This window comes from Schistocerca piceifrons, chromosome 4 (assembly GCF_021461385.2).
Source record: "Schistocerca piceifrons isolate TAMUIC-IGC-003096 chromosome 4, iqSchPice1.1, whole genome shotgun sequence".
Lineage (NCBI taxonomy): Eukaryota > Metazoa > Arthropoda > Insecta > Orthoptera > Acrididae > Schistocerca > Schistocerca piceifrons.
Window position 1 is genome coordinate 102,735,219 of NC_060141.1, and position 72,089 is coordinate 102,807,307.

The following is a 72,089-nucleotide window of genomic DNA, read 5'->3' on the forward strand; positions in this document are numbered from 1 at the left end:
CACCTACTCCCAGGTACTCAGTCATTAGACACTGTGAGAGAGCGGAATGGGGCGCTCCGTGGAACTCACGGACTTCGAATGTGATTAGGTGATTGAGTGTCAATTGTGTCTGTGCGCGAGATTTCCACACTCCTAAACATCCCTAGGTCCACTGTTTCAGATGTGAAGTGGAAACGTGAAGGGACACGCACAGCACAACAGCGTACGGGCCGACTTCCGTCGGCCGGGGTGGCCGAGCGGTTTTAAGCGCTACAGTCTGGAAACGCGCGACAACTACGGTCGCAGGTTCGAATCCTGCCTCGGGTATGGATGTGTGTGATGTTCTTAGGTTAGTTAAAATTAAGTAGTTCTAAGATCTAGGGAACTGATGATCTCACAAGTTAAGTCCCATAGTGCTCAGAGACTTTTTTTTTTTTTTTTTTTGAGTAGACCTCCTCCGTTGATTTACAGAGACCGTCGACGGTTGAAGAGGGTCATAATGTGTAATACGCAGGCATCTATGCAGACTATCACACAGGAATTCCAAATTGCATCAGGATCGACGGCAAGTACTATGACAGTTAGGCGGGAGATGAGAAAACTTGGATTTCATGGTCGAGCGGTTGCCTCATAAGCCGCACATCACGCTGGTAACTGCCAAATGATGCCTCGCTTGGTGTAATGAGCTTAAACATTGTACGATTGAACAGTGGAAAAACGTTGTGTGGAGTGACGAGTCACGGTACACAATGTGGCGATCCGATTGCAGGTTGTGGGTTCGGCGAATGCCCAGTGAACGTCATCTGCCAGCGTGTGTAGTGTCAACAGTACAATTCGGAGGCGGTGATAATATGGTGTAGTCGTGTTTTTCATGAGGGGCTTGCAACCCTTGTTGTTTTGCGTAGCAGTATCACAGCAACTTCTTGCTTCCCACTGGTGAAGAGCAATTCGGGGATGGCGATTGCATCTTTCAAAACGATTGAGCATCTGATCATAATGCACGGCCTTTGGCGGAGTGGTTTCACGACTATAACATCCCTGTAATGGACTGGCCTTCACATAGTCCTGACCTGAATCCTACAGAACACCTTTGGGATGTTTTGGAAAGCGAGATTTCGTGCCAAGCCTTACCGAACGACATCGATATAACTCCCCAATGTAGTACTCCGTGAAGGTGGGCTGCCATTTCCCAAGTAGGCTCCAGCACGTGATTGAACCTATGCCTGCTTGAGTGGAAGCTGTCATCAATGCTAAGGGTCGGCCAACATCATACTGAATTCCAGCATTACCGATGGAGAGCGCCGCGAATTTGTAAATCTTTTCAGCCATGTGTCGGAATACTTTTGATCACATAGTGTAAGTGTTAACTCATTAAATTAATTTAATGAATCGTGACAAAGGCTTTCAGCTTGATAAAAACTGGAATTCTGTTATTAAAATGATGCGGTCACAACAGAATCGACATGCTCAGTCGATACTCTGCGATTAGCTTGTTCTTACTTCACCACTGAGAGCAGCACATACGACTTCGCTACAAATACCATGACTGCATCAGGTCTCTTCAGTACTTCGTCTACTCACCTGAGGATGGCCGGACGTCTCTGGGCCGAAACGTTGTGGCAGAATGTTGATGGGATCCGGTTGCAATCCCTCGTGTCTTCATGGTAATCCATCTTATTTAGCTGTTTCCATACAACCGACTTGCATGTTCGTACTACACACGTCAAAAAGTGTTTTGCTTCACCCCGGTTTCCATAATTCCTGAAGCTAGACGTTGACTGTGGATATTGTTCAGAGATGTCACTAAACTGGCCCAAATATGTAAACAATCATGCATCAGAAGCGCCTGTAAGGCGGAGGGCGTCCGACAGCCGATCAGTTCCAGTCATTCCACCGGGAAGGAAGTACAACCGCTCGTGTTGTCTGTAGTTCAACCTTGCCTAGACGGTCAATACCGCGATTCGATAGCGTACGAATTGTTACTTTGTGCCAGGAAGAGCTCTCAATGGAAGCGTCCAGGCGTTTTTTTTTTATGTGTGTATTAGCTGCTGTGTATTAGTTAGTGCTGGAAGTATCAGTAGCTTACGTTCATAAGTTTATTAGTAATTAAATCAATTAAGATTGCACTGAAATACTTGGATATTATTTGGTGGGTAGCACTAGGTTAGATTCGAAATTAAACTTTCGCATTCACACCGAATACATTCACATAAAAAAAAATAATTTTCAGATCAGGTTTCTCTGAGAGAATCAGACTAAAAAGTTGAACTGGTTGCACGAATAACGTTAGGAAACACAATTTAAAAACCATGTAACATTTATTCAGAAACGAAATCACTAGTAGCTTGAGTCGCGAACAGCAATGATTGCCAGTGGAATGCATGATTTCGTTGGTATAACATACTAGTTATTTCATAAATTGTATCTTAACGAGCGATGAAAGCCTCGCAGAAATATAACATGCAAACGTAATTATTAATATGTGAAAAGCTTTCAAAAGCCAAGATCGCACAAGAATATTTTTAAACAATAGATGTCAACGGCCTTTGCTGTCATATTCCTGTCTTAAACTTCTTTTTTTAGTAAGACATGTTTATTTTACGTTTAAACTCAAGTACAAGATGTCAACTGAATAGAATTCAGCACAGTATAAACGTTTGTCATCGCTAAAATGTTTAAGAACACAAAGCACTAGCAGGTGACACCAAAGACAGTCGAAACCGGTTGTCTTGAATGAAAACTATTTTGTGCTGTGTTGGCTTTGAATGGTTTCTGACAATTACAACAAATCACCCTTCAGCACTCTCATAATGAGAAAATTCAATGAAACGAAATAAACAAATTGGAAAAAAGAGACATACTATAATATATATACACGTAGAACATACCTTTAGAAGTATGAAATGTAAAGCAGAAGTCGAGAAATGAGAATAACCAATTAAAGTGGCGCCGTGGCTGCTTCATGAAACACTCTGCTACTCATCCTTTACTCTAGAATCGAAAGGTCAGATGTACTGAACTAGCAGTGGTGCAAGTAGCTATAGAAAGGCTGAAGGTAGGTCAACAGAGCCAGTGGAACGACTCACTTTTAGATTTTTCAAAGTGACTGACATTCTGTACATTGTATGTATAATAGGAGACAATGAGATTGCGCACGTGTCGCGTACGACTTGTGGTGGTCATCAAATTCCATGTCTCTCTTACTGACGCACACGGAGAAATTTTATTCATTTATCTACACTCGTTGTGTCATTCAGATTCTCTTGAAAATATTTCTCGTCGAAGGTGAGGTCATTCTTCTGTAATAAAAAAAAAGGGAGACGAAAAGACAAAGGGAAAAACACTGGTTCACGATGAAGAGAATATATATTTTTTCCCGGCTGCGCTTCTTTCATATGAGACCTTTTAAATGAAATGAAACGGGAGCCTGGCGCCGTTCTAATTACGTCCAGAGTGAGATGGCCAGACCGCCGACCACTCCAGTGTACCGCCCGGCGGTTGAAGTGCGCGGAGGACGAGGTGCGAGGAAAGTGAAGGAGGCGGAAGGGAAAGTGACAAACAGAAGTGAAGAAGACGGAGAGGAGAGCGGCGTAACAGGGCGCGCTGTCATAGCACACGGCCGGGCCGCTCCGCGGAGCTCCCGCCACAACCCACGGCTACTGTTGCCGAGTTTCCGTTTTCGTTTGGTTCGGCACAGTAGATGCCGCTGCTGCCTCACGATGATATACCTCCTGCCCTGTCCCTCCCTCCTCCCCCCCCCCCCCTCTAGCCTATCTCTCTTCCTTTGCCGCCCAAGACTCTCCGTTGGCCATCAGGTCGCTTGCCGGCGGTTGCTGTGTCTCATCGGCCTCCTCTTTGCTTCTCCGTCCTCCTCTGTTTTCATTTATTTTATGTGCGCCGTTCCCTTTTTATAACTTGTTTGTGAGAAGAACAGATGTTCCTTGAGACGCTGCCCATTGTCTTCCCCTCCTGCGCACATAACAGTTGTTGCCGCCTGCGCGCGGCTCTTGTTCTCCCACTTCCCTTCCGAGTCCTGTTCCCAGCCAAAAGGACGTTTCCTTTCTCTCGCCGCAGGACAAAGTTTCAAGTGGTAATGCAGCAGCCCAGCACGCGGTTTCGTGTGTCGACCTGTGTGCCGTAAATTTGAGGAACAGTCTTTGTAGGGACAGCACTCGGTACCGGATTCCACTTCCAGTTCATAAAGAAACTAAAAATTCGGAAACCATCGTAGTGAGCACTTAATTTCTTTCTATAGCATAATTCTTACAGGACTGACTGTTTGTTGCTAGCCTTACATTAGGAAGCCATTCTTTGTGGATGTGAATCAACAACGGTTTCTACGTAATTGATTATTTTGAGACTATTGAATTTTTTAATGAACTTTAGGATGATGAAATTAATAAACCGTAATGGGATTAGTTCATCATAATCGTTTCTGTTTCCACAAAATTTATCCGGTTGTGAGCACAACAGGAGCACAAGAGAGAAATTTCGAACATGTTTAAAGCAAGCTGTTCAACTCTGTTAGTGACCTCAGTAATTACTACAAAACAACCAGTTAAAACTCCATCCACCGAAAACACAAGTACACTCCTTCCAGATCAAAAAAAACAGAGCAGCAAGAAAATATTGCAAGTAACAATAACTTATAGAACCCAATATCTGAATACCAAAAGCAAGGTATCACCAAGAAATAACATCCTCCTGAAACCAGCTGGTTCAACTTGGGGGTCATAAACTTGTACTCCGAGAACACCAGTATTGCTCTGCAGCAGAATGCGCCTGTCTTGTCTTGCACAGTTCCAGTCATGCCAGACTGGTTGAAGTTGTCCTACATGAGACCTCCCGAATCATCATCGGGTGCCTGAGATACACCCCCAACAGGTGTACAGTATAGCAGATATCCCACCAACGGTCAAACGCCCGACGAGAAAGAACTCTAGAATTAAATCTAGAGAAACATTCTCTGCTTGGGTACTCGCCAGCAGCTTGCCACTTCAAATCAAGTCGTAGTTTCCTCCATACTACAGAAACCCTCACTGAACAACCTTCGGCATTCAGACTAAATTTCTGGCTCCACCGAGACCGCAGCCTATGAAAAAGGCTCGTCGACGGGGAAAACGGAGAAGAGGTTCGGATTTTGAGTCAGCAGGTGCAAGACGAACCTGAAGAAGTGGGAAACTTTTGGACCCCACCCTGTTGGAACGCGGAAAAGAGCGAACCATCCTCATTTCCTCATCTGCTAAGTGTATCCACATACATGCTCCATAAAAGGCGGCAGCTACCTATGAAGCCTATGAGGTGGCTAAATACTGGTCACACAGCATTTAAAATACATGTTACACTCTAAAACAAAAACGGGACCACGGAGCAATTATCCGAATGCGACGGAAATCTAAAGATGTTATACACGGTCACCGGACTCGACGCGTTGCTATATGATTCATGTGGGGCTACGTCGAGGATAGCGGTTGCGATCCACCGACCCAGCAGAACGAAGACTTGCATTATCGCATTGGATCAGATGTTCTGTCAGCTCTGATATGCTGCCTCGGTAATTGGCAGAATGCGACTATTGGTTAGGTGGCCACAGAACAATAATAAATATAGTAAAAATACTTTGAGTATCTGTCTTTCTGATACTACATTATCTGGTACTTTATTAATTACTTATCTGAAATAAATTTTCGAAATGTTTCATGCACTTTGTAATTTCCCCGTATAATGGGCGAAAATAGTCTCTATGTAGGCTTCCTGACAGTCATTCGTCTCACGCACCATTCGTAAATAAAACAGGGCAACAGTGATACCGAAAGTACTCTCCAGCACACTCTAGTTGTGGAGTGAAGGTGCATGCGAATATTCACGTGTAAATATTTGAGAGATATTTGAGCCGGCCCTAGTGGATGAGCGGTTCTAGGCGCTTCAGTCTGGAACCGCGCAACCGCTACGGTCGTAGGTTCGAATCCTGCCTCAGGCCGATATTGGATCTTTCTGGTCTTTCCTGATTGGGCTATTGCAACGGCTGTTACATTAATATTATTAACTTAAACATGTCGCTGAGGAAAGTGAAAGAAAAACGATTTTGTAAATGTTACGCTAACCCTAATTACTTTGACAATTTGATTCAAATTTAACCCTTACTAGCACAGCAGTATCGGAGTCAGAAAGCCTGACGAATACAACGATACAACTGTTTATTTAATGCTGTTAAAATAAAATAAAATTGTTAGTAAGACTTTCACAAGACTAGGAAATGTGGAATGTGCGAAATAATTGGTGCAGTCGCCAGTTTTTCTACAGTGGTAAGCGGCAGTGCTACGAATAACACTAGAAACCTTGATGAGTGAGTGTGGAGGCAGGGATATATTTGAAGGTCGCCTATGTACGATTTTCTTGAATAACTTACAGCTTCTAGTGAAAACGTATCCCAGTACAAAATTTACCCATTTTAAATTTCCTACAGAAAGGTCCTACTCATTTCTTCTGTAGTACTAGTAGTTTGCGCAGAGAGAGAGAGAGTGAATATGAAAATCTCGCATATTGTTTTTAAGGTCAGTTATAACGTTGTCGGTTGCAGGGGCAGCTGAATAGCACTATACAGGGTGTTACAAAAAGGTACGGCCAAACTTTCAGGAAAGATTCCTCACGAACAAAGAAAGAAAATATGTTATGTGGACATGTGTCCGGAAACGCTTACTTTCCATGTTAGAGTTCATTTTATTACTTCTCTTCAAATCACATTAATCATGGAATGGAAACACACAGCAACAGAACGTACCAGCGTGACCGCAAACACTTTGTTACAGGAAATGTTCAAAATGTCCTCCGTTAGCGAGGGTACATGCATCTACCCTCTGTCGCATGGAATCCCTGATGCGCTGATGCAGCCCTGGAGAATGGCGTATTGTATCACAGCCGTCCACAATACGAGCACGAAAAGTCTCTACATTTGGTACCCGGGTTGCGTAGACAAGAGCTTTCAAATGCCCCCATAAATGAAAGTCAAGAGGGTTGAGGTCAGGAGAGCGTGTAGGCCATGGAATTGGTCCGCCTCTACCAATCCATCGGTCACCGAATCTGTTGTTGAGAAGCGTACGAACACTTCGACTGAAATGTGCAGGAGCTCCATCGCGCATGAACCACATGTTGTGTCGTACTTGTAAAGGCACATGTTCTAGCAGCACAGGTTGAATATTCCGTATGAAATCATGATAGCGTGCCCCATTGAGCGTAGGTGGACGAAACTAAAATGCGCTCTAACATGGAAATTAAGCGTTTCCGGACACATGTCCACATAACATCTTTTCTTTATTTGTGTGTGAGGAATGTTTCCTGAAAGTTTGGCCGTACCTTTTTGTAACACCCTGTATATGCGGCATGTGTGTGTTATTGGTTTCAAAACCCTTGCAGTTATTGCCTAACGATACGTTCCACTGGTTGCTATTAGAAGTGGTGCCTTCTGCTTGTCTTCGTTTTTCGTCGTACAGATACTGGCTTTCATTTGCAAGTAACTGAGTTCGGAAAGAAGGTATTTTCACAGCCACGTGGCAATTTACGAGTTACTTTGCAGGGAACCGGACGTGGGACAGACGTGTTTACCAGGAAATCACTTAAGCGTGGCTTGCGATCGACGAAGCAATTCCTCCCCTCCCCCCCCCCCCCCCCCCTCCTCTTCGTCCTCCTCCTGCTCGTGCAGTTCTTTTCAGCAGTGGGCGCTGCTGTAACGCGAGAGGACGTGGGCTTTATTAGGGGATCATTGGGCTATCGGGAGGACTGCTGGGCCCGCTCGGGGATTACGTTAAAAGACAAAAAGAAACAAACCTTCGCAATCAATAGAGATTTACTGCCGACGGAGCCTCGTAATCCACCTGCGAGGGACAAAGTTTACTTACGGCGTTTGCCTTTTAAAAGGGTGCCTCCAGTGCTGAGCTGGTCCCTTCGGAGAACTTACTCCCGTAGTCAAATACCTGGAAGTGGCAGAAACTCACTATTCTAATTACGATTTAAAATTGTGCTGCCGTATTTGTTTTCCTGTGTTTGAACTGTACACGTTCTACGTGAGCCAGATTAGTTTGCATGGGAAGATCGTTCAGGTAAAATAATAATTATAAGAGTACGACTTCTTTACACAGGCAGGGTCCCGAGAAACAGAAGCGAATTGGAAGCAATATGCAGCCAGTGTTCCGGTAGATTACGTGGTGAAAAAAGCGAGGTTATTTCACCACCGCCAGACGATGGAAAGAACTCATACGACAAGCCGCTAATACCGAGATAGCTTTTCTCCGGTGGAAAAGTTCTAGTATCTGATCACTGTGATTTTTCTTAACGTTCTCCGCCAATCCATTTTCATAAGCGCTCCATTGTGGAACGGTATTCTTCATTTTGGTCTGCCTCAAAAGAGGATATTCGATATTTGGCACTTCAACACTTGGTACAAGTTCAGATGAACAATTCAAGTACTAAATACATATGTGTAACCATCGTACAACTGGTATTCGAGCAAAGTTGAGGATATCAGCCCAGTTGTCGATCGTGTGACTGTCACCACGACCATGTTTCGGGACATTATCCCATTTTCAAGTGCTTAATTCTTTTTTATGCCGTTAGGTCCACTCACAACTGAAAAACAAGCTACACAATTGCATTGTCAATTTCAACCATAAAACCGAGAACGGTGGATGGCTTGTGACGATTTATATGTTATGGTTTAAGTTGACAACACACGTGTGCAGTTTGTTTTTAAGTTGCGACGAGGTCTAATGGCATAAAAAATTTAAGTGCTTGAAAATGGGATAATGTTGCCCCGAAACATATTGTGACAATAATCAAAGATCTCATATCACTAGTATTGTTATGACGAGAGATGGTAAGTAAGATAATAATTTGTAAATATTTCGGAATGTGTATGTCTGTATAAATGTAAGTAGAGCCTGTATATAATTAGATAAAGAATGTGGCTCCACAATTTTGTCTATATCTAGATCGTTCCCAAGACGAATAATCGATGATTAATACAGTCAGTTTGTATATAAAAATATAATGCGATCTCAGTACAAGATTCCCACGTTCATCAAGAGAAAATTCTCACAAGGAACCCCTAGAGTGGTAGGTCGCAAAAGGCCAATGATGTTAACGGCATTCGGCGCCCCAAATATTGTCTGCAAAGCCTATTGTTACTAACACTGACGCTCTTTACATATCGTGTAGTGGAACAACTTGCTAGTCCGTTGAACCTGCTATTTGGTCGGTCTCGTGTATGACATGAAGTACTCGGTGTATTTCGTATTAGAGACACAGTGTTTGAACAACATTGATCTTATATTTTAGTAAGTTATAAAGTTATAATGTGATCCCACTCTTTACCCTCTCTTTACTCGCACTCCTCTTTCTGATTCGTTACTTTTAATGGAGGTTAGGTTTGTTGTTGATTTAACGAACCTGTTTCGACACGTACTTCCACGTACATTTTATCCAAAGGTATGCTGTTCACGAGGAAGGCGGATAGTGCGCTGGGACATTTCGTCTATAGGAAACCAACGCACACAGATTTTTCACCTACACGCTGATAGTTGTCACCATCCGGTTCAGTGAGAGGGGGTACATCGACCATGTTTCACATGGTCCACGTTATCTCAGAGCCTGAAAGATTGTCAGCCGTGTTATTCCATTTCGAAGTCACCTTTCTTCAGAATGCTTATAGTGAAACACAAACACGATGCAATTAGCGCTATCGACAAAGAGCGAATCGGATGAGTGATGGTAAATGTCTACTGTCATTTTTTTCTTATCCAGGAAGCATTTCCAACAGGATTGGTCGTTTCATGCGCAAATATGGTTTGAAATGTGCGTTCCTACTGTCATCTACGACTAGGGCGCTTGCAGGAACCGTAAAATAAGATCTTGGTGTTCTGTCGGGACTATCGCTATTAGTCGCATGTCATATGTTGGTCAGATTATCAGGACCGTGGAGAACACAAATGCATACAACAGCCGAGCAAATATACTACTAAACAGCATTGTTGTGGCAGCGGTCAACATGTGGAATATAACAACACAAGGATTCTGCCGTACACTTCAAATTATTGAGATAGTGTTGATAAGGAAACAGTAAAAATAATATTAGCAAGTGACCCTGTAAATGGGGATTTTTACTTAAACCCTATGATGAATCCTGCTCACACCTCAATCGCACAACACAGCGCCAGAGCTGATGCTATCTCAGCCGTTGGTTATCGATATTCAATACTAGTAGCACTGATAACCTCTGATATTGTTCGTGTTTGTGTGGCGGTGCCAGTGCTTACAGAGAGAGAGAGAGAGAGAGAGAGAGAGAGAGAGAGAGAGAGATCCTTCCTGATATGCTCTGCATACATAGGTTTCAAATTTCCGTGCACAGCGCTTTCCAGTTGCATTTGAGCCTCGAAAGTGATAGGATGCGCACCTGTGGAAATATCAACCGTTATCGAAGACGTCACCCAGTTGCATCACTGTACGTTAGTTGAACACTTTACACGCCGGAAGAAACTTCGGTTCCTCGCGTCTTGCTTCATCATGAAAAGGATCCTTCAAAACAGAGGAATTACTTGAAGCTAATCACTGTGGCATTTATCTGTACATATTAACAATAGAATGGGCTCGCCTTTTCAGCTCCTTGACGTTAGGTAGGAGTTGTGGGTCATATTTAAATTGTTATTTTGTGCTTTGCTCCCATTTTATATCTGTATCTGTGCCCACAAACCTCTTGCGTGTGTGATTCATGCACATATGTATGCCGGCAGTTTGTAAAGTTTCGTCGGTGGAGGCACTTCCATTACTTTGAGACTGAAATAAAACAGAGTAGGGATGTTTGTCAGTGTCGATATGGCAGAACAAAGAGATTTCTTGTTCGAGGCCAGACGGTCTACTACAGGATCTTAGAAATGTCTTTCTCCTCCTCCAATCTCGTGTCTCTCAGATCTGTTTCAGAAAACCTCGCGTTCGCAGCGCATCTTGCGTGACTGCAGTGCTGATTTTCACGATGCATGTTGCCATATTCCGTTTACTGGTGGCCTCTGGAGAAGGGATATGACAATCTGTTCATTTATTTCGAGTAATGAATTCCGTTGCAGCCTATATGTATCCCACAATCTATCGTGGGTGACTCAGGGTGTGTGTATCCGTCATTCAAGATGTTCGGCAAGCGATCACAGCTACCATGTGTGTCGTGGAGTCATTGCCATTCTAACCTGGTAAGATAGATCAAAAAGAACGAAAGGTGAAAGAAGAGGCTAAGATTATTACTACTTAAAGATTAATACTGCTTAAAAGATTAATACCACTTAATTGGTCAGACATAGCGGAACTTCTGTCTGCTTCAACTGGTTTGAAAGTGGATCTTTTTTTGGCTAGGCGCCACTGCCGTCCAGCTGACGGCTCCTGCGTAAATGAACTGTCACGCTCTTCTGAGCTAGATCGTTCACTTGAAGGTACAAGAATTTCAGTCTACTAATTTCACTTTTAGGAATGCTTGATATGTTCTGTATCAGCATTAACGATAGGGAAAAGTTGTGTTATCCGGTATGTTGGTCCTTTCTTTTAATTTTGTCTGTCAGCTTAAGTTAATCGTCATTGCTTTACTCAGATTTGAAAAATCGCACCACGAGGTCAGAATCAAGCATATTCATCATTTCATTTACTGCTGTTATGGCCGTTTCCCACTTGTTACGACTTCTGCACCACTTGTTAGCAGCAGACACAGTGGCAGCGCCAAAGACTGAGACGGCGTGGAGTTTTACAATTATTTATTGAACTTTCTTTACAATTTTTCCCTCGGCGTCGCTGCCCTGCCCTGCGGATCCCTCCGCCTGGTTGCTGCTGTGTAGATTTTCCGCAAATGCGCGCCACGCGCGCCGCTGATCGCACTCGGAGCCTCAGGCCACCAGTGCTCCGTTGAAGTCAGGATGCCTTGTGGTTGTGATGAACTCGGAGTCGCGCGGCAGCCTCTTCGCTGTGAGGTTGCGAGGTGCCGGGGCTAGCAATTTATTTAACACTAAATTCTTCTCGAATCTTCATATGGAATTGATGCTCTAAGCCCCCCTTTTCTAACTCCTACTTTTGCTGTTGCACATGGATTACGAAGAAAAGTGAACTCACTGTAATCGACCCTGCAAGTGGAGTAGAAAAGAGTTTTGCACCTGCAAAAATTTAATTTGATACACATTAATTAAATAAAGGAAAGTTTCAGTAACGTAGTGAGAAATGAAAGGGTTGCTCTACCGATTAACAGAATGAAAGTTCTGTCCAAAATAAGAATTTGATTTATTATGACTAAACTCAAAATCATAAACAAAACACATGAAACATGTACAATGCATACTCAAATAAATGCTGTGAAGTTGTCCTTAAACAAGATTGCGTCATTTATGACGAAGTGGTATGTGGAGCTAATTCCTTGCAACTCAAATCTTAAGAGAAACACCCAGCCAACTCAACATTAATTGCTGCTACGGTAGTGACCCCACATGAACCATTGACCTTGCCGTTGGTGGGGAGGCTTGCGTGTCTCAGCGATACAGATGGCCGTACCGTAGGTGCAACCACAACGGAGGGGTATCTGTTGAGAGGCCAGACAAACATGTGGTTCCTGAAGAGGGGCAGCAGCCTTTTCAGTAGTTGCAGGGGCAACAGTCTGGATGATTGACTGATCTGACCTTGTAACATTAACCGAAACGGCCTTGCTGTGCTGGAACTGCGAACGGCTGAAAGCAAGGGGAAACTACAGCCGTAATTTTTCCCGAGGACATGCAGCTTTACTGAGTGGTTAAATGATGATGGGTAAAATATTCCGGAGGTAAAATAGTCCCCCATTTGGATCTCCGGGCGGGGACTACTCAAGAGGACGTCGTTATCAGGAGAAAGAAAACTGGCGTTCTACGGATCGGAGCGTGGAATGTCAGATCCCTTAATCGGGCAGGTAGGTTAGAAAATTTAAAAAGGGAAATGGACAGGTTAAAGTTAGATATAGTGGGAATTAGTGAAGTTCGGTGGCAAGAGGAACAAGACTTTTGGTCAGGTGATTACAGGGCTATAAATACAAAATCAAATAGGGGTAATGCAGGAGTAGGTTTAATAACGAATAAAAAAATAGGAGTGCGGGTTAACTACTACAAACAGCATAGTGAACGCATTATTGTGGCCAAGATAGACACAAAGTCCATGCCTACTACAGTAGTACAAGTTTATATGCCAATTAGCTCTGCAGATGATGAAGAAATAGATTAAATGTATGACGAGATAAAAGAAATAATTTAGGTAGTGAAGGGAGACGAAACTTTAATAGTCATGGGTTACTGGAATTCATCAGTAGGAAAAGGGGGGGGGGGGGAAACTTAGTAGGTGAATATGGATTGGTGGGAAGAAATGAAAGAGGAAGCCGCCTTGTAGAATTTTGCACAGAGCATAACTTAATCATAGCTAACACCTGGTTCAAGAATAATAAACGAAGGTTGTATACCTGGAAGAATCCTGGAGATACTAAAAGGTATCAGATATATTATATAATGGTAAGACAGAGATTTAGGAACCAGGTTTTAAATTGTAAGACATTTCCAGGGGCAGATGTGGATTCTGACCACAATCTATTGGTTATGAACTGCAGATTGAAACTGAAGAAACTGCAAAAAGGTGGGAATTTAAGGAGATGGGACCTGGATAAACTGGCAGAACCAGAGGTTGTAGAGAGTTTCAGGGAGAGCATAAGGGAACAATTGACAGGAATGGGGGAAGGAAATACAGCAGAAGAAGAATGGGTAGCTCTGAGGGATGAAGTAGAGAAGGCAGCAGACGATCAAGTAGGTAAAAAGACGAGGGCTAATAGAAATCCTTGGGTAACAGAAGAAATATTGAATTTAATTGATGGAAGGAGAAAATATAAAAATGAAGTAAATGAAGCAGGCAAAAAGGAATACAAACGTCTCAAAAATGAGATCGACAGGAAGTGCAAAATGGCTAAGCAGGGATGGCTAGAGGACAAATGTAAGGATGTAGAGGCTTGTCTCACTAGGAGTAAGATAGATACTGCCTACAGGAAAATTAAAGAGACCTTTGGAGAGAAGAGAACCACTTGTATGAATATCAAGAGCTCAGATGGCAACCCAGTTCTAAGCAAAGAAGGGAAGGCAAAAAGGTGGAAGGAGTATATAGAGGGTTTATACAAGGGCGATGTACTTGAAGACAATATTATGGAAATGGAAGAGGATGTGGATGAAGACGAAATGGGAGATAAGGTACTGCGTGAAGAGTTTGACAGAGCACTGAAAGACCTGAGTCGAAACAAGGCCCCGGGAGTAGACAACAATCCATTAGAGCTACCGATGGCCTTGGGAGAGCCAGTCATGACAAAACTCTACCATCTGGTGAGCAAGATGTATGAGACAGGCGAAATACCCTCAGACTTCAAGAAGAATATAATAATTCCAATGCCAAAGAAAGCAGGTGTTGACAGATGTGAAAATTACCGAACAATCAGTTTAATAAGTCACAGCTGCAAAATACTTACGCGAATTCTTTACAGACGAATGGAAAAACTGGTAGAAGCGGACCTCGGGGAAGATCAGTTTGGATTCCGTAGAAATGTTGGAACACGTGAGGCAATACTAACCTTACGACTTATCTTAGAAGAAAGATTAAGAAACCTACGTTTCTAGCATTTGTAGACTTAGAGAAAGCTTTTGACAATGTTACCTGGAATACTCTCTTTCAAATTCTGAAGGTGGCAGGGGTAAAATACAGGGAGCGAAAGGCTATTTACAATTGGTACAGAAAGCAGATGGCAGTTATAAGGGTCGTGGGCCTTAAAGGGAAGCAGTGATTGGGAAAGGAGTGAGATAGGGTTGTAGCCTCTCCTCGATGTTATTCAATCTGTATATTGAGCAAGCAGTAAAGGAAACAAAAGAAAAATTCGAAGTAGGTATTAAAATTCATGGAGAAGAAGTAAAAACTTTGAGGTTCGCCGATGACATTGTAAGTCTGTCAGAGACAGCAAAGGTCTTGGAAGAGCAGTTGAACTGAATGGATAGTGTCTTGAAAGGAGGATATAAGATGAACATCAACAAAAGCAAAACGAGGATAATGGAATGTAGTCGAATTAAGTCGGGTGAGGCTGAGGGAAGTAGATTAGGAAATGAAACACTTAAAGTAGTAAAGGAGTTTTGCTATTTGGGGGGCCAAATAACTGATGAATGGTCGAAGTAGAGAGGATATAAAATGTAGACTGGCAATGGCAAGGAAATCGTTTCTGAAGAAGAGAAATTTGTTAACATCGAGTATAGAATTAAGTGTCAGGAAGTCATTTCTGAAAGTATTTGTATGGAGTGTAGCCATGTATGGAAGTGAAACATGGACGATAACTAGTTTGGACAAGAAGAGAATAGAAGCTTTCGAAATGTGGTGCTACAGAAGAATGCTGAAGATAAGGTGGGTAGATCACGTAACTAATGAGGAGGTATTGAATAGGATTGGGGAGAAGTTTGTGGCACAACTTGACTAGAAGAAGGGATCGGTTGGTAGGACATGTTTTGAGGCATCAAGGGATCACAAATTTAGCATTGGAGGGCAGCGTGGAGGGTAAAAATCGTAGAGGGAGGCCAAGAGATGAATACACTAAGCAGATTCAGAAGGATGTAGGTTGCAGTAAGTACTGGGAGATGAAGAAGCTTGCACAGGATAGAGTAGCATGGAGTGCTGCATCAAACCAGTCTCAGGACTGAAGACCACCACAACAACAACAACAGTACTGATAACTCAGACAATGAATACCCAAGACAGAACAAAGTTAGAAAAGACGAACAGGCGCGCTCTGGTGAGCTCTGATTATCACAAAGCAAATTCCCTAGTCTGCCAGTGCTGCAGACACACATTACTGAGCTGTCTTCTTAACTGCAAGGACACAATCTGGCGTACCGGAAGCGATGGCTAGTTGCTTCGACGACCCGTCGTGGTGATGATAATGTCGCGAGTATAGCCCGAAACAAATTGTCCTGGTCTGGTTGTTCCAGACTAAAGACTTCCTTTCAATACAATTGCGCCTCTGAGGGCGACGAAGAAGGCTCGCCACACAATTACTGACGGTACAGTGATTGATTTTAACAAGCGAAGTCACACAGTAACTCCGATACTGTCAACTTTAGCCAAAACTGCCCAAGACAGACAACATAGGCCGCTTGTACGCAGAACGCTCAATTGCCAACTGTACTCGGAAAGTTACTTTGTAGTCGAAACTTCAGCAACTTCGTTAAACAGTTACAATCAAATAAAAGTATATTAGACAGCCAACGGAAGGCAGGCTGTCCAGAGCAGCGACAGCTCAGTCGTGTGACCTACTGTGACCGAAAGGCGAGAGCCGACTACCACAAGAGCACCCGTACAAAACCGAACACAGAACGTTCCCGCCCCCACGACAGTGGCCGTGGTTAAACGTTCCAATCAGCAACTCGAAAACCGGCGGAAAATTCCACTCTATTGCCGAAGCACTACCATTCCACCAATGGAGATTCTTGGCGCCAATTTCTGCGCCGATTTTGCCACGTCACGGAGCTATGCCCTGAGCAAGCCAATCACAGTTACGATTTTGCAGAAAACGCGGGAATTTGCCCGCCAAGACTGCCTGGGTACACAAGTCATTCCCACGCCTCCCTTGTAGCCCGCCAGAAAGTGTTCTCGCTAAGTTCCTGCGAAGTAACGGAACCTCTAGTCCAGTCGCTCCTTCAGGCCCTTGCGGGCGTGTCTCCGCCGCTATTATGCCAATGTCGGCGTCTGGAAAGCATTCACTCGACTCCCTCAGACCCGTCGGCTTAACCCTCTCAAGATCAGTCACCGGACCACCTGGTTGACGAGAGACGCTGCGTGGGAAGTCCGCGTGTGAAGGAATAGCAACTTTTCACCGCATGCAATTAGAGAGGAAAATCGAGTTACTCAGAGTAAGATAGAAATATGAGAGGGGGCTTCTGCCACCTCTCAAGATCAGCTGCCGACGCCTGCTCCACCGGCGGCTGGGAAGCCGTCACTCGCGATGTCCGCGAGGTCCCGTCACGGACGCACCACGCGCCACGGCCGGGTTGCCGTGAAGTCCGGGCGTCAGTCCCCGGCGGCGCCTGTGACCAAGACCGCGCTCCGCCCGGTCCTGCTGGAATTTCTCGCTGTAGTCAGTCAGCCACGGTGCCGACCGAACTCTGGCCGACGCCCTGAGCTGAAGTTGACATCTGGCGGCGAACGGATGACTCCTGTGAGCTGGAACAGACTTCCGGAATCAACCCCTACAAAGGTTGAACATTCGGACACGGACCACGTCTGTCCTCAGATCCGAACTGCGTCCTAATGGCTTCTGTCCATTGCTGCCTGCTCTCCACTATTTATATCCGGCAGGAGGACATTTTTTACCCTCGGTGGCAGCTTCTTCTTATTACTTCCGCAGTATATTGCAGCGTAACTTAGCGTGCTGGCCTCACTTCTCCTTACTCGGCACTCTCCATGCTCTGTGTGCGTCCTTGCGTCAGCTTGTTGGTAGACTACAACTTTCAGAAAGGCTATCTGTTCTGTGCTTACTTCGCAATGCCTCGATCACCGGCTGCCTCTGTTTTGCCATTCCCCACTGCGTGAAGCAACGCTTACTACATGCGGCTGCAGCACTGCGTTTGCTTTATAATCCACGAATCAGTGCTGAAGTTTGAGTTTAGTTGATACCAATATATTGATATGTCCTCCTTTATGTTTAACATCAAAACGTTTCTCCTTTTTGTGTCCACATGTTCATTAACACCGAGGTTTGGCTCAGTCCTACTACACACTTTGTAGTATGTGAGATTCCATCGCAAACGAACTCCAGTATCCACGGAATTGTTCGTTAACCAGATTTCCGATTTTTAATAAAATGCTTGACACCAAATACGGTGTAGGTAATGGCGCCTGCTCATCTCTCATTCGGTCGCAGCCTGTCTTAGAAATATTTGTGCCTAGAATAAATCGTTGCTTACCTCTTCACTGTACAAATGTGAATACTTTGCGTGAGTGTTTTTGATTTTAGTTTGTAGCTTTGGCGTTCCTGATTCAAGTTTGAATCCAACATCAATGAAGAAAATGGAAATGAGCGTTTGGCGTCGTTGGCCGGGAGGTTCCTTGCGGGGCAGGTCCGGCTGCCTTGGTGCAGGTCTTATAACATTCGACGCCACATTGGGCGACCTGCGCGCCGCATGGGGATGAAATGATGATGGAGGCAGCACAGCACCCAGTCCCTGAGCGGACAAAATGCCCGACCCAGTTGGGAATCGAACCTGGGCCCGTAGCATGGCAATCCGTCACGCCGACCACACAGCTTTCGGAGCGGACAGCGTCAATGACACATCCGTATAGTCCCCGAAAAATATTATATAAGGGACTGCTATGTGTCAATCATTTACGATCATGTGCTCCTATTTGCACCATGAATTTTGTCCGATTAGTGTATTTAAGAGAGTGTCGTTAATGACAGTTACGTGCTTTTATCCATCGTAACTGTTTACGGTGAAACAATATCACTGTCACTGTAATTAACCTGCACTCACTCATTTCGCTTCCAATCCTCTCATTGCACTGGATTCTGATTGACTAATGCTCAAGAGGTATTGTAACAGATCTAAAGAAAGAAAAGTGCAGAATGAGTATGTGGAACGCGATATAGCTCAATCCGATTTCCATTCCATTCCATGGCATGCTTGTTGAGTTTGCTTTACCATTGTACTAGATGGTAGATTATCTGTATTGTTGGGCCATGTCAGTTGTGTTATCAGTCAATCAATTATACAAGAACGGTAGGCGGAGAACCTGGCTTAACTGTAGGGTTACGTACTCATCTGCATTTACCTGGTCATTTTGCGTCTTTTTTCAAACTGGTTTACTGATAATAACCGGTATGTTAATATATAGGTCATATCCTTCATGATCCTCTTACCCACCTCTTATTTTCCGACCCTGGTCAGAATGATCTACAAAGAAAAGTTGATGTTAATAATTACAAAAACCTGCACCCAACTTCTAATGTTATATATTCTCCGATGTCAAGCATAGGTGGGCGTATGTTTTTTTTTTTTTTCTGTGGAGTTAACCCCTTGTAGGTTGATGACATTAGCAGCTCAACTTCTCCTTGAAGTGCTTACAGTTGTGGCTTTTTTGTGCGATTAAATTTTGTCGAGACCAGAAAGCTGCACTTACCTACGTTATTGATGGCTGAACTTGAGCTGCAAAGGAATGTCAGATCTTATTTCTGTTTCGTGGATTGCTGATACATTTCCTTGAAGTCCTTCCGAATACCATCTTTCTTTCCGCCAGTAAAGATTTTGTTGGGACCGATTGGTGAAAATGACTTGTTTCTTTGCTCTAAAATATCTGTCACCATGTCGTACATCCTTGATACATACACCGAACTTGTTCATTAAGTTCAAGATGTCTTTGCAGTTAGTACTTATTTATCGACATCGTTGTTCGTATATTATTTTTAGGCGAACCATTTACATTTAATGTATGTGAGCAGTTTCGTCAGTGGCTATCCCTTTAAGTGAATAGTGCGCAGAACTCTGCTTCAAAAGGAATCTTACATGACAGTATAATTTGCCTTCTGTGCCGATTGTGGAGTCTGTGACAACTGGTGAGTTTTCACCAGCTCCTCATGGCCAGTCTCTGACTTAATATTCTGATACCTATTCCCAACGTGCCCTCGGATGGGGCAGCGAGCAAAAAAAACTGAAAAATATTATACCGGGTGATCAAAAAGTCTGTATAAATTTGGAAACTGAATTAATCACGGAATAATGTAGATAGAGAGGCAAAAATTGACACACATGCTTGGAATGACAAGGGGTTTTATTATAACCAAAAAAAAAGATCAAAAAATGTCCTACAAATGGCGCTTCATCTGATCAGAATAGCAGTAATTAGCATAACAAAGTAAGACAAAGCAAAGAGGATGTTCTTTACAGGAAATGCTCAACATGTCCACCATCACTCCTCAACAATAGCTGTAGTCGAGGAATAATGTTGTGAACAGCACTGTAAAGCATGTCCGGAGTTATGGTGAGGCATTTGCGTCAGATGTTGTCTTTCAACATCGGTCGATCACGATACACTTGCGACTTCAGGTAACCCCAAAGCCAAAAATCGCACGGACTGAGGTCTGGGGACCTGCGAGGCCAAGGATGACAAAAGTGGCGGCTGAGCACACGATCATTACCAAACGACGTGCGCAAGAGATCTTTCACGCGTCTAGCAATACGGGGTGATATTTTTCGTTTCTAATTAAACCCCATGTCATTCCAAGCATGTGTGTAAATTTTTACCTCTCTATCTACATTATTCCGTGGTTTATTAAGTTTTCAAATTTATACTGATTTTTTGATCACCCGGTTTACCTTGTCTATAGACGCACATCTAATTTACCTGCTGATACCCTTGCCATCACTAGAACACCTTAAGATTAAAAATTACAGTACGTAGTTAAAATATTTTTGAAGAAAAATTTACGAAACACTTTTACTTTGACAGGAAACGAACAAAGCGTAACTTTAAAATGTAGATAGTTCCTTACCCCTGGCGCGCAGTCGCCTGTGACTCAAGTAGGCGTGTCATGTACTAATGGTAAATGTCAATGTTATGCTTTAGGCGGATGCAAATAGCTGACAGAAATAATGAGAGGTGCCCCTGTGTGATGAGTTTCCTTTTCGTCTTAAAAGGCTACAGTGTCAAAGACATCCAACAAATAAAAACATCATACAGCACCGTATATAAAATTACAAATAATAAAACAAAATATGAAATGTAATAAAAATAGGCAGCGAAAAGTTTCTAGGTGCCTATGTTTCCGTTAATCGTTTGTATACTCTACACAAAACTTGATCAAACCACGAGTTATCTAATTAAGTACATGTTGTTCAAAATAATATCATTGTATAATGAAACTCAAAGTTATTTACGTTGAAAAAATATTCAGAAACCGCAGGGAACAGTGTTGGGTATGGCTGTGTACTACACCGCAACTTTCAGTTAACACCCTTTGGCTGCCTATGTAGTTTCATGCTTACCCCAGCAATGTCCATGTGTACGGTGTAGCTTTCTTCAATGTCGCATTGCGCCTCCTACCCACCATATTGCAGTTAATTAACGAGCCACGGCTATGATAAAAAATATAGTAAAAAGTTAAAGGTTCAGGAGGGGTGGGTGGCAGAAATTATTGATAACGTCGCTAACTTATGGATGAGAAGTGCAAAGACGAAGCACTGTTTACAAACAGTTCTAGGAATTGCATTTCTCCATGCTCTGTTCTGCCACTGAGTAATTCATCCACTCTTAGGGTGAATCTGTTCCTATAACTGTTTACTAAATGGATAGAACAATACTTCATCATTGGATTACATGATACACCTTTGATGTGTCCCTCCCTCCATAACTCGTTATTTTTCACTGTGTTTAACGGAATTGATTTGTTTCTCAATCCCCTGTGCTTCTTGCTCTGCATCTAGCTTATACCTCCACCCCTTCTTCTCCTCTCTCTGTCTCCCATGACATAATTTACACCATATTATGAAATGCAGATACGTGGTATTCAGCCTGACTAGTCCTACTGTTCTCTTACAAACGACATAAAGATTGATTTTAGGATAATAAGGGACCCATTTCTCAGGTACAATGTCCAACGCGGCAATTTTTTGCAAGATTCCCATGATACCTGTTTAATACTTCAGTATGGAGACTGACTACTAAATTAAATCAAATCCCTAACGCCACGTGAAGGCTGCAAGCAATACTAACCAAGTCCAGTGACTGCAACTCTAATTATCTTTGTCTCTTGTCCTTTTGTTGCCCTTTTGGTACAGTGACGGCTTCATGTAATGTGCTGCAGCTTGGCACTTTTAGCTGGCTGATGAAATGCGAGAGGCATGAGGGGAACAGCATAGGCTGCTAAATCTTTCTTCTGAAACTGAAGGCTCTATCAGGTTCACGCTGAGAAGCGAACTCTGCCTCCGAACGCAGTGAGGTTCTACAAACCACAATAGATCCGCCCGTTATATACTGTATTTTCATTGTGCACGATGCGCAAAGAATGCCTTGTGGCAAAGATAATATCTGAAAGAGGGCAGGAGAAAACACCGACGTAGTTAGCCTCTCCTACTTAGAACAGTACTCAGATGTTAGTGCTTAGAATTCTCAGCCTTTACTGCAGCCATCCTCTGCTCTTGTTGATTATTGGTACGGTAGGCACCGGCAATATTTTCATCCACCAAGACGAGGCGAGCGAGCACTCATTTACCTTGCATCAAGGTTTCGTCTGCTAATCTAGTTCTCACACCCAGCTAGTTGTACCCACTAAGGCCTTAGACGATGGTACTGATGTTTCTTCATGCTTTTACGGGTCTTTGCTTTAACTCATTGCTTCTTTCTGTAGTCATTGGCCATATTTGCGAACACAGTTTTATATCACTTCTGACATGTATCCACACACGGGTGCCAAGCGTATCGTACGTATCTGCAATACCTTCTTCCCTTGATAGAAACTGTATTCATGATGCAGTAGATAAAACATTTTAACCGTGTTTTAGCAATAAATGAGATTGTTGTAGTGACCCTCAGTTTTTTCGTATTTTGGTGGATTCCATCACATACTTGTCTGTGTGGAAGTACCCATATAGCATGATTAATTGGGTCACCACTGGTAATTTGACTATTGAAGTTGTTTTCCATTGTGTGACTTTGTTTTCTATTAATACTCATGTTCTTATGGAGAATTATCTACCACTGAATGCATGTCAGGGGTATGCGAAATGCTCAACCAACATATCACACGTAGTGTTCTAAATGCACTTCAAACGTCGCCTTCGAAAAATTATGAATGACAGTGCTGGAAAAACTCTTACGTTATTGGATTTTCAAATAGCTGAGCATAACTTAACGTACTCAGACAGTTCTCTCTTTACTTAATCTGATCATCACTAAACTGACACACAATAATTTTTTTTTTTTTTTTTTTTGTGCGCAACGCTGTCTGACTTTCAATAATCCCTACAAAAGATTGGCCCTGACTAACAATAACCAATGCCTATCATGAATAACTCACCTCAGAAAAATCTTCGTTACTCGATCTAATGCATTACAGCGAGCGCCAATACTGCCAGCTAAATAAAAGACTTTAACTACTCAAGGAGCTGACTACTGATAGGCATAGTTAGCAAATGAAAGATTCAGAATCTCGAACAGCTTGCACCATTTTATATTGTCGAACGCTTTTTCCAGGTCTACAAATCCTATGAAGGTGTCTGGATTTTTCTTTAGCCTTGCTTCCATTATTAGCCGTAACGTCAGAATTGCCTCTCTCGTCCCTTTACTTTTCCTAAAGCCAAACTGATCGTCACCTAGCGCATTCTCAGTTTTCCTTTCCATTCTTCTGTATATTATTCTTGTAAACAGCTTCTATGCATGAGCTGTTAAGCTGTTTGTGCGATAATTCTCGCACTTGTCAGTTCTTGCCGTCTTCGGAACTGTGTGGATGATGCTTTTCCGAAAGTCAGATGGTTTGTCGCCAGACTCATATATTCTACACACCAACGTGAATAGTCGTTTTGTTGCCACTTCCCCCAATGATTTTAGAAATTCTGATGGAATGTTATCAATCCCTTCTGCCATGTTATGTCAGTCATGTCTATGTGCGCCGCCATATTGGCGGCTGACCTTGAACGAGTTTCGCTCGGCCGCCGCTAGGGCTCGTGGGCTCGCACTCTAGTTTTAACTAAGCGCGAGCCGCGTTAAAAAGAACTTCCGGCGCCGCCATTGTGGTTTCTCGGCGCTTCACTTCCTGCCGCGCCCTTCTTATCAGTGACGTACATCCGCTATGTAGGCAGCAGCACGCTCATTTCACTCGAGGCAGCCGCACGAATCACACAGACATGCCGTACAGGAGGAGGAGATATACTAGAAGATCAAGAATGCCTGTGTACAAGACTGTAGATGCATTTTCAATGACGCCTAATAATGTTGCACAAGAAGAACTCTTAGCTGGGCCAATTACTTCTGTTGGAGCTAAGATTAATTTCTCATGTACTCCAACGGAGGTTGTAACTGGTATTGTTGGTTGACTATTGCTATTGTAAGCTGTCAGACTGCCAAGCTCGCGAGTTATTTTCAAAATTCCCTCGTACCAATTATTTATTTACTATTTTTACAACATGACCGTCCGGTCACTGTGATGCTTGTTCTCTATCTGTAGTCTTGGCAGCTGTCGTACTACACACTTGTTATAGAAAATGAGTCATGTGGTAAGAATACGTTACCGTCGCAAGTAAAAGTGATGAATAGTGAGAGCAGGCGAGATACCACACAGACGTCTCACAGAAATGAAAATAACAAATTAAGCGGTGTGTACTATGGTACAACAAAGGAATTCAAGAGTAAAGGCTCCCACAACGGAACACAACTTCATAAACGTTAAAAACCTTTATTCCGACAGAGCACAGAGAAACTGTGTGATTCTGAAACTTTTACGTTCATTTGTTGCGTCTGATGCGACAATCATTTCCTTGGGAGTGACCACATTCTCATTCAAACCAACACCTATATGGGGCGGGGAGGCATACCTCACTCACTTACCAGATGTACAAATTAGGTGCGTCAATAAGAGATTCCTATGATATGATACATGTATTGTCACTAATGCCGTGTATGAGACACCAGACGTGTTTCCCGGTGGTTGACTTGTCGCCTTATCCTCAAACGTTTGCGGTTCCCATTCGAAAGCCACGTCCTTTCGGCTGCCAGTAGAATAGTTGTGCGGAATCAGCCTTCATTATAGGTCACTACCTTACACCTGGCTGTTGCAAAGTTATATCATTACAGAGACAAATATTTGAACAAAGCGAACAGTGGAAAAAAGAAAGTCAGGCACGAAGGAGTTTTGAACAGAGCTAGCCTGCTTGGTAATCGAAAACCATTACCACTTTTTTTTGGCGTTGATAAATATCAAGGGGGACAGATGAAAATGTGTGCCCTGACCGGGACTAGAACCCTGGATCTCCTGCTTACATGGCAGACGCTCAACCCGACTGAGCCATTTTTTTTTATTATCAGAATTACTTGGTACTATCATGACACTTCAGTAGACCATAGTCAAATCATCATGTAATATAAGCTGTAAATGGGAGAAAAAATTCACTATGATAACAGAATAATAAGAAAAAGAAGAAAAAGGAAAACAGAGAACATAGCCGACAAACCACCACCAAGCTCACATAATATGTATCAATATTATCTTTATATGGGATTTCTAGTAATTTTTTAATTTTTTTATTTTGTGTTTCTTATTTATTTTTATAGTTTGTAATAGAATCTACAAGTAGAAGGAAAACGAAACCAGATTCATTCGAAATAGCAAAATAAGAAGAATCCCAATTTGATTGCAAGGATTGTCGACACTCATGTGCATCTATATTTCATCTATACGCATTTTGCAGTAGAACTGGAGCGATGCTGGGTCAAAAATCAAAACAAAACGAACAGGGAAACCGGGAGAGGACAAGTGAATCAGATGGGAACGTACATAACAAAGGAAAACATTTGCCAGAAAAATTAAATTAACCAACACTTTGCTGACGGAAAACAAAATTTAGCATGTTGGCAAAGAGGTCTCGATCTCGAGGCATTCGCAAGCATGTCCAATAGGCAATGATCATGTACTGCATGAAGTTCACGCGATCTTCCCCCTCGCCTCCTACAACATAATGAACGAAGTGTCCCAGCAACCACATAACGGTATGGGGTTTTGACCGTGGAAAGAAAGAGGAATCTGGGCGAATTATGATGTCCGTAGTGTATGCAGTCTCAAAAGATCGAGTAAGGTAGGCCAATGTGTCCTGATCGAAGACCAGTTTTCCATATGACCTCCACAGGTAAAGCGATGTCGTATTGTTTCTGGAGACGTACAACGACTACCCAAAGCCGTGTCACTAAACCCAATACGAAAAAGTCGCTCGTACGTGGCAATCAAGTTATTTACTACCTTGTACCAGGAGGGCGTTGCGCGCATCGGCAAAATCGGAATAGTGATATTGAACCAAACTGTCGTTCAGGTTGTATGCGGCGGTTCTCTTTCAACGAGGTTCAGGCAAGGGACTGCATCCCATCGAGTCTTTAGGAATATCATGGTGAAGACAGGACTCACTTAAGATGTCAGCCCCTACAAAGATCACCACAAGATATAAGTCACGAATGTGATTTAACTTATAATTTATGCGACTGACATCAATAGGGGGCTCAAGACTAACCGGAAGGACACAGAGAAATAAATGAGACGCGAATGTGTGAGTTTCTTGACTCATCGTCAAAAGAGTACGCCGCATATATAGGATCTGCGTCTCCCTCCGTATATCAGTCGGTCCCAATCCCCCAAAGGAACGAGGCTACGTGATCACCTCATCCCGTAAGCGAAATATATGTCTCTTCCATAAGAAAAGACCAGAAAATTGTTGTAGTTTCATTTCCATCATCGAAGGAAGCGGATAATATATGGGCCACGTAATAAGCTTTACATAAGACATATGCATCCAGTATTCTGACTTTCTAGAGCACAGTAAGAGAACGCCTATCATGCTCTAGTATCGCTCCCTGAATTTTGTCCGTAACGGACTTCCAGTTGAGCGTCGCCATTTTGAGTCAAAACATATCACTGCTGATTCCGTGATTCGTATGCCGATGCACCGCAGTAGCCCATGGAACAACCGCGTCATCAAAACCTCGCAAGGGAAGAAGTTTGCATTTACCTTCATTGTCATCTGCACCCGAACTCCGACAAAAATCATCGATTACAGCCTTCAGTCCAGGTAACTCAGCGGGACTGCGAAGTAGAACCATCACGCCATCTGCTATAGGCCCCCCTGCAAATCGCACACTGCTCCATCATCAAGGCCGCTCAGCTGGGAGTCGGCCGAACTCAGCCCAGTCGCCGCCCGCCTATGAGTCATGTCTTGCGTCGCATAGCAGCCAGCGATTCTGGAGACTGGTACAGTCCCTGGTCCCTGACACCCCCTCCCCTCCCATTTCTCATGCTCTGTCCGACCATGTGACGAAGGTGGATGTACTGGTCACCCGTAGCCCTCAGGCCACCTCTGCTCCCAGGACAGGACTAGGCTCCTGGATGCTGTGCCGCAGCTGACCGCTAGTGATGCTTGCCAGATGGCAGCACCCGCCCCTGTCCCTAATGTTGTCTCAGTGCTGCTGCGCCTCCCACAGCTTACGCCTTGCCTGGACCCCGGTATGCCAGGTGGGAAGTGAACGTGGCCTGTCCTGGACCCACTGCAGACTGCTGTCACTGCCCACTGCTCTCCTTCAGGCAGACCATGCCATCTCCAACTACCCAGCTATTGTGCTGTCCCACCCTGGTGTTGTGTCGCCAGAGGCAGAATACAGCCCGAACAAGTACACAGAATATTTAGAACAGCACTGACAGTCTGGACCCCGTAAAAGTAGACCATCACGGGTTCGACCCAACTCTCGACTGACCTGGCACACCCCTCAAGCTAAATGTGCCAGACTATTTATACCGTTTTTCTCCTCGCTTTTGACTTAGTGTCAGAGAGAGACAGAAACTATGGCAGGGGTTAATTCCCATACGTCAGCCATTTACACATCGCCACTCCTGGCTCTGGCCTACTGCCTCACCTCATACATCGCAATAACTTAAAGCAATGTTGCAGTTCCCATCCTTGCTGTTTCACCACTCCAAACAAATCGTACGTGCAATACGCCACTGCAGCTTCGCGCCATGTTTACTCTTGTAAGGTGTCAGGCAAATCCAACACCTTCCATGAAAACCCTGACATGATAAGCAAATCCAGTAGTACGTCACATAGCTCCGAGTAAATCGTGACATTAAATTAACCAAAGTAATGCGAGTAACGAGTGAGCAAATGGAATACCACAGACTAACACAAGAATGCCAAATGCATGTCATACCTTCCCACCGTGGGACAGACGCAGTTCCGAGGGGAGAAACGAGAACAGAAGCCGAGAGCAGAACCGTGTTAAGCTGGAAGGCCCACACGCTAAGGGACGGACGGACACCCACGTCGCCATCTAACCGCTAGGACCACACAACCCGCAAGTTTTAGCGTGAGACTTTTTCGCGTCTCTGTTACGTCAGAACCACCCCACAGCCAATGTTAAAAGCTATAGCCCTCCAGAAGAACAGTATAGATCTTACGATAACACAAAAAGGGCTACACCACCCGCAGGTCTTAGCGTGAGACTTTTTCGCGTCTCTGCTACGTCAGGACCACCCCCCCAGCCCATGTTAAAAGATAGAGCCCTCCAAAAGAACAGTATAGATCTTACGATAACGCTAAAAGGACCACACCAGCCGCAAGTCTTAGCGTGACACTTTTTCGCGTCTCTGTTACGTTGCAAACTTTAAAAAACATTGTCCCACCACGAAAAGTATAACATCTCTCATTGGATAGACGGAATTTTTGTAGGCGGAGCTTAAGGTTAACATTGAGACCCTGACTGGTCAGATGAATACACAGCCAGATAGTTTTTCTTTAAACCAACTTCGGTAAATTGTAGTAAGGAGAAGTTAGGAGAGAGTTGCTTCCGAGACGGCGAGGTGAGTGGAGCTGTGCTGCCCGCCGCCCCCTGACGAACACCGACAAGGTAATGAACGCACGTGATGCCGCATAACAGCGCATAAAGCTTCACTCAGAACTGCACAAGTCTCATCTGTTACACCCCCTTTTGCGTAATACTAGTGTCGATCGTCAGTTAAAGATGATGGTGTTCACATTTGCCACTTGAAGTAAAAATCTGAAACGTGATGATTTTTCTGTTATATAGTTATTGAGAAGACACACCAGACACTGTAATTTACAACAAGTTAGATAAGTAATTAAAGATATTTGAGGGTCACTGTAGACCATTTTGATAGTTTTCTCTTTTGTGAAACTTAATTTAAACCTAGATTATAGATGTGATATGGCATACGTCATCCTTCGATCCATTGTAGAACTTGGAAACCCATTCAGGGAATATTCGTTCACACTTTTGTTTAACGCAGTTGGTTTTTACCATCCTGTATTAAAATATTTCCTTTTATCTATAGTGCAATTTATAAACGATGTTTTGTGAGTAGAATAAAATTTCCAATGGTAAACTTAACTGCTTTTTCGACGTTACTTTACCAGCTAACTAAAAGTAGGAAAGCCTTGAACCCCTTCCACTAAATTTAGTTAGTATTAAGATTCTTTTACAGGGAGTGCAGTGGAGCTCACGCTGCAATCATTAAGTATTTGGTTATATCATCGCTACTCTCACAGAACTCTTCTGAATTCTACATGTCATGTGTGGTCTGGGGTCTCCTTACCAGCAACAGGTCCCAGGTTCAAACTAGTCAATTCCCTAAAAAACACGCTCAGAGCGTCGTTGCGCGAAAGTTGTAGGGAGACACGATATAGAACAAACAGACACTACGCAAAATGTTAGACTCTGCCCGGACTACTAGCCGCTGACTATTACCACACACTGCGAGCAGCCCCAAAATTCATCGCCCAACTGCGCCTTTACTGAATTTTAACAAAATTCCCCTTTTCTACGACTAAGACTAATACTAGCGCAGCATTACCTCTGTACTACGATTTTTTTATCATATGATGGCCTGATGATGGTACCTCTACCTAATATCGATAGTGAATAGACAAACTAAAAGTGGACGAAGGCGAATAATATCTTCAAAAAGCTGTGTCCTATGATCTTCGTGTAATTTACCCTCTCTTCCTCTACATATTCTCAGATGTATTTCCGGCTGCTGTTCCTGTGTAAACGGATTCTAGAGTAAATGTTCTCATTTTGTAGTGCCTCAGTAGCTGAACAAATCCCTTCCCTTCTACAGTTCCATATGAATTTATTTCCGGACTGACAGTAATTACCTGAATTTCTAGTTACTTCTTTACGCATATTTTCGTGTTCGGAGTTGTACATAGACCCCAATTGTAAGACGTGCTGGTAAGAATGATGGCACTGTTTTCCCTGCCTTGCAAATGGAGCCATTTCATTTGTAAAACTTCGCACGATTTGTTAAATCTGTCGCATGCTCGACCTTTTGTTCAAATAAATTCGAGCTCAAAGGTTAACTGAATTTTGTAGTCTGGTTCCTATATCAGATATCTATACCTCCTCCTGCTACTAATCCTTCACCTCGGCAACAACACTCTTTTAGGGTAATCTATAAATCGATGACAACAATATGAATAATGCCACAGCACAGCGACAACATACCTGCATGTCTACGCTCGAAATCCGACCACACTCTTCCCCATTAGTCTTCCAGTGTTTTTCGAAACACATTGATTTTACCTGTGAGAAGATAGATAAGAATTGAAACAAGGTATGTAAAACTAGATGGCTTTCATCCAGCGAACGGCAACCAGTGGTAAACTCCGTCATTATCAAATGGTTCGAATGGCTCTGAGCACTATGGGACTTAATATCTCATGTCATCAGCCCCCTAGAACTTAGAAAAAAAAATGGTTCAAATGGCTCTGAGCACTATGGGACTCAACTGCTGAGGTCAGTAGTCCCCTAGAACTTAGAACTAGTTAAACCTAACTAACCTAAGGACATCACAAACGTCCATGCCCGAGGCAGGATTCGAACCTGCGACCGTAGCGGCAGCGTGGTTCCAGACTGAACTGCTCGGCCACACCGGCCGGCTCCGTCATTACCAATGCGACAGGGTAGAGCATTGCTATTAGCGTCGTTTCATTATTACAGTTGGTTCAAGGAATCGTGTAACAGCGTGAGCTATCTACAAAAATGGGCGGCATAGTCGACGTTAGTCCACTGTCTACTGTCTTTTAAGAGCCATCCTTCACTTGCCGGGGGGGGGGGGGGGGGGGGGAGGGCGACAATGGTACCAGCGAAAGTTCTTTGGGTGAACGCAGAGGAAATGCAGAGTGCAAACTCTTAGAGTAAGAGAGTTGTGCTTTGACGTCTGGAGAGGATGTACACATACCTTGACAGATGTACGTGTTTTGTGTGTGAAACTCGTTGTTGCACTTCATTTCAGTTGTGTTTCCTTCCTGACTTATTTATTCCATTTTCTTTGTATGGGTTTTGTGTGTGTATTTATTAAATGCTGTGTAATATTGATGGGTACCTGTGATTTCTGCGAATAGTATTGCGTGAGGCAACTACATAGCGCAGTTTATCTATTCCAGATTTCCCCAACCGCACATGTATGTATGTCAGCTAGTTTCTTTCTGATGGAACTGAGAATAAACTATAGTTTGCAGACAATATTTTATAAAAAAATTTTCTAGTTTTTCACAGGGTTTCCTATGAAATTACTTTATTATGATGGTTAGAAGCCACCTGAATTTAACGTTAGAAGAAAAATATTGTTTAGGTACATTTCCTTAATGTTTTCTCTTTTTTTGTGAGACACTGAATTTGGATTGTTTCATGTATTTAGGACAACAGATTCCTGTACACTTTGTGTCACTTTCTATACTGATTAGTGGGAGTTCTAGAATCAGTGTACACAAACGTTACTTCTTGTTTACGTAAACAGATGTTTGCGATTTTTATGCTTGCTTGTGAAGAAATTAGAAGAGATATAATTACGGTGGTCAGTTACTCTTTTATTGAGGTCTTGACCTAATAGAAACACAAAAACGCTTTGAATACAGCGTCGTTACAAGGAATGATCTATTTACGCTAAAGGGTAATCATGTATTATTTTGCTCATTCAGTACTCTGCCTAAAACAATGCCATTTCAAGTACTGAATCAGTCCTGTGAATTAATTTTTTTCTGAACAAACACCTTTTACTTGGCGAAAACAGCCAGGATATTTGAATTATTAATTGAAAACCATAAACAGAATTATTTACAGTTAATGGCACGTAATGTTCATTTTATGTTTAATGCTAGCTGAGACTTCCTTTTTAACTGAGACAGCAAAATATCTAGAAAACAACTCATTTCACAATAAAATTTTCTAGGTGAACAATTAATATTAGTTAAGCGGACATGTGTCTGTGATACAGCTAGTCACCTCCTACCCACCCTTCCTACGCGGACGAGACCAACGTCGCATTTTCAATTCGGGGCCTCGGATTTTTATTGCATATTCCAATTCTACGCCAAAAATACTTAGGTTTACTCAAAACACTGTTTTCCATTTGTGGCAGATGGCGCTTTTATCGACAATCTTGCAATTAAAAACCGACGCATTTGACTCAACATTTTATTGAAGATAAACTATTGTGGTCCGACGGTTGATACTGATGTTCAGACGTTACTTGAGCATACCAAATGTGATTGTACAGCACAAATAATATGGATAGACTTGTATATTTCTGGTAAATAAGTTATTTGTATTGTAACGAAATTTTCTGATCCCTATGGAGTTGATAGTGATGAGTCCACAAATCGTCGAAATGCTTGGTTTCGGTCGCCGGCCTCGAACACCGCCATCAGTGAGATTGATTTCATCGTGTGTTTCCAATAAATTGGCGTAACGCTCGAGCTGGCGTTTAGGCGGATACAGTTTGGAAACAAAACCGCAGCCATTGTAACGAAGCAAAACGTCGATGAATTTGCAGTGACAGTAACACCTGTCATGGCTACACACATATCGTGTAAACACTCGTACAGTCGCCCCATCGCTCAGTGCTCCACCTGGCGGTAGTGAATCTTTGTGAGCATGAAATTTATAATATTATTTAAATGTCAACCGTTGGAACACAAAGGTTTCTAGTTACATCGTAAATGATATGTAGAATCAAATGCGTCGGTTTTTAATATCAAAAATAGGCACATTTTATATTTGTCGATTACAGCACCATCTACCACGAATGGAAAACAACACTTTTAATAAACCATGCGTATTTTTGGTGCAGAATCGGAATATACAATAGATATGAGTGGTCCCATTTGAAAACACAAAGCTGACACCCCACACGCAGAGGGGTCGGTAGAAGATGGCAATTGTATCTGGCATTGCACACGCAGAGGGGTCGGTAAAAGATGGCGGTTGTAGCGCAGAAGAATGTCCCATTCGCAAATACGATTAACTTCTCACGAAAAACATTTTATTCATACCACGCATCGTTTTCGAGAAGTTTAGTTCTCACAAGCTAAAACACAAGTCTGAATATAGTTCAGAATAAATGACTCTAGATTCGTGTGTCGTTCCTACAATGCTCGTTGCCTTCCAAATTCCAGTCTCTAGTTCTTCATATCCCTCATTCCATCCCACCAGTAAGCCTTCTTTTCAACATTTCACCATCTTTTCGATGCATTTGTAATCTTGGTAACTGATCTGTTATCTTAAGTTAATTTATTTCCAGAGTTTGTAGACTTCTTTTTTCTTGATAGGTAATTGTCTACTCTACAATTTATGTTGCATTTCGAACTGATTTTAATTTTGCAGTTTTGTTAATTATGGTTGCAGGACTCTTCTATCAATAAAATTACTCATCGAAAGTTTACACTTCGTTACACACTAGTATGTCCACTTTTCGTAACTTCGTAACAACCTTGGTTATGGAAAAAATTAACATCTTCATATTTCTATATTTTTCTATTGTGGTTTAAAGTTCCAGTAACATACAAGGAAATCTGCAAATCGTGACACAAATGAACAATGCAGAAAACATAATTAAAACAGTATCTGATATTGTGAAAAGTGAGAGACGACACCTTTTATTGTACGACATACCGTAAGAGTTAAACTAAGTTACAATGATTGATAATTCACAAGTTGTGAGTATTTTTAACAATCACTTACTAGATGTAGCAGCAAAAATAGGATGAAAGGTCCAGATGAAGAAGCAAGAAAATACACCAAAGAAGACATTCCATGACATCATTCCAAGATACTTCAAGTAACTAAATGTATCACTAGCATCCTTCACTGAACGTAATAGAATTATAAAGTTTTAAAAACAAGATGATGAAACTTCAGAGTTCTGAAACACTTTTCTATGTTTACAAAAAATTGCATTGTCACAAATGTAATGCATCACTGGCAGAAGGAATTTTTCCCTACAGACTAAAGTATGCAACTCTTAAACCTCTTTATTAGAAACGTAACATGAAGACGTAAGTCATGATTTTACAGTTCCATTTGCTTCGAAAATTCGAAACAGTAAACTGCATGAGATTCGTTTCATATTTCAGAAAAAAACCATTTACAAATGTTAGGGTTCACGAAAGGTTTTCGAGACAGAATTCTATTTACACTTTCACTCAAAAATATTGTATGCCTTAAACAATAAAACATCGTCAGTTGGTATTTTTTGTGAGCCTTCTAAAGTGTTTGATTACATAGATCTTGTGTCTCTGTTAGAAAAACTCTGGTGTTATGGAATTTATGGCTTTGCACATTACAGGGTTCAAACATACTTACCAAACAGTAAGCAAAACAATTTGCTCAATAACTTAAGCAATGATCGAAGGAGAGAAGATTTTAATGACTGAGGAGAAATCACGAACGGAGTCCCACAAAGTTTTGGGTCCACTCCAGTTTCTTACACATGTGAATGACCATGTAACTAACATTCATCAAGCAGGAATGGTACTCTTAGGAGCTGATACTTACGTTAGAATAAATACCTTTAGACATAAAACAGCATAAGAGATGGTTATTTGATTTTTCTTTTCAAAGACCTATTAAGTGTTCCTTGGAGAATGAAATCTCCCTACCAATAATTGATTGAACAGTGGTATGCAAACAGAGTGGAATGCTCTGAATATTAGCGTCTACGTTTTCAAGAAAATTTGATGTGGAAGAAACATATCGTCAGCGGCTCAAACAAGATCAGATTCTCTCGAATTCCGTTTAATCTTGGACCCAAAAGTATCAACCTCCTAAAGTATTTTACGTATTTTCATTCAACAATGTCTTACGGAACAATGGGGTGACTCATCACTTAGGAAGAAAATATTCGAGCAGTAAGAATAATCTGTGGTGTACCCCAGTGGTCCTTTTGCCCCCTCTTGAAGTAGCTGGATATTTTAACTGCACCATCACACTATAGATATTCAGCAATGAAACTCGTCATAAATAATCCAACACAGTATGCGAAAATAGTGTTGACGATGTGTACAGCCCTAGGCGGAGAATTAAATTTATTATATATCATTAAAACTGTGAATGGTACACCAGAAGTTGGCAAGAAAGAATTTTCAATCATTTGCCCAATAAATAAAATGTCTGATAGGTAGCAAAGCAGTTTTAAGTCTAACCTAAAATCATTCCCCTTGACAACTCTTCTTTCTCTTTCGGTGGACCAATTACTACTGGAAACTAGTAACCTGAAAAAAATGTAGTTACATGAATAGGAGTAAAACTAGTATGTTCATTAATGTTAACACTAATCATGCGTACATATACAGTTAAATGACTCGTTACACATCTGTTCATTAAAAGAATCATATAATGATCTAACTAACAAATTAATTAACTAACTCACAGTTACATCAAATCCATACTGAAAGATCTATGTGCGTCGATTGCTAACATTTTATAATCTGTATAAGTTCCTGTGCTGACAATGAAACCAATTATTTAAAAAAAAGGATGTTTGTACTTACCGTGAACAAGTCATATGCATAATCATGTAGATATGTTGTTGTTGTGGTCTTCAGTCCTGAGACTGATCTGATGCAGCTCTCCATGCTACTCTGTCCTGTGCAAACTTCTTCATCTCCCAGTACCTACCGCAACCTACATCCTTCTGAATCTGCTTAGTGTATTGATCTCTTGGTCTCCCTCTACGATTTTTACCCTCCTCGCTGCCCTCCAATACTAAATTGGTGATCCCTTGGTGCCTCAGAACATGTCCTACCAACCGATCCCTTCTTCTATTCAAGTTGTGCCACAAACTTCTCTTCTCCCCTATCCTATTCAATACTTCATCATTAGTTATGTGATCTACCCATCTAATCTTCAGCATTCTTCTGTAGCACCACATTTCGAAAGCTTCTATTCTCTTCTTGTTTAAATTATTTATCGTCCATGTTTCACTTCCATACGTGGCTACACTCCATACAAATACTGTCAAAAATGACTTCCTGACACTTAAATCTATACTCGAAGTTAACAAATTTCTCTTCTTCAGAAACTCTTTCCTTGCCATTGCCAGTCTACATTTTATATCCTCTCTACTTCGACCATCATCAGTTATTTTGCTCCCCAAATAGCAAAACTCCTTTACTACTTTAAGTGTCTCATTTTCTAATCTGATTCCCTCAGCATCATCCGACTTAATTCGACTATATTCCATAATCGCGTTTTGCTTTTGTTGATGTTCATCTTATATCCTCCTTTCAAGACATTATCCATTCCATTCAATTGCTCTTCCAAGTCCTTTGCTGTCTCTGACAGAATTACAATGTCATCGGCGAACCTCAAAGTTTTTATTTCTTCTCCTTGGATTTTAATAACTACCCCGAATTTTTCTTTTGTTTCCTTCACTGCTTGCTCAATATACAGACTGAATAACGTCGGGGAGAGACTACAACCCTGTCTCACTCCCTTTCCAACCACTGCTTCCCTTTCATGCCCCGCGACTCTTGTAACTGCAATCTGGTTTCTGTACAAATTGTAAATAGCCTTTCGCTCCCTGTATTTTACCCCTGCCACCTTCAGAATTTGAAAGAGAGTATTCCAGTCAACACTGACAAAAGCTTTCTCTAAGTGTACAAATGCTAGGAACGTAGATTTACCCTTCCTTAGTCTAGCTTCTAAGATAAGTCGTAGGGTCAGTATTGCCTCACGTGTTCCAACATTTGTACGGAATCCAAAATGATCTTCCCCGAGGTCGGCTTCTACTAGTTTTTCCATTCGTCTGTAAAGAATTCGCGTTGGTATTTTGCAGCTGTGACTTATTAAACTGATAGTTCGGTAATTTTCACATCTGTGAACACCTACTTTCTTTGGTATTGGAATTATTATATTCTTCTTGAAGTCTGAGGGTGTTTCGCCTGTCTCATACATCTTGCTCACCAGATGGTAGAATTTTGTCAGGACTGGCTCTCCCAAGGCCGTCAGTAGTTCTAATGGAATGTAGTCTACTCCCGGGGCCTTGTTTCGACCCAGGTCTTTCAGTGCTCTGTCAAACTTTTCACGCAGTATCGTATCTCTCATTTCATCTTCATCTACCTCCTCTTCCATTTCCATAATATTGTCCTCAAGAACATCGCCCCTGTATAGACCACCTATATACTCCTTCCACCTTTCTGCTTTCCCTTCTTTGCCTAGAACTGGGTTTCCATCTGAGCTCTTGATTTTCATGCAAGTGGTTCTCTTATCTCCAAAGGTCTGTTTAATTTTCCTGTAGGCAGTATCTATTTTACCCCTAGTGATGCTCGCTTCTACATCCTTACATTTGTCGTCTAGCTATCCCTGCTTAGTAATTTTGCACTGCCTGTCGATCTCATTTTTGAGACGTTTGTATTCCTTTTCGCCTGCTTCATTTGCTGGATTTTTATATGTAGAAATGATCAACGTATATTTTTCAAACAAACATTTGTTAAACTCTCGCTCTGTTTCCGATCATATGATCCTGAAGGACATGATTGTTGGCACCGAGGTTGATGCTGTGTTCCTTGACTTTGGTAAGGCATTCGCTACTGATATTCTTCGTCTCTTAATGAACAAAATACGAGCTTATGGTACTTTAGTTCTGTTCTGTAAATTGATTCAGAACCTTCTAACAAACAGAATTCAATTTGTCGCTCTTAAAGTGGTAAACTGTCAATTTTGAAAGTGTCATCTTATGGATAACACTGGAGGCTTCTATTATTATTCGCACGAGATGTAGAGGAACATAGTTTTGTGGCGGTGTTCGTAGCGACAAACACTTGGCTGTAGAAATGGCTTACGAAGTCACCGCCACACTTTTAATAGCGGGCCGACCGGTCCGCTGGAACAGTAAACAGAAAGATGAAACCCCAAACACTCTGATTAAATAAAAGTCGGTACTTATCTTTATTGATGAAGATACAGAAACACAATAGTGAACTCGGTGTCTACAGAAATCTGTCTAGTTCGAGTCGGAGCGGCTAGGTCAGCGTCGGCTGACGACAAACAACAACTCTGCCGCGATGAACACACAACTGACTAGCAAGTACACCATTCGGTGGCGAGTATACAACTGAGCGGCGTATACAGAACTGTCCTAGCGCTCGCGACTCCAGCGCTTAAGAAGCCAGAAGCCAGCGGTGGCGCGCACAGACTTGCGGCGATTTCCTGTATCGCTGGCGCTGCTTATGCGGATGGCGTCCGAACTTTGATGCTGCCAACCTTTTGGCAGCGGGCTCGGGTGGCATTACTGGCTAGGATACAACACATAGGAATGTTATAACGGTTGTAATACAGAGGAATACAGGACCTAATGAGGACAGTCACTTGTTGCAGTGATTGATAGTTGAATCTCAAAGTAAATTATGCAACCTATTGCGCATAAGTAATTGGAAAGGCAAATTACAGCTCAGTAACACTATTGGTGACAAACCCTCCGAAACACTGACAGGCATAAAATTCCTCAGAATACATCCAGAAACTCTCTCTGCTTTGAAGTTTATCCCGTTGTAAGAGATCCACAGTTTGGAAGTTTCACAAATTAATGTGGTGAATAGAAACGCTGTATACTCCTTTAGCATACATGTTCTTAGTTAGTTTCGAATTGAATTTTATATTCTACCTTTCAGATTCGTAGCACACTCAGCAGTCACTACATCAAATGGAAAACCTCAAAACTATCTTGATTTAGATATAATTTTGGTATATTACTTATTAATTATTCTTAATTTTATCCATACAACGACATCATGTGGCAACGAACTTTTACAACACAGTAAGTAATAGACATGTATTCACTGTGAGAATTAAATTCATACTACAGGGACTTGCAATTTTTTTCCAACAGCCATCATCACTCCATTACTGGTTCTTATCTTCACTGACGACACCTGACGTCTTCTACTCCAGGGCTCTAGTTACGCAGTCGGTGCGCTCTTGGAAGTTTCGACTATGGTGACTGTGACATAAATGCGTCTGCTAACAAAATCCTATCACCGCACGCTGCCCAAGCAGTACCCCAAACAAATGATACTACACAAACAAGTATTCGTATTTTCACTATCACAAAGTGCCGTATTTAAAACACACGTACTTGCATATTATTGACAAATCTTCACCTTTGACATGAAATTGACTATCAACACATTTATTCAACCTTAGATGACGAGGGTACTGAAAACGTAGCGTTTCTTCTTAAGGGGAAAATTCCTAATTTAACTACACACATTGTGTGTGTGCGCCCTTCCGTGTACGCTCATGCTCGGACGGGAATGAATAACAAAAAACAAGGAAACAATTTTTTTGCATGAAACGGTTCAGAGAGCTCGGTCGACATGCAAAATATTAATTACAAACAAGTGGTGGATCAGTTCTACAACTTCAGTAAAGCGTTACGGCAATTGCAACCAATTAATTTCGTTATTATGTACATGCGGTTACAAGCGATGAGGTTTTGCCAATGGAGTTAATTAGCTGCGTGAATGTCAGATCTTCTTCCGCCCTGCTACATACGAGCTGAACGCAAAAGCTTCCAATACGCTAATTAATACACATGGAAGGTACCGATAGCGTCGCTATTCAGGTAACGCCGGTGACATTCCGAAACAAAGAACAACGTATTGACAATAGCCGTGGCACGTCGTTCACCTCATCTGACGTTGACATATTTAGTCGTTAATTACGGTTATTAGTTGTAAACAAATCATGATTGTAGCAAAGATGACATTTGTCTGAACTTGATTGCAGTTGTTATACTTCTAAATTAAGTTAGATGGGAAAGCTGTTCCTCTGCAACACATTGTCTGCAAACTGTGTATTTTCAACATTGCCAGTTTCTTAATGTTGGTATTTAGATAGTTCAATGTTTCAAACTAAAATGCAGTCATGTCCAGAAAAACTGCTTTGAAGATTCATGTTTGCCTACAATTTCATCTTTTAAGATAGATCCTCCCTGCCAACATACAGTTAACATAAAAAACGTTTACAAAATAAAGAACTTGTTTGGACAATTCTGTTGTAATTATTAAATTTAAATTAGATCATCGATATTAGAATGAATAATGCTTTTAAGGTGCTTTACGAACGGAGTAGCGGAAGCTGTTACACTGTATGGTAACTTCAACTATGTTCATAGAAGACAGTGGTTTACATACAGCTGTTGAGAATTACCACGAAGTATTTGGGGGAGAGTATTTGTTACCCAACCCATACAATTCTTCAAGTAATATTCGTCGATGGGGCGTCTTAGTCTTAGGTACCCCAGAAAAATACAGAAATGCAAACAGGGAATACTGAAGCTGTTATTATACTATTTTGCTGAGAAGTGTACTTGGGGTGCGGCTATCGAAGGTGCTTCTGAAATATATCATACCCTCGCATTAGGAACTTTGCATATTCACTTCTGGGATGCATCCTAGGAGAACATACTCCTAAAAACAAAGTTGTATTTATTAAATTCTTTTTATTCAGTCCATTGCTACAATGCACTGACTTATAAAATGTCATGGGATAATGCGGCATGGATTGCACAGGTATGTTGTATGGGCACCACAGTCCCTCTGTGTCCGACTCAGTACGTAAGAGATCTTATATAAGAGATCTTCTATAAGAGATCTTTTGAGAAACGGTCGTGCAAGTGATATGTGTACCACGCTATGTCGTCGTGAGCTCACGCCATTCGAGGGGGGTACCTTGGTCGGTGCCCGGCGGATGAGAATTAGGATTTCAGCAGCGGTACAGGAATTCTGCTTCATACGACACGTTCAAGCGTGTCCAGAGTGTATCCTGAATGGTTGAATGGGAGTATCACAGTCCACAACAAAAGAACCATCGGGCGCCCAGCCACCCTCGATGACCGTGACCGGTGACATCTGAGACGGATCGTCAATCGCGACAGAAGGGCAACAGTGCAACAAATCTCGACTCAGATCAACACAGGATGTGCTAGACACATCTCCCAGTAGACAATCTATAGAAACATGGGTTCCATGGGGCATAAGAACAGGCGCCGCACACAGGTGCCACTGTTAACTCAACGTCATTGGACTCAACGATTTGTATTTGTCGAAAATCACCAGGCATGGACCCTAGAACAATGGCGTAATGTGATATGGTCTCGCGAATCACGATTTCAACTGCACCATGCCTATGGGAGGCACAATTTGTGGCGCAGATCACGTAAATCAATGGATCCCACCTGCCAAGAAGGCGTGGCTCTAGACGATGGTTAATCTGTTATGGTCTGGGATACAGTTTCTTGGTATGAAATTAGCCCCCTACTTGTTCTCGAAGGGAGTTTCAATGGTGTGCGGTGTTTCGAGTTGTTCGTTGACCATTTCCTCCCACTTTTGGTCTTCCAACGCCCTGACGTTTCTGCGTTGTTTCAAGATGATAGTGCACGGCCACATCACACACACAACGCCCAGGAATGGTTCCGGGAACATGGAGGGTAGGTCCACAGACAGTGCAGCCCCCATCTAATCCCCATCGGGAATATCTGGCAAGTCATGAAACCCAGGCTCTATGCCATGGATCCTGCTCCCACGGACCAGAAAAGGCTGCCGATCTGCAGACTATTTGATATTAGCTGCTTCCATAGGACTACCATGGTCTTGCAGACACTTCCACTGCGTTTCACTACAGTTCCCACGCGATATTAGGTGCCTAGCCTAAAACTATTGCTGAATTAGTTTATTCAAAATGGTTCAAATGGCTCTGAGCGCTGTGGGATTTAACATCTGAGGTCATCAGTCCCCTAACTAACCTAAGGACATCACACATATCCATTCCCGAGGCAGGATTCGATCCTTCGACAGTATCAGTCGCGCGGTTCCGGACTGAAGCGCCTAGAACCGCTCCGCCACCGCGGCCGGCGCAGTGTATCCCAGAATGGTGTTAATCGTCTTATGCGGAGCAGATCATGCTCTTAAACGGAATGGTTAACATATTCATCCATCTTCACTAACCAGAACTATGTATATATTAAGTACATCATCCATAGATATAGGTGTAAATCAATCAGTTTTTAATTTGAAAATGACTAAGTCACTTTCTACACGTTAGACTAGATTCTGATCTACATCTACTCACACATACTCCAAATGCCACCGTATTGTGCTGTGTGGAGGGTTCCTTACATTAATACTGGTAATTTCCTTTCCTGTTCCATTCACAAACAGAGCAAGAAAAAAAATGATTCTATGTATGCGTACGTAAGAGACAGAAATTCTCTTTTCTTCGTTTCTTTCGTGAAATGTTGCCGGTAGTTGATCGTTCTGCAGTTAGCTTCAAATGATGTTTCTCTAAAATTTAACAATAGTATTTCGCAAAAAGAGCGTCGTCTTGCCTGCAGGGACTCCTATTTTGGCTCACGAAGCATCTCCGTGATACTTGCGTTTTGATCAAACTTACCGAAAACAAATACATAAGGGACAACCCTGAATTGCTTCAATGTCCTCCTTTTATCCAGTCTGGTGGGGACCCCAAACGCACGAACAGTATTCAAGAACGGGTCGTGCCTGTGTTCTATAGCCGGTTTCCTTTGTAGATGATCTGCAGTTCGATTCAATATGATTTGCAATTTTCTCATTATGAGAATACTGAGGGGCGATCTGTTTTATCTGTTAGAAACCACACAACAACTAAGATGTCACAAAATATTTTTTTTTTGTTCAAAACAACCACTTTTAACAGTCCTTGCTGTCATCTTAACGTCTTAAACTCCTTCCGTCGTACAACATGTTCATTTAGCGCTGAACCTCATGCACAGTACACTATAAACGTTTGCCATCGCTAAAATAGTTAAAAACACAAAGCACCCTGCCCAGAAGGCCTCTCTAATTTGCATATGGACATGGCCTTTTGGACAAGGTACTAAATATTTTAGCTATGACAAACTATACTGTGCTGAGTTTTATCCACTTTACGTCTTTTGCATGAGGTCCAATGTAAAACGAAAATGTTTTGCTACAAAAATATGTCCAAGAGCTGAATATGAAGGTAAAGATTGTTGAGGCCAGTTGTCTTGAATAATTTCGTTTGATCTTGGTTTTTGAATGGTTTTTAAGAGTTACAGTTCATTTACACTTTCCTAAATTTCTCTCAATAAACTGAAGCCGGTCAGTCGCTTCCCTACTGACACCCTCTGGTACACGCTCCAAATGGTTCAAATGGCTCTGAGCACTATGAGACTCAACTGTTGCGGTCTTCAGTCCCCTAGAACTTAGAACTACTTAAACCTAACTAACCTAAGGACATCACACACATCCATGCCCGAGGCAGGATTCGAACCTGCGACCGTAGCAGTCGCACGGTTCCGGACTGCGCGCCTAGAACCGCGAGACCAACGCGGCCGGCGTACTCGCTCCCTTTCAAATCACGCCTAGGTATTTAATCAACGTGAGTGTCAAGCAGTGCACAACCAGTGCTGTATTGGATCATTAGGGTATTGTAATGTCCAACCCATCTCCATTAACTTATATTTTCCTGCATTACACATAGCTACTATTCATAACACCAGCTAAACTTTCTTCCTCACTTCAAACGCGATTTCTCCTTGCAGATCATCCAGCTGAGCGTTCGTTCCTACTGCGCGAAACACGCCTTCTCTGCCTGCCGAGCAAGGTGTTACAAACTTGTTAATGAGGAGGCTTCGTTCTCCTTTACTATTATTCTATATTTTCTTCATTAATTGTGCACAATGTACCTATATTAAGAATATCTCGATAAAATGAAGATACTTGCATTAAGTACTGAGTTCGACTTACGATAACTGCACTGCATTTTCCTCTATCGTCTTTTATCCATTTTCTTAATTACGAATTTACCTTTGCTCATACTTTCGTCTTCAAAGATAGGCGGCTGAGGTAATTGGCATCCACCGTGTCTCTTGCCTCGGTAGCCTCCCTTGGTATCAGAATTGCTCATTCTCATTAAGGTACCGTTACGAATATGAAAACAAGTGCCCGTCTCATATCTACAATTTACCAACAACTGCCGCTTCCTGTACGAAAGCCGCCGAACGCTTCCTTCATCCACTGAAACAAAATTTTCCACTGTTTTGAACGTACATTATTTCTCCGATCATTTCGAGAAAGTTCAAAACAACATGCTGTCGATATACATTTATGATGGAACAGACTTGAACATCATTCGTATAAACGCCACCTTAATGGACACGACACTATTGCATAGCGAAGCAAACGCCAAATCTTACTATAATTAAACTGCAGCCAACTGTCAAAACTAATCAGCTGAATGAATTTCTATTAGCAGGCGAGGCACTGAGTTGGTCGACAGAAAACAGTTAGAGCTGTGCACACGGTAGCTGATCTACAGCTTAGTCATGCAAGGAATGAGCTCCAGTGAACGTCTCGATCTGACAGCATCTTTACGGTACGTCAACCGTCTGAAGAATACATTGGGCAGCTGTAGTTCATATCTACACCAGTAAACTAGGACTTAAACGGCAGGAGACATTCGGTAAACAGAAGGTAGGAAAGGAATACAACTTGGAGAAGAAGGTAACACGTACGTGTTAAAAGAAGAACTGCTACCCAGGAACTACAAATAACGTAAACTGACAGAGGAGATTGAATCGATTCGGATCCTTTCCGAAGATCCTGCACCTAGTCTGCAGCTAATTCATCTGCTCAAAAAACTGTGGTACCTGCGAATTAGGGCTGAAGAGCTCCATTTTATGGACTTTGAAGGTTCTAGCAGCGTGCACGACGCATGAGGTAGACAGTCTACTGCAACCGCACTAAGTGCCACCTAAATACGTCATGACGCTTCACTGTATTTTGATAGTGAGGTGAAAATGTCTGCCTCTGGCGTAGGGCTTTATGTGCCAGAAAATATGAAGGCCACATCTACTCTAGTCCTAGCCGCGCGGTCTGGGGCGCTGCTTCCTGAGCGGAAAGGCGTGCTGGTACCTGGCAGGAATTCGCCCGGTGGCTTAGTGTCGCGGCCCGGTGTGCCAGCCAGCCTGTAGATGGTTCTTAAGGCGATTCCCCATATTCCGCCTCAGTTACACTGTGTCTGCGATTGCTGTGCCAACGCTGTCTCCTTGTACGCGTACACGATAATCACTCTTCTACCATGTAAGCATTTGGGGCTACACTCGTCTGGTATGAGACATTCCCTAGGGGGGGGGGGGGGGGCACTGGACGCCGAACCGTACAAAAACCTTGGGTAGGTGTGGCGCGGTGTTCGGGTGGGTGGACTGCTGTAGCCTGTTATGGGGTTGTGAACCAGCGGTTTAATACACACACACACACAATACCCTGGTCAAGCACCCCGGGAATTACTACCCATCCACAAGAGATATAAAAACTCTGTGGCTTTTCCCTAGGCCTGCTGCATCAATTTTAATGTTAATTCTTGATAAAACCAATAGTATTAGTGTTACTTTTTTATATGGACGCTGCTGGTATGTTTACTGGCCGATATAATACACCTACTCTCCTATTATAAACTACAGGGTGATTCAAAAAGAATACCACAACTTTAGGAATTTAAAACTCTGCAACGACAAAAGGCAGAGCTAAGCACTATATGTCGGCGAATTAAGGGAGCTATAAAGTTTCATTTAGTTGTACATTTGTTCGCTTGAGGCGCTGTTGACTAGGCGTCAGCGTCAGTTGATGCTAAGGTGGCGACCGCTCAACAGAAAGCTTTTTGTATTATTGAGTACGGCAGAAGTGAATCGACGACAGTTGTTCAGCGTGCATTTCGAACGAAGTATGGTGTTAAACCTCCTGATAGGTGGTGTATTAAACGTTGGTATAAACAGTTTGCAGAGAATGGGTGTTTGTGCAAAGGGAAAAGTTCTGGACGGCCGAGAACGAGTGATGAAAATGTAGCACGCATCCAGCAAGCATTTGTTCGCAGCCCAGGAAAATCGACTCGCAGAGTTAGCAGAGAACTGCAGATTCCACAATCAACTGTATGGAGAGTCCTACGAAACAGGTTAGTTATGAAACCTGAACGTCAACTACCCGAGGCGATGGATCGGCCGCCAGGCAGCCCGTGACAGAGCACTTCATCACTGGCCTCCAAGAAGCCCTGATCTTACCCCCTGCGATTTTTTCTTATGGGGGTATTTAAGGATATGGTGTTTCGGCCACCTCTACCAGCCACCATTGATGATTTGAAACGAGAAATAACAGCAGCTATCCAAACTGTTACGCCTGATATGCTACAGAGAGTGTGGAACGAGTTGGAGTATCGGGTTGATATTGCTCGTGTGTCTGGAGGGGGCCATATTGAACATCTCTGAACTTGTTTTTGAGTGAAAAAAAACCTTTTTAAATACTCTTTGTAATGATGTATAACAGAAGGTTATATTATGTTTCTTTCATTAAATACACATTTTTAAAGTTGTGGTATTCTTTTTGAATCACCCTGTACTTTAAGAAAAAAGTGAAACACTCAGCTGCAGTAGTCTACAACACGACACGATAAGAGGACGTGCATAGTAGCGGAACCATAATAAGTGATTTAAATGTCAGAGAGGTGGCGTGCACGTATGCCTAACAGTGCCCTCTTTCGTGTGATGCTCAGTCTTTGCGGAGCCGTCATACGAAGTGCCACCACGTCTTGCCAGCATTACGGTGTGGTTTATAGGCATATGAGTGCCCCGAACGGGTCAGAATGGTTGTTCTCTGAGAGGTGGGTCGGTCGTTCCATGACTTCTCCTCGTACAGGGCATCCTGCTTCGGAAGTGATGCGTATGTGGAACCTGTGAAGAGATGAAGCCAGTACATAGTGCCCACAGGTCAGTGAATGACACAATGTCATCATAGCGCGAGATGACCGCCATCTTGTTTGCCTGGCCATAACACACAGAACAACTTCACCCACAGTGTTGGCGCATCGTTGGAGCACTGTAAAGGGTCTACATCGACAGCCTGACACTTCCTTCTGCGATCCAGGCAGGAGGCACGCGTACCATTACATCGGCTTCCACTGACGAGACCGCCCCAATGGTTTGGGGCCACATGGGCTATAACACGCGATCTCGCCTCGTACGTCTTGGGTGCAATCTGAACAGCCACTGCTACATGATGGAGGTTTTACAGCCTGAGACACTGCCCCTCCTGCAGGCCTTTCCACACGCCGTATTTCAGCAGGACAACGCCCAGTGACATATGGCGAGGATTGTGCAAGCTTTCAACGAAGAACGACGGTTACTACTGCTTCCCAGATTCGGCCGTTCTCCGTGTCACCATCGAACATTTCTGGAATATGGATGTTTGGCTACTTGTTCCTTCAGGTCGTTCTGCGGCCACAATTGATGCTTTGTGGACACTCCTACAAACTGCGTAGCAGCATATTTCCGCAGCAGCATATTCAGGTGGTCTTTGATTCTGTGCCTAGACAACTAGCTATGCTGATTACAGCACGTGGCAGCGTTAATCCGTACTTAATGTCCAAAGTCACAGTGCGTGAATAGATCTGTAAATCTAATCATTGATGTAGCGTCATGTACTTAATCGGTAGAATAAATTTCATTGTGACCAGATCACTCGCTCTTGATGTTTCACTTTCTGCAAACAGTAGTATATGTACGAGATTTATATCAAAAGTGAGGTTCCCAGTGAGATAGAGCCTTGAGGGAAGGTGCTAGGCTAAATCCGACAACAGTGCCGTGTGCAGTGGTTTCCCCACTCTCGAGCCCGCCCGTCAGCGACTCGCGAAGTCGCTTAGTGTTGTCTTGGCTGCCGTCAGAGATGGAAGTGTTGATCGCAGCTCCCGCCAATAGCGAGGTTCGAGCAGTAATCTGGTTTCTCCACGAAAGGAAGCTACCGCCCGTGGAGATTCATCAGCAGCTGACTGAGGTTTATGATGAAGTATGCATGTGCATTCAACACGTCCGCAAATGGTGGCGGGCTTTTGCTGAGGGTCCCACGGAAGTTCACGATGAAGAATGGAGTGGAAGACCCCTGGTTTCGGATGCGATTGTCCAGAAGATCAACAGCAACAGTGAGTTGCACAATGATAGGAGGGTCACTGTTTGTGGACTTGTTGAACGCATTGCTGAAGCTTCAAATGGCACAAGAACTTTAACAGAAACGTTGGGCTATTGAAATGCACCTTCTAAGTTTCCTACTTTAAAATTTTGTGACTAACGCTTTATCGCTTGATATCTATTTTATACGTGACCTGCCAGTTTGAATGTTCTACTTCTGATGAAGGCACTCCAAGTAGTTTCTGAAACCTAGGTAAAAAGACTCCATTTTAACGACGAAGAGCTGTTATTGCTTTAATTTTACTTTGTAAATGGTCGCTGACAACACAGCTATGTTCAGAACTTTAATGTTATGCAGTTTCCATCACTACTGGATGAGAATGATGTAATGTCCGCACCCATTCTTATCGTAGAACGCAGTATGACTACCTGTTTCATTTTAATGGCAGTAAGATATAGCTGCGATCAGGATACAACAAATGTGTTATCACTAAACTTGAAGCTGCTGTAATATCTAACAAGACTGCGATTATCAGAGACTTTAATGCTAGAGCTAGGAATGACAAAACAGTTTGTGGAACAGTCATAGGAGGACCACGGAAAAACTCACGAGACTGAGGAAAGTGAGGTATTATTAGACACACGTCTGAGAAACAAATGGGTTGCCGGTAATGGATGGTATAACAGAAGAGATAGTCGCAAGTTTATCAGGTGCAGTTGGAATATCGAACACAAATCCATAACAGACTATACTACAATAACTGAAGAACTCAGAAAATGCTTGCTGAAGTGAAGGTGATAGCAACTGTTAGTAGGGACACTGAAGGAATTCACAAAAACTACACATGGGGGGAAAATACCGGCAAAAATCAAATGCTGGAAACTGAAAGATAGAGAAACCCAAGAAATACATGGGCATTAGATTAAGATATAGATTCCTAAAATGATAGGAAAAACTAGGAGGAAGAATGAGGGAGGTTCGAGCAGACCCTATTTAAGGCAGTGGAAGAACACATGGAAGAACATCAACGAACATCAACCACAAAGAAACTCAGTGGTGGAATAAGAGAACTGTAGATGCTGGAAAGAACAATAATGATGCATGGAAAGAATGGTTCAAACACAGAAAGCAAAATAACACATACAAATGGTAACGGCTAAGCAAGGCAACAAGGAAAATGGTAGGACTGACTAAAAAGTTGTCATGGGAAAAATTCACACAAGAAATAAAAAATCTTATGGATTTCCAGAATATATTACACCACGTATTAGGTAACAGAAAGAATCAAAAAGAAGAAACAAATAAAGAAGGAAATCCCCAGTGGGAAGAAGAATTTTTGAAAATATGGAAAGAATACTTCTAAAAACTATACGAAGGACACGACGAAACAAATATAGGTGATGATACAGAGGGAGACGAAAGAAATATCACTATCACAGAGAAAACAGAAAGAGAATATCTGCACATATTGGATGCAGAGAAAGCTGTATTAGAAATGAAAAATGGATTGGACGACAGTACAGTGGAGTTACAGGACGTTTGGGACTATAGAACAATGAGGTTAGTATGGACATGAGGAAACATTCATGATGACTGAACAAAGGCAGTTATTGTAGTTATTTTAAGAAGGATAACAAGACGTTCTGTGAGAGGACTAGCACTACTGTAAAACTAGATTAAGATTAAGAAAATTAATCTTTCACTAAATTAGGAAAAAGATAGAGCGACAATTGAGAGCCTAACAACAAGGATTTCGACCGGGAAGATCAACTATAGATGAAACTATCAAAAGGTATGCAATTGAGGGTGAGAAACATGTACAAAATGCTTGAGTTGTATAATAATAGACGGCAAAAAGCCTGAATGATTTATAATGGACACAGGGGTTTGCCAAGGAAGTGTGCTTTTAGCAGCGCTTTTTAATGTAGTCACGGACAACATCATAACAAAAGTTAGCCAGGGATCAACAGCAGATGAAATGAAAATCAAAGCCAATGCAGGTGATGTGATGATTTGGGAAGAAAATGATGAGGAACTGAAATAACAACTAAGCACCTGGTAGAGAGTAATTGAAGAAGCAGGCATGGAAATAAGCTCAAGAAAAAGTGAAGTAATGAAAGTCAGCAAGAAAAATAAAAAACAGAATGTTGTTACTTGTAAAGGAAATATTACTGAAAAATTTAATGTTTCAAGCGTCTAGGAACTACCAACGAAAGGAAACATCAAGGATAAAATTTCGAGTCAAAGTCCAGCACACAGTTTTAACCTGCCAGGAAGTTTCAGAATAGGAAACTGTTCGAAATTGTTGTGTATCGGACATAATTAGAAACTGTAAAACACCTGCTAAAGCAAGGATTATGATGTGCCAGTCATTATCCGCCAATTTCGATCCATGGGTCAAAATGTTGGAAAAGAAACATGTGAGCAGAGTGCAAGTAACAGAGATGCGTTATCTACGAGGGATCCTCGTTAGGACGAGAAGGGACAGCATAAGGAATGAAAAACCACGAATGCTGTATGGATGAAGCCCCTAAAAGAAACTATGGAGACTAATAGACTTAAGTGGTCTGAGCAAATTTAAAAAAAAAAATAGGACCAAAAAGATTTCCGAGAAGAGCCCTTGATAATAAGCAGAATCTGAAAGAAGACCAATTAGAAAAACTCGAACAAAATGGAGAGATTTGGTGAAGTATGATGTGAAATAAAGACAACTGCAATTAGATGCTAAGTGATAGATTGTAGGAGAAAAGATAAACTTAGAACAGGCTCTGTGAAAGACCTGCATCAGCAGAGACGTTTCAAGAAGAAGAATAAGAAGAAATGTATGTAACAAAACTGGGTTAGAGGCTCTCTGACTGGGCTAATTGCAATAAAGGGCATGGTTTATAAAAGGGAAGAGAAGGAATGGGGAAGGAGTGTGGAACGGTGAAATGGAGGGTAGTAGGATGTGGTAATTCAAAGAATTCAAATGGCTCTGAGCACTATGGGACTGAACTGCTGAGGTCATTAGTCCCCTAGAACTTAGAACTAGTTAAACCTAACTAACCTAAGGACATCACAAACATCCATGCCCGAGGCAGGATTCGAACCTGCGACCGTAGCGGTCTTGCGGTTCCAGACTGCAGCGCCTTTAACCGCACGGCCACTTCGGCCGGCGATGTGGTAATGTGGAGGGGAGAAGTTCGGAATGAGAGTGGGGAAGGAGACAGGGTAAGGGCGTAGGGAGTTTAAAGGCAAGGCTTATTACTGTTCTACTTATTAGGTGCACAGCTCGATCACATCTGGCCCACACAAAAGTGCTTTAGGCAACAAGCATTACATTTTTGTCGTGTTACGTCTAGTGGCTGCGATATATCAACAACATCTTCGTAGAAAGGCAATGCAAGACCGTATGTTGTATACGCTGTCCAGACACACTTCGCCACAGGACGTATTTGAACATTCCCTGGTTAGAGCTCCCTTCAGTTCACTCAACTCAGGTCAAGGGCTGCCATCAGTCTACCACATCACTATTTACATGCCACGGCGATTGGTGAATACTGGTGCGTGAATGAGCATGAAATTACTTAATTCTACCTGTCATTTATGTTCAATTCGACTCTGTACTAGCTGGATTAGCGTCTTAACTTCTGCTAAATTTACACCCCAAAATCACGTACAAATTTTATCGTCTACTCTTAGCACCATACTGCATAAGTTTAATAAGTAAAACATATTTAATTGTTGTTCGTCATAGTGTTGCAATTTTAATGGCTAGTAACCTCATAAAACTGCAATGTCAGGATTTCAGGCAGTGTAACAACTACGTGCAGTCACCCTCGTGTAACCATTTGTTTGCTTGGTGGACAGTCCCTGCTTTAAAATGAGTGCAAAGGAGTGCATACAACTTGTGCCCTGACCGTGGGAAAATTAATTGTGACTTGCAGTGACAGTCTTGCGAGAAAAGAAAGTTGACAGTCTTGACAAGAAAGGAAACTCAAATAAATCTCTGCCGGCAGGAGGAATTAAACTAGTTAGTTAAGAAACAGAGGAGGTGGTCAGTGGTTACAACACATAAAGGAAAATATTATCGTCAGACACTCATACATTAGAACCAAAGAATTTCACACTGTCGAGAACAGCTTTCAAAAGAGTACAGTTGCAGCAATAATTCACTGCAGACAACCATTAGCAACCAACTGTCACATAAAGAGCAATACGCATTGCTAGTAAATTCGTAAAGAAATGGTGTTATCAGAGCGGCGGACAATGTAGTGTTGCTGGGGAGTTACATTTAATCCTTACTCTGTGAATACCGTTAGGAGAAATAGATCTGAGACACGAAAGATCGCAGGTGTCGTTGTACTCCTGACGACTGGGTTAATGTGACAAAAGGCATTGTTGTGATGCCTCCTTTTGTATCGATGGCAGCTTTCCGCATCTAACACACAAACTTCCTGCCCAGAACAGCTGCTTGCGCTGTCATGCTACCTTTATTGCGGAAGTCATTTGGGTATCTCAGACCAAGTTATCGAAAAGCAAAACTGTAGTAAGACTCTAGATGGCAAATGGCTGGAGCCGGAAGCGAAATCTTGGTGTGTTCCGAAAGCACCATCTAACTACAGCTGCCGACGTCCGCACAAAAAATGAGCAAGACAGTTCCGTCCTGGAGTGTTTATGACCTTGGAAGTGACCAGTTGTCAATAAACCTCCGACTTCAAAATACAGGTTTCGTGTCCCCTACTGAGAATGGCAGAAGTCCACTCCTAGTTGCTGCGACATAGAAACCAAATAATTTCGTTTCTCAGAGGTTTCGCGTCCTGCCTTCTGCATCAAGGCACCTCTTTGCACAAGAAAGAGCCGTACAAATGTTTAGCAGCTTCAAACGGTTGACACCATTTCGAAGAAAATCTTATGTTCTCTCAGTATGGTACTATCATTAAACAGATTTCCAGACACCGATCGATACTATGTTAGGAACCGAGCCATCATTGTCTCTTTACACTTTGAGTTTCCCTCTAGAGGGCGATCCGCATTAAAAATTATTCAAATATTAAAGTAAAATTAAAATGGAAATGAACCAGCTGTAATATTTCGTAGGAATAGAAATACCATTGATAGGATCCTATTTCTTTCCTATTTGACCTCGTGCAGGTGGTATGGTACGCAATTTGGCTCGTGGTGACGCTGGCTTGAGGTGTACCGTAACAGTCATTCTGCACGAGAATCTTCCAAATTTCAAGAGTGTTCGCCTGTAAAAGTCAGCGGATTCGACTGGAACTATGAAAAACGTAAGTCGATAACCAAATTTAGAGCTCATAATATTACAAGACAGAATAGGTTCAACATTTAGGAGTCGGGACTGTGAAAGACTTACTACTTTCTGAGCATGTTGCCCTCTGTGGAAAAGAATAGTATGACAGCAGAACTGGCTTTTCAACCACAGGTATATAAAACTGGGTGAAGGGTACAAGACAGTAATTTTGTAGCCTCCTTCTCTGCATATTGGCACGGTGAGGCTTTCAGTTATGTTCGGATAGTGGCAAACAGTCTAAATCACCTCTAAACTCTCTTCTTTAAATTAATACAACTAAGTAGAAATTTTCCCAGTACACCAACAACACGGAAACATATTGATCTATCTACAGCGTAGCGGTCAGCCGAATCTATCAGCTCAACTTAGTAAATGGATGAGCAGAAGGACGTGTATAACATCTACAGCTGGAATGATTAAGTGTTACTTGAACTTACGTGTTATTTAACAATTTACCCCCGATCATACGCATCTTTGTCTGCTGAGTTTAATGATGGAAATTAACTGAGACAGATTCTAGTCTATGCTTCGGTCTGATACAACAAAAAGGAAATTTTCTTTACCATCTTAACTGTATCCTCTACCACTGTAAAAATCAGATGCTACCACACTGGATTAGGAACCGCTCTATCTAACTGAACTGTAATATCACTGCGTTCTTTACCATCCAATACGCCTGAATCCACCAACATGTGGCCCAGCTAGTCTTTCAAAATTAAGTTCAATGACATGTCTGAAATGGTACCACACAAACATTTAACTTCGTCTCCTGCAGTAATTGCATAGTTCTCCTACTTTTACATATTTAAATGACATCAAAAGAACTGTATCTGAAACCGTTGAGATACATTCAGGTTTCCTTTTATTGTAGGTCGATTTCTATATAAATCCGCACTGTCATCCCATGAACCGAAATCTGGCATAGTAATAACGTCGTAAATTGTTTCAATGGATGACCTGAATCGACTCACAGAGCTGGTCCGATATTCCTCAAGTTCTCACTTTGTTCGCTTCGCTACGGCATAGTACTGTATGAAATGTTTTCCAGAAGACAAAATTCGCGATGTCAACCTGGGATTCGTTGTGTACTGTCCTCTGTAATTCATTAAACGTTTACAGCCACCAAATATTAATTTACGCCTTTGTTTTCGGAGGTGAAGCTAAATGCTCGTATGAAATCGTTTTAAGCGAATGACTGGAACATCGTTTAGGACAGGTAGCTGTACAAACTATGGGAGAGACAAGTTTTCTAGATCATAAAGAATGTAACTGATCTGATGCCAGCAACTGAGTTACTAGGTAGGGTATGTTGGAAAGTAATACCACAGAATTTTTTACTATTCTTAACATCGACTGAGCTATTACCTGTCATGCATAATGCACGGTCGAAATTCCAGCTCCGCTGATGCGAGTTGCAGCCCTCTACCGCTAAAAGGCTCCGAATAGTATCGTGTAACTTGGCGGCATGTAGCGTTACTATGTCGTTGCGTGAGAAACAGGTGCTGTAGCCGAGTTTCCAACTGCAGAGAAAGTGCCACCAACTGAAGTTCATAGAAGAATGACGGCTGTATCACTAAGTTTCAGCTTAACTGAATCCTAAATTCAATTCTTACTAGGTTTCAGTTGTTATAGCTTATCTCGGGATACCTTCAGTAAGCAGGAATAGAGAATAATGTCATGATATTTGGAATATATAGCAGTGTTCCCTTTGTGCTCTGTAGCTTTTTGATTGTGGGGCATGATGTCACGTGGATCTATGAATGTGACTAAATTCCTAAATAAATTGTGTGATTGATTCGAGCAGAGTGTATGGCATTAACACTCAGAAGTCACATTAAGAAAATGGCCACTGCGTTTCGTGCCGATTTGAGTGTGTTTTCTTTTGTGCATGGACGGATTTGTATCTTGCTTCCTGCATTAAATTATTGAATGATTTCTTTCTCTGCGACAGATGGTTGGTCTGAATGAGTGCGCTTGTAATCCGTCTTTCCCAAGAGACTCACGGTTTCAAATAATGATGTTATTCATGAACGCAGTTCGAATCTTTTTAACAACAATAGTCAATATTAACACTCCACGGCAGGTTAAAGTTTCTCTCTTCAATATATGTCTGTTCAAGTGCTTCCATTTTAAAGATATAATCGTGAAACGTAGGTATACTAAAATAAATATCTGATGTTCAATAACTCAACCTTTGTTTACCACAAACCCTGTCGACGCTCTTCCAGGCCAGCTTTGCTCACATGTGTATGATATTCTAGTATATTTAACAGCATTTTCCAACCTGATTCTCTTGCAGATTTAGTGAAGTATTATGAAGATAAACAAAATTACACCATCTTTTACTGAACTGTGGCATACACAATAATTGTTTCTCCTTCGAAACAAACATTCAGGGTAGAGAAGGGACAAGCCAATTCAGGTGGCGACCCGAGATATATTCTGTAATAAAATCGCAGTTTAAGTTCACACAAATTAATCAGGTACGTTACAGGGCATCTGTATCTCACATGAGTTCTCCTAGCTCATCCTGTAATTCCCAGGTCGTGGAACCCTCTTCGTATTGTTTTGGAGCTGACAGGGTTCGTGAGGGCTAAATTCAGTTCTGCAGTAACGTTTGCAGCTGTCGTCCTCTTATTACTCGTTACAATCCTCTTCGATGACCATCCGTCACGATCACTCAACAAACACATTCGTCCACTTTGTGACACAGCGGATGATGTTCATACAAATAAGTGGGCACCTGAATCACTCACATCCTTGATCCATCATTTAACTTTCTGTAAACAAGAGCGAGTAGCCAGTATTTGACGAAGTCTTCTCGGGTTTTCAGCCGCGACTCCTTCCCCCTCCCCCCCCCCCCCCCCAACGCCACGACACCCGTTCAGGAGAGCGCGAGGGCACTGCAGCTCAGGCGGGGCAGAGGAGCATGCGGTTCAGTGGGTATAAATAACCGAATAAGTCACGAACTCGACACTTCGCCTGAAGACAACAAGTAAGAAACTTGTTGAAACGTTACCGCAGAACGACGCCTTGACTCGGCAGATAAACCGAGAAGACTTCGTCATTGAGATTCGACGAGAAAGTCTAAATTTGCATGTAGCCAGTAGTTGTCTCTTAATGCAGTTTCGTCTGTTCCATCAATTCTGCCAGTAACTGTAGGTGGAGCAGAAAGACAGAGGGGTCTAGTTTGGTCATCAGAGCTGGTACAACAGCATACAAGAGAGTATGGGTGGCAGGTAAGGACGTCCGCATCTTCCCTTCCCTCTCTCTGGAGTAGCGGAATCTGCTGCGTTGGGTGCTAAAAAAAAACTATTATTCTGTCAGGGATTGGTGAAATCGGACTGATCTGTTGGTGGGTCACGGATTATGGAATTTACAGTACTTAAGGTGCGAATTTTTAGTCATTTCATTGCAACGTCTTTTGAAATCGAGGGTAATCATATTAGTCAGCGTGGGATAGATTTCATTATTTTATTGTTATTTTTTTCTGTTTTGGTGAGAAAATTGCGTACATGAATGAGCAGTGTGCCATGTGTGAACTAAAACAAAAGAGACTTGATATTCCTGGTCGGAATGTTAGTACATTCATTCTAACAATATACAGTACAGTCCCAGGTAGATTTCCACTCGGATCAGAGATTTCCTCCGCTCGGGGACTGGCTGATGCATTGTCTTACATACTTATCGTCATTACTGACACGAAAATCACCTCGCACTATCGAATCGCCTTGCTACAATTGAGATGTCTGCGTAAACACGAATAGAAAGCCATCAAACTGAGATAAAAAATACGGAGTAAATTTAAACGTAACGGCTGAAATGCATTTCTCAAAATGTTTCCGTACCTTTTGCATCACCTGCACAATAGTGGAAAATTTTCATCTCTGTTCCACAACATTGTGTACTGAAAATCAATAACAGCCTGCAGTTAAATTTCTATTACAAATATTCAAGTAGAACATAGGCAAAGAAGCTAATAGAAGATCTTGAAGATAATTTTCATTGCAGTTTTATCAGCTACTGTCACACCTGATGTAGGCTTAGTATGGAGCTGCTACGACCAATGAGTAGTTTGGTATATCTTTCCTTCGTTACATGTGGACCTGTCTTGTGGAACAATAGAACACTGTCATCTAGAAATAAACATGCGGGAGGGAAGAAAATGTTTTATTAATAGAACCTATAGTTATTTTTTCTTTGAAACACAGTGATGGGAATTTCATACCAAACATAGATGTGTAAGCACGTATCACAATACATGCTTCATGTAGTTGCAAGTGAATAGTGCTCTAAATGGCTCAGAACAGGCAGGTGTGATGGCAAGAGTGCTTAAATATCTTTGTTTCTATGACCGATCAGTTACATCTGTTCATCTAAAGAGGATAACAAAGAATTTGCACAAATTTAGATTACAAAGCGCGCATACCGGACCACTTCAAAGAAAATATTCCACAGCTTCAATCTGTTATTAACACATAAGTCTTAAATGTATAATGTTTCTTAGATATTTCTATCGGAAGTGGCCATTTTAGAGCAGCCTATGTCTAGTATGAATCACGAACACTAACGATACAGCATGGTCCTTATTGCTTACAATAACTTACTATCAACATGATCCATGCGAAGAATAGATTAGTGAAATATTTTTATTCTTGAAAATAAACTGAAATAAAAAGTTCATCACGCAGTCGGAACTTTCAAGTAGATTGCTTCCTCCATTAGAGAGTACCCTCTGGAGGTTCAAGGAATGACAGAACAGATGAAACTATTTTAATCTCTAATTTCTATCTAATACATGGAGGTATGTTCTGTCTTTGCAGACAGTTTTCTTTTTTCGTCATACGGGTTTCGGTTCTTTTATTGTGGAAATTGAAATAAGAACACCGTGAATTCATTGTCCCAGGAAGGGGAAACTTTATTGACACATTCCTGGATTCCTGGGGTCAGATACATCACATGATCACACTGACAGAACCACAGGCACATAGACACAGGCAACAGAGCATGCACAATGTCGGCACTAGTACAGTGTATATCCACCTTTCGCAGCAATGCAGGCTGCTATTCTCCCATGGAGACGATCGTAGAGATGCTGGATGTAGTCCTGAGGAACGGCTTGCCATGCCATTTCCACCTGGCGCCTCAGTTGGACCAGCGTTCGTGCTGGACGTGCAGACCGCGTGAGACGACGCTTCATCCAGTCCCAAACATGCTCAATGGGGGACAGATCCGGAGATCTTGCTGGCCAGGGTAGTTGACTTACACCTTCTAGAGCACGTTGGGTGGCACGGGATACATGCGGACGTGCATTGTCCTGTTGGAACAGCAAGTTCCCTTGCCGGTCTAGGAATGGTAGAACGATGGGTTCGATGACGGTTTGGATGTAGCGTGCACTATTCAGTGTCCCCTCGACGATCACCAGTGGTGTACGGCCAGTGTAGGAGATCGCTCCCCACACCATGATGCCGGGTGTTGGCCCTGTGCGCCTCGGTCGTATGCAGTCCTGATTGTGGCGCTCACCTGCACGGCGCCAAACACGCATACGACCATCATTGGCACAAAGGCAGAAGCGACTCTCATCGCTGAAGACGACACGTCTCCATTCGTCCCTCCATTCACGCCTGTCGCGACGCCACTGGAGGCGGGCTGCACGATGTTGGGGCGTGAGCGGAAGACGGCCTAACGGTGTGCGGGACCGTAGCCCAGCTTCATGGAGACGGTTGCGAATGGTCCTCGCCGATACCCCAGGAGCAACAGTGTCCCTATTTTGCTGGGAAGTGGAGGTGCGGTTCCCTACGGCACTGCGTAGGATCCTACGGTCTTGGCGTGCATCCGTGCGTCGCTGCGGTCCGGTCCCAGGTCGACGGGCACGTGCACCTTCCGCCGACCACTGGCGACAACATCGATGTACTGTGGAGACCTCACGCCCCACGTGTTGAGCAATTCGGCGGTACGTCCACCCGGCCTCCCGCATGCCCACTATACGCCCTCGCTCAAAGTCCGTCAACTGCACATACGGTTCACGTCCACGCTGTCGCGGCATGCTACCAGTGTTAATGACTGCGATGGAGCTCCGTATGCCACGGAAAACTGGCTGACACTGACGGCGGCGGTGCACAAATGCTGCGCAGCTAGCGCCATTCGACGGCCAACACCGCGGTTCCTGGTGTGTCCGCTGTGCCGTGTGTGTGATCATTGCTTGTACAGCCCTCTCGCAGTGTCCGGAGCAAGTATGGTGGGTCTGACACACCGGTGTCAATGTGTTCTTTTTTCTATTTCCAGGAGTGCATATATATATATATATATATATATATATATATATGTGTGTGTGTGTGTGTGTAGTGAATCCATTATGTAGTAGTTACAAGCATGTTAACGTATTACCTCTTCGCATGTTTTTCTCTTCTTTCTTAGCTTAGATAAAGGTTGGTAGCAACCTGCAAAACAAAGAGATGAACTTAAGAAAACGTAACATTGTAACATTTTTGTAGCTACTATATAATGCATTTATTATACACTGATCAGCTAAAACATTATGACCACATCGCCTTTGGAAGCCTTCTGACAGCGTTGTAGACACTTGACACCGTAACAAAAGTGTGTAAGCGGCGCACACACGGACGGGGGATCACCTCAGCGAAGATACTAACTGCAGATGGGGAAACGCATTGAGAGAGACTTAGACAGAGGACAGATTATTACTACGCAGAGCCGGAGATCGTGCTGCTCTCATGAGCATCTACGGAAAGAGGTAGAAGGACAGTGAAACTACCACTAGGCGCTAACTGCTTGGAGGTCCACGAGTCTTTACAGAACTTGGGCCTCAGAGGCTTGTCTGCTCTGTAAAGGAGGATAGATTGTGATCTGTGGTATCTCTGCCAAAAGATTAGACTGTTGGTGCACGCACAAGTGTTTCGGGGAGCGCCGTTCATCGTACATTGTTGAACATGGAGCTCCGCAGCAGACCACCTCTATGTGTTCACGTGTTGACCTAACGACATCGTCAATTACGATTGTATTGGGCACGAGATCGTCGGGATTGGACCGTCGATCAATGGAAACGTATCAGCGCTTCTGACGAATCACATTTTTGCTACAATAGGTCGCTTATGGTCCCCACAAACGCCGACATCGAGGTGAACGGCGTCTCGAAAAGTGCAGCGCTCCACGGACGCAGTCTGGCGGGAGCAGTATTATGCTGTGGGAGACATTCTTCTGCGCTGACAGTTGCGCATCACCTTCATTCCTTCTTGCTTCATGTCTTCCCTGACGGCGATGTCATGTTCAGTAGTATATTTGCCGGTGCCTTGGAGCCAGAACAGTGCTAAAGTAGTTTTAGATACGTTATAGTGAACTAACGTTGATGTCTCGGCAACTGAATTCGCCTGATGTAAATCCTACGGAACCCATCCGACCCGCTTTCGGGCGCTTCACAGCGAACACAAATCGGCAGCCCGTTATTTACGCGAACTGCATGACCTGTGCGTAAACATCTAATGCCATGTAGCTCCACAAACCTACGAAAAAATTGTCTGATACTTAATGTGCAGGATAGGTTATGTATTTCCTTCCGAAGACGGACAAACAAGGTATTAAGTAGGGGGTCATGATGTTTTGGCTCATTAGCGTATTTTTAAAAACAAACATGTATTACAGGCTACTGAAGATGTTGCGTAAATAATAGAAGTGAAAAGCGTTTGGTAAAAGCATACTGTCTTTGATTTAGTTCCAAACACGGAACATACGTCCTTGAGTTCTGAAGGAACTAGGAAGCTACGGAAAACGGAAAAAAATGGCGATACCTAACAAATATTTTTTCAGTGTGCCAAATATCAAACTGCGCCTGCACCCCAGGTATAAAAAGGCACATGTCTGTACGGACACGACAGCCTGAAAAAGCAGATCGTTCATTAAAGTCTTGCCCCCATTGAGGAGCTACCAAATTATTCAGACAATTTCAGAGTTGGTTCCCCTAGGTGACGGTGGTTATGTGCCGATAATGAAAGAACCGAGATGGTTGGGAGCCGAGCCCATTACATCTCCAGGTGACGACGCACACCCATAGATCACGCAGCTGGCCAGCACAGATGGAGGATGTAATTTGGCCTCCCTTCCAGCCTTAATCCATAATCTGACAGTCATGTTATGTACACTGGAGGCAAGCAGACGGTGGCATCAACTTGTTGGACGCTGCCGGAGACAGCGGCTGGAGCCGCAGAAGGGACGAGCAGACGCGTAGCGCCTCCAGTGTGGAGGGTGGCTTCCACCCCCGTCTCCACTTCCCGCCGGTGTCCGCGTTTTGTCCGGGCAACAGGCCTCGAGGGACGCGCTCGGTTTCCTCCCCTGTGACGGTTACAGATTGGCCGAACAAAAGGGCAGCCGGGGGAAGACCTGCGGCCGAGACAAAAGCGAAGACGTATCTTGAAGACGCGCATCCCTCCCTCGTTTCCCAGTGTTTCTATAGATCGTTCGGTGGACCTCAGGCACTCTTCTTATTATTTACTAAAGGTGAAACACCAATCGGTAGAAAATAAAAGGTCTACAACCCTCTATCGAATTTCTCCTTACGAAAAACATGACTTCTTTAATCCTTTATTTCACTGGTAACTCATAGTAAAGACGTTATTCGATATGTACACCTCTGTGTGTTGCTACATTTTTCACAAACATATTTCTCCTCCGGTTGGAGTAATTCTATCGAACACTACAGAATGTAAATAAGTGCTGTTAAAGTATTACATAAACGATGTGTTCAGTATATTCATTTTATTTGTTTGAGATCGTGTAACGGTTAATAAAATAATCCGTTTCGTTCGACCGGGGTGGTGAAATCAACACAATTTTTCCGACATTTTCCAAAAACAATAGAAAAAGACTGAAGGAAAAATTAGAATCTAAAGATCTGCAACTTAGTGAAATCCTATAAAGTAGGAATAAATGGAAATAAAATAAAATAGGGACATAAATAAAGACAGCTGAAATTACTTAATGAAAATAGTTAATGTGGTAAGAAAATGCCATACCTTGGACTGACGTCCCATATATATACTCTTCAATCACTTGCATATTAAGAAAACGGTTTTACTGTCTTTAAATCACTCAAACTAATCCTGTTGACACATCTGTCAGGTGAGTCGAATTCTGGAATACTAACCTGCCTCTGTAGAAGCGAAGACTCCATCGATCCATGTGAATAAGGTATACTTTGCTCTATATACTTGCAGGCTTATCTCTGGTTTTCTTAAGCTCTCATCACCTGAAAATAAATCTGGAGCGTTTCCACCAAACAACACAAGAACAGAATATACCTATGGAATTCACGTGTCAGAAGGACAAGTACCTGTTGTGTAATTACATTCAATAGAGGTCAAGAATTTAGTGAAACAGAAACTTTATGAAAAATTTCCAAGAACTTTCACAATTTCTTAATTCCTTTTATGATAATCGATGTTTCTGGAAAGCCAACAACTGTGTCATTCATGACTTAAATTATTAAAAACTGTGCAGTTTTCTATTTCTTAAGTAATGAGCTTTCAAAATTTCCAGAGAAATCTCCTAGACACCAATGGAAAGGAGAAACATGGCTAAGTGCATGAAATATACTCCAGAAATTATTTTAGGAAGCAAGCGTGCACGGACTGTCTGAAGATGTAAAGGATACACACGGATAAGTGCATGAAATATACTCCAGAAATTATTTTAGGAAGCAAGTGTGCCCAGACTGTCTGAAGACCCATTGAGAGGTGAGATCTTCAGGGAGCAGATCCGAAGACGATGTTTTCAGGTACGGTGTACTCCAAAATGTAGGTCTCTAGTGTAAATGTGGAAAACTGACAGTGTAGCATATTTCAAACTACTCTCCAAATTCCGATGTTTAGCGACATGTACGCCTAATACCAGTTCTGGATAACATGGTAACACTGGTAGGACACTCCTATAAACCAACTTTAATTACAAACTTTTTCAGGTTTGTGACTTTCACAGTTGATATTCTCTTAAATTAACCCTGTATTTGTTGTCTGTGTTTTCCTGTTGCCACGAAATTAATGAATGACAAGTCAAAACAGTGAGAGCTTCTCACAGATAATGTTCCAAACGCAACTCGAATATCCCTCACAGACGAAAAACCTCTACTTTCCTTAGCGTCTTCTCTGTTTGGGCATGTTAAGGCGCATTTCTTTGCAGGGGTTCATTAAAACCCTCAGCAAGTGCGTATCACTTCAGAAAAACTTGAGCATTCACACTTTAGTTGTATTAGATGTTGTGTAACGAATCATGCAGTTTCAATTAAAGTCCCGGTTACTGCTACTCACATGTACCAGTAAATGGTTTGGATTTACTGGCACATAATGCACAGGATAACGTTCAGAACGTGGACTAAGGTGAAATCGACTTTATTATTTCTGAAACGATACAAACTGGCCAGAAGGGCCGTTGAGTAACGCCAGGTCTCTTACAACCCATTTACAGTGTACCATTATATCAAGAATTCAACAAAATGTAACTGTTGGGTTACATCACTGAGTTATTACGTTCACTGAAAATCAGATAGTACACTAGATACTAAGATGGAGATTCTGACAGGATCCCCAGTGGATCATTCGTTTGTGACAGATTGCGTCAGCATCGAGACACAGCAATGTTGAATTTGTATCTGTCCTGAGACGCCATGACCGGCCTCATTTAAACTCTTCTGTTGGGAGAGTTAATTTGGAGTTGGAACGGCTGCTTGGATCGGGTGCGGGGGCTCATATTGGTGTGGTTCCTGTTGATTATCTCAGTAGGTGGGACTATACCAGGCACGGCCTACATCTCAACAGGAAACGGAAGGGGATACTGGCTGGGGTAATAGCAGGAAATTTAAGGGGGGGAGGCACTGCCATGAATGGTAAAATACCAGTGGTTACAGGTGTTGGAGCAGCACCTTTTTAAGGATAGGTAAGACAGAAAGATGTCAAGTTCTACGAGAGGTCAGGATTGAAACAAATCTTCAGTTTAGGAAAGAAATTAAACAGCACAATTCTAGCACATTGGATCACCAATCACAGCTATCAATTATAAATTTTCACCAATCACCAGAAATTTTATCTCCACCAAGTTGTATCTCAGTCCTAGGTAATTCCATTGATGAATTAAAGTCACCCAACCCAGTTGACATAATCTGCCTCTCTGAACACCATGTGACCACTGGTATAGGAACTAGGCCTAAGCACAATGAGAAACTCAGACAGGAGAGTACTGCAAATGTTAGAATAAGGAAAGGTTCTCATAAAAGTATAATTAAATATAATGTAAGTATGTTTCACCAAAATATTGGGAGTTTAAAGAATAAAGTAGATGAGCTTCTGGTTTGTTTAGAAGATTTAGAAGCTGAGAATGAAATAGATATACTATGCCTGTCTGAGCATCACATTGTTACTGATATGGATAAGGTAAATGTAAGTGGTTATAAGCTCTCTGCACGTGTAATGAGAGAAAATATGGAGAAAGGAGGAGTTGCCATATATGTCAAAAGTTATCATTGTGCAAAAAGTATAGAAACAAAAAAGTTTTGTGTAGAGAAACATATAGAGGCATGTGCCTGTGAGCTTAAATTAAATAAAGGCACATTTATAATTGTAACTGTATATAGGTCCCCATCAGGAAATTTTCATCTATTTCTGAAAAATTTGGACTCCTTGTTGTGCTAGCTGTCAGACAGGGGGAAGCAAATTATTATTTGTGGGGACTTCAATGTAGATTCTCTGAAAGAGGGTAATAGGAAAAATGACCTTGAAGTATTACTCGGTTCTTTCAATTTGACACCCGTTATTGATTTTCCTACTCGGGTCGTAAAGGATAGCAGCTCACTGATAGATAACTTCTTTATAGACCAAGATAAGTTTAACCAGATAAATGCTCAGCCTGTTGAAAATGGTCTTTCTGATCATGGTGCACAGCTAGTTACAATATATGACATAGCTCCATTCAGCAATACTAAACAGTCCTCCAAAGTAGTACGTTCAGTCAACGATTTAACAATTGCAAATTTCAGGGAAAGCCTACAGCAGTTAGACTGGGATGAGGTGTACCGTGAACCTGATGCCAATTTTAAAATATAATTTATTTCATGACATTTTTGTAAATGCATTTGAAAACTGCTTCCCCAAGAAAATAGTTAAATATACTCGTAAGAAACCTTGTAACAAACCATGGCTTACTAAGGGTATAAAAATATCTTGTAACCGGAAAAGGGAAATGTATCTGACAGCAAGAAAGAGTAGTGACCCAGAAACTATCAAAAATTATAAAAACTACTGTGTTATATTAAGAAAAGTTATTAAAAAATCCAGGAGTATGTGTATCATGTCTGAAATCAGCAACTCTGATAATAAAATTAAAACAATTTGGAATATTATTAAAAGAGAAACAGGTCAACCAAGAGCAGAGGAAGACAGTATTACCATCAAATTGAATGAAAACTTTACAAACAAAAAGTCAGAAGTTGAAAATATTTTTAATAATCATTTTCTAAATGTTATGGATCTAGTAGGATCCAGGTGTTCATTAGAAGATGCTAGGCTGTTAATGGAAGAGGCCATACCTATGCAATTTGATACAATTGAAATCTCACCCACTTCTCCCTCTGAAATTAGGAAAATAATAAACTTGCTTAAAAGCAAAAACTCACATGGAATTGATGGCATTTCCAGCAAAATACTAAAAGCTTGTTCTCAACCGATAAGTAAGATTTTCAGCCACCTGTGTAATAGCTCTCTGGAACAGGGCATTTTCCCTGATAGACTGAAATATGCTATTGTTATACCTTTGCATAAAAAGGGGGATAGATCTGATGTCAACAATTACCATCCAATCTCCCTTCTAACAGCTTTATCCAAAATTTTTGAGAAAGTAATGTACTCAAGAGTAGCTTCACATATCTGTAAAAATGAAGTACTAACAAAATGTCAGTTTGGTTTCCAGAAAGGTTTTTCAACAGAAAATGCCATATATGCTTTCACCAGTCAAATTTTGAATGATCTGAATAACCGAACACCTCCCATTGGGATTTTTTGTGATCTCTCAAAGGCTTTTGATTGTTTAAATCATGAAATTCTGCTAGACAAGCTCAAGTATTGTGGCATGAGTGGGACAGTGCACAAATGGTTTAATTCGTACCTAACTGGAAGAGTGCAGAAAGTTGAAATAAGTAGTTCTCGTAACATGCAAAGATCAGCACATTCCTCAAACTGGGGAACTATCAAGAATGGGGTTCCACAAGGGTCAGTCTTGGGTCCTTTGTTGTTCTTATTATATATTAACGACTTGCCATTCTATATTCATGAAGAGGCAAAGTTAGTTCTCTTTGCTGATGATACAAGTATAGTAATCACACCTGAGAAACAAGAATTAACTCATGAAATTGTCAATACTGTCTTTCAGAAAATTACTAAGTGGTTCCTTGTAAATGGACTCTCACTGAATTTTGATAAGACACAGTACATACAGTTCCGTACAGTGAATGGTATGACGCCATTAATAAATATAGACCTTAATCAGAAGCGTATAGCTAAGGTAGAATATTCCAAATTTTTAGGTATGTCCATTGATGAGAGATTAAATTGGAAGAAACACATTGATGATCTGCTGAAACGTTTGAGTTCAGCTACTTATGCAATAAGGGTCATTGCAAATTTTGGTGATAAACATCTTAGTAAATTAGCTTACTACGCCTATTTTCACTCATTGCTTTCATATGGCATCATATTTTTGGGTAATTCATCACTGAGGAATAAAGTATTTATTGCACAGAAGCGTGTAATCAGAATAATAGCTGGAGTCCACCCAAGATCATCCTGCAGACATTTATTTAAGGATCTAGGGATATTCACAGTAGCTTCTCAGTATATATACTCTCTTATGAAATTTGTTATTAACAACCAAACCCAATTCAAAAGTAATAGCAGTGTGCATAACTACAATACTAGCAGAAAGGACGATCTTCACTATTCAAGATTAAATCTAACTTTGGCACAGAAAGGGGTGAATTATACTGGCACTAAAGTGTTTGGTCACTTACCAAATAGTATCAAAAGTCTGACAGATAACCAACAAGTATTTAAGAAGAAATTAAAAGAATTTCTGAATGACAACTCCTTCTACTCCATAGAGGAATTTTTAGATATAAATTAAGAAAAAAATAATATTAAAAAAATAAAAAAAAATTAAAAAATAAAAATAAAAACACACAAAAAAATAAAGTTGTTATATTAACTTAAGTATGTTGTTAAATTAACCTAATTATGTCATGTATTGGAAAATTCGACTCGTTCCACATCATTACGAAATATCGTATTCATGATCCATGGAACTAGTATTAATCTAATCTAATCTAATCTAATCAAGTTCAGGTAAGTTGCAGTAGTAATGATACTTCGAGTCATTCTACACATAAGCTGTTTGTTCACATGACGTTGTTTTTATTTTCCCCAGCACCCTGACAGCAAATGAAATCGTTTTCTTGTTAGACAATGCTGTAACTAGGAGGACTGGACTTTGGGACTGGTCCCATCCAAAATCTGTATGCTTGAACTTACGACGTATTTAGTTCTCCCAGTTATCTGCATTGCATATTCATAACGTGGAAAATGTTTTCTCTTCATGGTGCTACAAGAATAAATCTTATCTATGATACTGATTTCACCGAAAGGGGGGGGGGGGAGGGAGAGGGCAGGGCATACGTGAAGGTGAAGTATTTCGCGTTCACTGCCATAATAAAGTTATTCGTGGGTTATCTTGTTCGCAGGGTTTGGATAGTGGCCTACATTTCCTACCAAAAAGGTCACTGACAATTCTGTACATACTGTTTCTTCCATGTTATATTGTGTAATGAATGTGTCTGTTAAGCAGTAGGAATTAATTTTATCTTTGCCACCACAGTAGTGCCTGTGTCCTTTCTAATACTGTATAATTTTGAGACTATTCTCCACTTTTGTCAAGAAAAACTCATAAGAAAAAGTCCTAAAACTGCTGTTCTTGAGTTGTGATGTTGAGAAGCTTCTGAGAACCATATTTTTCTAGAGTTAGTAACATACATATATGCTTAATAGTCTTATCACAGAGATATTCATGTTAACTGAAGATTTCATGCTTAAACTATGTGTTTAATGGTGTAATGATACAGATTATACGTTCATCCCACGAAATTACATAGACACGGCACGTAGCTAGCGTCTTGCTCGTGTATTAGCAAAATAATAAAACGTTCTTAAAATTCCACAACTAGTCATTTGATAAAGCTTTCGATTATCTAGCGAAGAAACTCACGGACACAAGAGCAACAGACAATTTTCGTATTATCCTCTTTCGGATTGTCGCCATTAATACGAAGAAACAATCGATTTATTTCTGTACTCCCATGTTGCCTGAGTCGTTGATTATATTCCATTTGCAAGAGCGCTTATATCTTCGTATGTGATGAGACATTTTATAAAATTACAATATTTCTGTTAATAGGGATTCTAAACATTGCAACTGTGCCATGTGAAATGAGTTGGTCAGTTACGTGAAAGATAAACTAAAATTAAATGTCAATTCATGACTTTAAAACTGGAAGACATGGCCCATATAATTTATATTATATTTTTATATTCCTAATAACGCAAATATCACGTTGTGACTTTTTTTATTTATTTCAACAAAGGTCTCTATCTGAAAACTTTGGATAATCTAAATACTGTGTCTTCCACAAGAGAAAATGACTACAAAAAAAATTTCTTAGCGTGCATACACCGTACAGGGAAAAAAGGAAAAGCAAATAAAAAATGTTAGCTCTAAAATATTTACTGGTGTGTATGAGTACTAACGCCATTTGAGCATAACATAAATATAAATATTTCTCCGCTGTTTAAGGTTGATACGAACATTATGCGTTCTTATCTCACGCCATTTCACTCAGTTCCTTTAACATCACTTCTTGACCTTCTGTAGCTGTTCTTGCTTCGTCAGACATTAGTTTCCACAACTTTCCTGTATCTAGCACAAGGTGTCGTTATACCAATGTATGTTGTACGCTCCCATATGTGTTATTACGCATTACTTTCCTAAAACACTACTTGGCGTAAAATAGCGAAAACAAGTTCGTCATCAGAGACACACAACAAATATGTAGTGAACTGTACGTCAGTATTTCGGTAGAAATCGCCTCATGATGATGTATTCTTTCTCTCGGAACAGCGTAGGTTTTTGTATGTATTTCTCAGGCATTTATTTGAGAATGTACTGAAGGTCGATGGAAACTTGAAAATAGAATGGTAAGTACTGCAAAAGAAACTGTTGCTGCGATTTTGTGGCGAATGACATACAATAACTGTGATTGTCAGCGACAGCGCCACAGAGCAACACGTATCATGCCTTTTGTAGCTTCGGATGAAAAGTATTACAATACACATAAGAGAAACAGAGAAAAACTGCACATTTTGTCTACGAAATAATTGAAAATGATGACTGAACACATGAATCACTGTGTGTCGCCTGGTAATTATTTATACTTTCAGTTGAAACACCGAAACGAAATTGCACGTGTGATAACTCTATGAATGCCATTTATATTATAACATTACATCCCTAAATTAAAGCAAAGTGTAACAGAAGCTCCGAGCCAAGTACATGAATAAAATATTAGAACTAAAGTGGGATTTACATGCAGACTGGCAAACTCAAAGTTGTAAAGATACCCGTTACACATAACGAAGCTGATACACGGCGTAAACCGAAAGAAGACCACATAGTTTGGACACAATCATTTGGCGTCCCACTGAAAACGACGAACGAACTTAACTTGAAAATGAGGTAAGTGGATGGTACCCATAACGAAAATTATTAAAAAAATCTCAACAAAAATTATTAGGGTAAAAAATATTTGACAGTAGCGTAATATGAGTTAAGGATTAATTATGGACATTGTTGGTCGAATTCCGTTATAATTGTAGTTCAAATATTTTGTAACGGCAATATGTTTACTTCATTATTTGTATTCGCTGTTCTTGCATTTTCTGTGCTTTCAGTTAAAATTATCGTGCATAAGTTCCACCTGTTAAGCGAAATTTGATACGATCCAAAAATGTTTGAGCACCTATGTACCATCATCAGCCGAATATCTTTATTCAAATCTGTGAAACGTGAACATATTTTAAGTGGTAACTGATGTACGAGAATTAAGCCTATGTAGAATTTTTGTTTGTTTCTATCATTACGTTAATAATACATCAAACCGTTACGTTGGTCCATTTTTAGATTATCAAGTACTGATTGCTTATCATCTGCTACCAAATGATATTAACGTGAACTCTGTTGTCAAGATAACACATCAAAAGTTGAAACGTAATTCCATTGTGTGAAGATATTTCGTGCACATATTTCTTTTACTTACGTTTTGCTTTGGAGGATCCTTTTTCTTTTGCTCTCTCATGAGTTAATGTGAATCACACAAAAATGCTACACGTATTTTGCAGAAATTCATTTGGTACAAATACTTTTCACTTTGAAAAACACAAATTAAATGTTACTATTGTTTGTCCCAACCAAGTCGGAATACAGTTGAGTTGCCGAGATGTAAAAGACCCTAAATGCGGTTTCTGTCTATTTTGATTTGAGCACATTGCCGTATAAATTTTTTCAGCGCCTACAACATGCAATACGTTCCATGGTGCTAAATCCGCTATAAAAAGTTGAAAATGGCTGTAGAAAATCGTGTGCGTTTGAAAAAGCCGCCAACTGCACATTGTCTTTGGGAGCAAAGCCCGCTAAATGTCCAACTTTTGAGAAACCCGCCAAGTTCAACAGCCATAGCGGTCGCCGTGCCATATCCGGATGCAAAGCACGCCAACTGACATCATACGTACCAATCTATACTATACATTCGGACATAAATTTCAATTAGTTAGGACTAGAAGGGATATTTCTCTTATTGAAAGTTAGGTTGGCTTCACTGTAGCGAACTTGTACACAACAGTGTATCTCTGGCTGCTGTCGCATTGTCGAAATATACGCCGGTAATCACAATTGAGATGGTCAGCAGGATGCACGTTGACACATTTACGTGAGTTTCCTGAATAAAATGAGTGATTTTCTGAACGGTTTAAGTGCAGAAGACGGTACAAAGGAAGTGGGAGTAATTGAAATAGCAGGAATTCTGCAAGAAATGGAACCCTTCGTGGTAGTTGAAAATAACCAGAACGAGACCGGGGGCGGCGGTCCCTCCTGGAAAAGGCATCGACGTCCAGATCAGTGGAAAAGAAATCTTTCCAAAACAGAAACGTAAGAACATGAAAAATATTATTAAAACAATGTCATGGAATGAAAACTTGGTTGCCGCTAACTGTTACCATACACACCAAAGGTTTAGTGAATGTGTCTGGTAGTTGGCATTTCCCGATCCAAAAAAATCGTTTTTCACGAAAAGCAAAAACATGAAAACTTGTGTAGTTCGTAGAGAACCTTTCTATAGATTTGAAGCTGGAGAGGGGTAGAGCATCCTGAAGTGGGTATATTATCCCTTCCTTTCTGCGGTCATTAATTATTATTATTAAATGAAACACAATAAGGGATATCATATATATATATATATATATATATATATATATATATATATATATATATATATATACTGATTTGTAGGTGGCCAAAGATAAATATTAAATTATGTTTCAAATCAGTGCCAGGCTCCCTACAAATTA